Genomic DNA, 72,089 nt, shown 5'->3' with positions numbered 1-72,089 from the left:
AGGGCGGGGGTAGGGGTGAATGGGTGACAGGCACTGAGGGGGGCACTTGACGGGACGAGCACTGGGTGTTATTCTGTATGTTGGCAAATTGAACACCAATAAAAAATAAATTTATTTACAAAAAAAAAGAAAAAGAAAAAGACCTTGGGAAGAGCCCTGATTGGCCAGACTTTGGTCATGTGCCCATCCATGATCCAATCACTGTGGCACGAGAGGGGTAGGACTTTGATTTAGAGGTCGTGGTAGTTACACAGAGGCCTCTGACCTACAAGGCTGGGAAAGAGTCACTTTCACATGAACTATATGGAATAGGTTGCCCACCAATAAAGGGCTGTTCCCAGAGGAAGGGAGAGAGAGAGAGAGAGAGAGAGAGAGAATGCATGTAGGCAGTCTCAAAAATTTATGTATTTCAAAGTTAGGTACTTTCAATCAGATGTTGTGAGATCCAGGATTTGGACACAATCCCCACATCCAGCACCATCCTGAACCATCCTGACCAGTCCTTGCGCTAGTTGATTTGTGGAACTTATCTAATACTCTTCATAACCCCTGGGGGAAAATATTATTAGTCCCATATTGTAGGTAAGGCACTAAAGTGGAGCCACATAAAGCAACTTGACTGATTCTATAGAGTTTCTTTGTGACCAAGCCAGGAACTAAACTTAAGACTATTTGACTTTGCTTTTGGATTCCGTGCACTTGGTTATGAACATCATAGTGGGCGTTATCATAGCAAGCTTTCAATGTCAGCAGGTGACTGGGGATGTAATCTATATTAATTGATCTTGCTATTTAACAAACAACCTCAGTATCTCAGTGGCCTTCAAAATAAATATTCGTTTTTCTCACTCATGGTCTGCAGTCAGCTGGGGCATCTATGCTTTGGGCTGGGAGTGGAGTTCAAACCTGCTCCTTCTGTTGGGTTCTTGAGCCCAAGCTAGAGGAGCGGAAGCTATCCACGGAAAGCTCTTTTCATGGTGGACCCTTGAAATGTCAGAAAGCATCCCCCGCCCCTTGCGAGCCTGTTTCAAATCTCTGCTTGCATGCTATCCACTAACATTCCGTCGGTTAAAGCAAGATACGTGGTCCAGCTCTGTATCAATGACCTGGAGAAGTACACCCTATCCACAGTGGGAGGAGGGGAGTGAGTAGTCTCTGAAGAATCTGAACTAGAAGCTAGAGGGAGGGTCTTTAATTTGCTGTTTATTTTTTATTTTTTTCAAAATGCAACTTATTGGAGAAGCACTGTCAACTAGTAGGCCTAGAAACACGGAAATCACAAGTTAAATTTAGGAGGTGTTGGTAGTAGAATTGGCCCATATAATGGTCAACTTACGAAATAGTATTATTTCTACTTGTCTTTGGAGCCTGGCTGAAACATCTTTACATATCACTGTCTGGCATGAATGTGATCATTACAATACTCTTTTGTGTATTTAGGGGGGCAATATATTAAGCTTTGGAGCAATATTTTAAATGGAAATTGGAGGAGCCATGCAGCCCTGGAGTGCAAAATGACTGTGACCATGGACAGCTGGGAAGCTATGCAATTGTTTCTTGAGGTGTGAAATAATATCTATCAAAGTCTTTTTAAAGCAACGTTCGGGGCACTGGAACTTCATAGATAAATAATATTCTACTGTTTTTTTTTTCTACTGGTTTTATTCATACTAAATAGTTTAAATAGACTAATAGCTTAAGTTCATTCCATTCCAACTACTGTAGTCCTACTCATGAAGGACTACAACCTGATTTTCTTACCAGCAGTATTTCCTTGCTCTACCCCAAAGCCATAGAAAGCCAGTAGGGGTAGTTCTGACTTTATTTGTGCTCAAGGAAAGGCAATATTGTTCCTATAATTGAAACTTGGCACTGTTATTAAGGCAAAGGGTCAGAATTTCAGGTAGAATTGAAATTGGTGAGCCAGCTTTATTATCAAGGAGAGATTGTCGAATATTTTGATTGTTTTTCAATAAGAAGTAAACATTTCAGTGTACCTAGTATGGGTATGGGTACTGTGGGAGAGAAAAAAAATAGACAAAATAGAAAATATTATTTTTACCTACAGTGGAGAGAATCATCAAAGGGAAGAGATTTGGCACTAGGAATCAGAAATCCTCGATTTTACCACTAGCTAACTTTTAGATTTTTGAAGGAATAATAAAACCTCCCCAGGATTTTATTTCCTTATCTTGAAAATAAAACCGTTTATTTGGACTCCCTGCAGTGACGGCTTTGATTTAAATATTGTAGAATGTCAAGGAATGTGCTGCCTAATTGGGAAAGCACAAAACATAGGAACATCTCATACGTTAATAATCATGTGTTGAGTGCCTACTACCTTGTGCTAGGTTTTGCTCTTAGTGGTGAGAGTGTAGTTGTGGTGGAAGGGGAAAAACAAAAACCAGAAAACAAAAAAAACAACCTGGCTGTAGGGAGTCCTGGGTGGCTCAGCAGTTGAGCATCTGCCTTCGGCTCAGGATGTGACCCTGGGGTCCTGGGATCGAGTCCTGCATCGGGCTCCCTGCATGGAGCCTGCTTCTCCCTCTGCCTGTGTCTCTGCCTCTCTCTCTGTGTCTCTCATGAATAAATAAATAAATAAATCTTAAAAACAAAAACAAAAAACCAACCCTGGCTCTAGACAGCTTACATGCTGGTGGGAAACAAATAATTACATGATTTAATTTTAGGTATTAATAAATGCTGTGAAAAAATTAAAACAAGTTAAAAAGAGAAAAGAGAGTGATGGCAGGGGAATTTGTTTTAGATAATTAGAAAAGTTCTGTCTGAGGAGCTAGCCCTGGAGACTGGAATTAAATTATTGGATTAGTAATTATTTGGGGGAAAAAATGACCTCTCTACCCAATGCAACGAGCCTGAGGTCAGAAGGTGTTTTGGTATGTTTAAGGAATGGCAACAGCCGTAGCCTAATGACACAGCGAAGTCTGCACGTGCCACACTAAGCGGGGGTAAGGGGTACCTGTGGCCTCACATAAAGGCGCGTTGAACTAATCAAAAGGGGAGATTAGCCGAATAATTCCTGCGATTGGGTCTTTGCTTCATTTCTCTTGTTTCATTGGTCACCAAGTTCAGACGTTTTGCTTCCTTGTGTCTGCCTCTCACTGTCATCCTAGTACCTGAGTCGGGCGCCGGCGGGTGGTTGCAGAGACCCCTGGCTTGGAGGCATGCTCTACTAAAAAGTAGACCTGACCATATAACCCACTTCTAAAAAATAATACGTGGGTTTTTTTCTTTTGTATGCTTTCCGATCTGCTTTATAAAAAAAGTAAATCCAAACTACTCAGCATGAGAGGACTTCTGTGACTTGTCCCTATTAACTTCAATAGCCTCCCCAAGGCCCAGGCTTCTTGCCTTACCCAAATTCCGCAGCCACGCTAAATGACTTGCTATTTTCCAGAATGCTGCGCTGCCCTGAATCTTCATCCATGACCCTACCCTTTGGTCTAGCTTCCTTCGTGGGTCGTGGGGCCCGGTTAGCGCGGTGCGGGGAGCTTTCCCCAAGCCACAGTCTGCTCCTGCAGAGCTGTCCTCCTCATTACCGCCTTGCCCCCCTAGACAATGAGTTCCCTGCAGGTCTGGACAAAGTCATTAATCTCTGTATTTCTGGCATCCAGTTCAGTGTCTGACTCCAAGCTTAATAAATGTTTCTAAAAATAATGAACGTGGGACATAATATATGGCTTATTTAATTTTTAAAAGCCAGGCCGCATCTTCACCCCCCCTTTTTTTTTGCCTCATTTGTTTTTCTTTCCCTTCTGCGTTATACATCTAAGTTCGTGTTTACGCATTAATCCAAGTGACTGTTCCAAACACTGGCATCTCATGCTAAAGAGGGAGAACAGCACACCGTGTGAAAGACTGGTCTTTGCTAAGTAGGGACTGATAACCAATTATTTTTGATTTGAACTCTACTCATGGGTGTCCCATTGGTTGTTATTATTGAATTAGCAGCTGTTTTAGTTATTTTCATTTGCCTCCAGGAACGGTGAGCCTTTTGCTGTAGCAGGTTCATAGGCGGTCCAGGTCTCACACAATGCAGCAGGGTTATTTTTCTCCCTAAGGTCAACAGCCTCAGATTAAGTTAGACTAAGGAACATTTCATCTACCGGTAGCCATTTCCACGTTGGTTCCCCGCCACCCCCGACCCCCCATCCTTTGATCAGTGAATTTTGTTTTTATTCCTTCCCAAGAAGTGAGAAGGAAGGGAATTGAGAGAAAGACTGTAGGTCTTTTCTACTGCTTGTCACAAGCAGTGAGGTGGGGGGTGGGAGGTGGCTTTATCTCCATTTCTGAGCAGACAAACAAGAGATTCAAAGAAGTTCTGTGATTTGTCTGGACAGCTAATTGGTGGAAGAGGTCGAATGGAGTCTAAAGCAATTGTCCTTTTACTCTATTATGTCTCCTCCTCTGATCTAAACGAAAGACCTGTGTGTTCTCATGTGCAGTACTATGTAAAAAATGCACACACACACACACACACACACACACACACACACACACACACAAGTTAACTATATTTCCCAAATGGCAGAAATAGGTTGTTGGAAACGTTTGGTTAGGTAAACTTGCTAGTCTCAAGTGTGGACACAGGCTCTGAGAACTTCCTCAGAGACGCCCCCGTTTCTTCTGACCCACGTATGAACTGATATTTCATCACAGAAAGCAGATTTAGAAGCATGATGTGTGCGACGGCTACAACTGGAAGGGTGGAATTAATGACTGACTTTGAACTCATCATCTCTGATCCATTGCTTCACAACAAGGAAAACACACGGCGATCGTGTGTCTGGCTGATTCACGGTGGTCAGTGACATCATCATGGCCAAGATTTCACTCTTGCCCATGAATGATTGTTGTTCATGAGTATTCTAATATCTCACATGTGCTAGTGCAGTGTGTTAGGGTCCTTATTTCTAGTTGTTATGAGCATAGTCCTTGAGATAGGTGCCATTTTCTAACAGGGTGGCAGTGCTTTCACTTTACATTCTGTGTTTTAGTATCGAGAACGCATTTGGCCTGGAGTCGGGAAAACTAGCCGTTGCCCTAGGTTCAGTCCTGACAAGCTGTAGGAGTTCACACAGCTCACTTTCCTGCCCTGAGCCTGTTTCTCATTTGTTAAGGGGAGTGGACGATGAGAAGAGTGATTTCTGATTTATCCTGCACCTGAACAATAAAACGGTTGAAATGCCGAAAAGGGAAACTGATGAACTCACAGCAGGATATAGTAGTTTCCTAAGATCATCCTGACATAAAGTGTCGTCAGCACTTGCTGCCCCACAATGCTTTTAAAATTAAATTTTATTTAATGTTTAGATTACGCTCTTTATGATCATTTCCCATAGAATTCCATCAGAGTACTGATGGTGTCCTGTTAACTCCCAAGCAGAGTGCACAGCCTAGAATGTGGGACTGTATTGATGGAAATGACCTGACGGGATGTTTAAAATGAGAACCACTCTTGTGAAGTAGGGTTGCTATTCTGTATTTTGCCAATGAGGAGCTACGTTAGATGACATATGACCTCTCCCATTGAATACCCTGACCCCTTACGCTGATTCCCCAAGTTCTGGACTTGCCATGTTCTGGGAATGTGTTTGTATTTCTCTGGAACTTCAGATCCAGCCACACCTTCTTCTGTGACTTAGGAGAAAGATTAGTAGCTGGTGATATTTTTTTTTTAATCAAAGGCAATGAAGTTGGGCGATGACCATAAGGTTTGGAAGTGCTGAGGTAAGATGATTTCCTTGGAAATGTCAAAATCTCTAGATATCATTCCAGTTTCTTGAACCTTATTTTTCCCTCAACTCTGCATAAGTCCATTCATGCCGTAGTGCATTTGGTACCTATGGAATTATTCTATGTTTACAGCGTGGACAAAAATTAATGAAAAAGTGAAAGGGAGTTTTATAGGGTGTGGGCACAGCTATGGGTTTCTTTAGTACCATAGGATTCACCTGATTACACATTTACATGAACTGAAGTATCCTCAGCATCTCATCCTCCTTCCTGCCCATCATTTTAACAATAATGTGAAAAAGCATTGCTTGCATTTTCATGGACTTGTACTAGTTTTTGTTGAGTCCCTCTGTGGATATTATTTCATTAATTCCTCACCTAACACGGAAAGGTAAATATGATTTTCCCCATTTCCCTGATGAGGAAGCTGATTCTGAGAGAGATTAAGGAATTACCTGAGAACAGATAGCCAGTTAGGCAGGAAAAAACCACACAGTTCCTTTAGGCTTACAGGCTTACAGTCTCTCTCTGATGCTATATTATCTGGGAACTGAAACTTTTTGTGTCAACATAATAACCTTGCTCTCCTAGGAAACTCTCTCTTCATAGGCACTCCCAGATTATATGTCTATCACATATTGTAGACATTTTTAAATTAAGGTAATATCTGTCTATTTACTTACCTACCTTCTATCTCTCATCATCATGGTGTACACCAAATATATCTACAGCTCAGGAAAATTTTATAAAGTCAACACACATGCAACTAACATTCACCGTTTTGTAAAAACTGGCCAGGATCCCTAACAGTCAACTTCTGTCATCAAATTTTAGTGTTACTTGTTTTTAAACTTGAAATACATGGAAAAATGTACTCTTGTACACGTGTACCCTTGATTTCCTTATTTATTTCCTTAGATAAGTTCTCAGTTTCCTTCTGTATCACATTTTACTTGCTTGGAGGAATCTCTTCTTTCTGTGTGCATTTTGTAGTGACCCCAACACACTAAGATCACTCATAGATTCTGTGATTTGTTAGAAAACAGAAAATATGTATGGTTATAGTTCTGTGATTTGTTAGAAAAACAGAAAATATGTATGGTTATAGTTTGTTACAGAGAATGGATATAGAGTAAAATCGACAAAGGTTAAAAAAAAATCACTAAAGGTAAAAGGCACCTGGCACAAAGTCTAAGAGAGACCAGGTACAAGCTTCCAGTTGTCCTATTGACAGTGATTAATTCTAGCAATGGTGTGGGACAATATCTACAGAATATTGCCAACCATGGAGGCTCACTCAATCCTTGGTGGTCTAGGGTGTTTACTGGGGATGAGTCTCGAGGCATGCATGGGACTGATCTCAATTACTCAATCTCCAGCCCTGCCAGAGGTCAAACTACTACAGTGTGGCCCAAAGTCCCCACTATGAATCCTGTTGTTACAATAAACTCTCTGGCATGGCTCAAGCCCCTGGCTATACAAAGATACTCTAGTCAGAGTATTGCAAGGGCTCAGACGTTGTCTTCCTGAAGACAGACCTTTCTTTGAGATGTGCAGGGTTTGGACACGAAAGCCCACTAAATTAACTGTTTCCTGCAAGCTAAGCACCCCAGACCTTCTGAGTTAACCCCTTGCTGCATACCAGGCCTCCGAACAATGAATTTTCTCAGTCTTGGTTTCCCTGAAAAGTCTTACTTTACCTTTATTTTTTTTAAATATGTTATTTATTTACTTGACAGAGAGGGAAAGAGCAAGAGAGCACAAGCAGGGCGAGCAAGAGAGGGAGAAGCAGGCTCCCCGCTGAGCAGGGCGCTGGTACAGGGCTTGATCCCATGGTCCTGCCATCATGACCTGAGCCGAAGGCAGACACGTAACTGACTGAGCCACCCAGGCGCCCCTACCTTTATTTATTTATTTATTTTTTGAAGTATCTTTTCACTGGATACAGTGTTTTTCTCTCTGTACCCCAAACATATCACTCCTCTGTCCTGCATAGTTTCTAATGAGAAATCGACTATAATTCTTATCATTCTCCTTCTATCATTAATGTTTCCTTTTTTCCTGGGTGTTTTCAAGTTTAAAAGAAAAAATCTTGCAGTGTGACAATGAAGTGTGTATTTGGATGCATGTGCGTGTACGCGGTCCATCTTACATCTGTGGTTTTATCACTACACGGCCATAGTTCGAAGATGTTGAGGGTTTGGTTCCAGACCACTGCAGTAAAGCAAATACTGCGATAAAGTCAGTTAAATAAATTTTTGGGTTTCCCCATGCATATGAAAATTATATTTACACCATACTATAGTCTGTTAAGTGTGCAATAGCATATGTCAAAAAATGTACATACTTTAATCAAAAAATAGTTTTGGCTAAAACCTATTGACCATACTAATGAAAGAGTTTAAAATATTTAAGAATTACCAAAATATGTGACACTAAGAAACAAAGTGAACAAATGCTATTGGAAAAATGGTGCAACTAGACTTGCTTGATGCCAGGTTGCCACAAACCTTTGGTTTGCAAAAAAAAAGAAAACTCAACCCTCTACACCCCCCAAATTTTCAAAAGTCAGTATCTGTGAGCTCTATGTTTTATCAAGAATTATAAATCTTGGGCCCTTGGGTGGCTCAGTGGGTTAAGCATCTGACTTGATTTTGGCTCAGGTCATGATCCCATGGTCTTGGGGTTGAGCCTCAAATGGGTTGGGGGGGTCCGTGCTCTGTGGGAATCTGCTTCTCTCCTTCTCCTTCTGCCCTTCCTCCTGCTTGTGCTCTCTTTCTCTCTCTAAAACAAATCTTTAAAAAATATTATAAATCTTGGTACATTAGTATCAAGCATTATTTGACCTTGCTTCCCTTTCTTCTCTATTTCTTGGACTCTCATATTTCAGACTACTTTATACTGTCCCACAGGTCACTGAGACTCTTACTTTTTTTCAGCTTTTTATCTTTTTCCTCATTTCAAATATAATTTCTATTGCCTTGTTTTTAAGAGTACTGATCTTTTTTTTTTTTTTTCTGCAGAGCCTACTCTGCCATGGAGCTCATTTGATGAGTTTTCAATTTTATATATTTTTTAGCTTTACATGTTCCTTTTGGTTGTTTTTCAGAGTTTGGATTTGTCTGTTAGGTTTCCTCTTTGTCCTTTACATCTTTGCATATATTTACAGTAACTGAAAGTCCTTGTCTGCTACGTCCATCATTTATGTCATTTTGGGGTTGGTTTCAGACAGACTTCTCTTTGTTTTTTGGCCATGTCTTTTTGATTCTCTGCATCTTATTGTTTTTTTAATTGAATACTTGACATTGTGCATATGGTGTTGAGAGTTTGGATATTTTTAGCTTCCCTTATAGATTGTGGGAGTCTGTTTTGAAAAGCAGCTTAATTTAATTGCAGTTCAGCTTCCTATTTTCAACTGCTTCTTTTTGAGCTCTTGGAGTTTGTGTATAAAGTAGGCCTACCGTGTCCTATAAGACCTTCCATGATCTGGTTTGTAACTGTGACTTTTAATTCAAATCCCATATTCATTTGCCTTTGCTTCAAGTGTTTCAGGAACATTTGTCTTTTTGCTATTTTTAAAACGTGCCAGGTTTGCTTTAGACGTGGGTCTTGATTCTTGCTTCTCCTCTGCCTAGAATGTTCTTGTTCAATTTGTTTGTAACACTTGTACCCTTATTTCAAGATTTGGTTGTTGTAAAAAAAAAAAAAAAAGATTTGGTTGTTGTCATCTCTTCAGACGGTACTTGCCTGACTGCCATTTTAAGAATCGATACCTTTTCATTTCACCACCTGATCACACTTCCCTTACCTCGCTTATGACTTCTTCACAGTTACTATCTGATATAATAAATTCATTTACTGAAAACACTCTGACTATAGCAGGCACTCCTGAATTTTGCCTTTTTCATAAACATCCTAAGTGACTAACAGAAACCTGGCACATTCAAAAAATATTTGTTGAATGAGAAATGATTCCCTGTTCCTTAGCTATCAGATATGATAATGCCTGCCCTGGAAACTTCAGGTTTATTTTTCCTGAGTGTTAAATGAAATATTAACAGTGTTGTAAAAATCTGTCATTTTTAAAAATGCTCTTACTGTATTCAGGGAAATCTTTGATTTGCATATTTCAGAGGTATACAAGGACCTACTTACTGGCTCTTACACAAAAGAACCAGGTGTTTATTTTTTTCAGCTCCTTTAGATGGGGTGATCACTATTTTGATTTGATTGGGAGTAAAGTTTTTTCCAAGTTGTGGAATTTTAGTGTATGTTTCCTATATTTGGCAAATCATATGCTACTGCCTTAGAGTTTGCGTATTCGGTGATGTAAAGAAGTCAGTGGAGAATTAATTTTAGCCACAGCAGGGATATCCAGGGTTCAAGTGCTGTGGTGGCAGCAGCCAGGTGTCTGATGTTCAGTGACAGTGGTTTTCAGAAAACCTCATCCTATGTCACATTCTCTTTTTATTAATTAAGCCATCCAGCCCCCTAATGTTCCTTCCCAAACCTTTGTTTTTGGTTAATTTAATAAAGGGGAAAATGTCTCTTGCTTGTTGACAAGAGTTCTGGCTGTTATACTCCTGAAACAATTTAGAAGAGGGTAAATTGTTTAAGACTATAAAAGCATTCTTTATCATTTTTTAAATTAGTGCAGCACAGAGCTCAGCTGAACATGCAGATAGCCAGTGTGAAACACCTGCAAACATAAATGGTTTTGCAGAAATGGGCATAGTATGTGCGTTAAGGAGTTTGATTATGGGGAATCTCAAGCTGAATAGGAAAATCACTTTATTTTCTAGTTGTTATACGTGTTGTATTATATTCAGATATGCCTCCATGGTGTAACAGGTGGAAATGAATGTAGTTCCCTTAATAGGTGCTGTTTAGTCCCCTTAAACCATCTAGCAGTAGCTGATCATACATGAACCGGTTGAGAAGAAAATCAACTACATCTTACATGGCAAAGGAGGCAGAAACAGGACAATTATCGTTGGTTCATAAAGTGGCTGTGTCTATAGGGGGAACTTCTGTTCATCATAGAATTTCCTGTAAACCGGGGGATCTTCCTCCCATGCAGTTTCCTTATTACTGCTTTGTCATAAAGAAAAACTTGAAAAACATTTTAGAGAGAATTTAAAAGTGTCTGTTTATCAGTTAGCTTTTGCTTAATACAAGCTCAGTGATGTATAATAGAAAGCGTTTAGTGCACATTTACATGTGTTCAGCTTGGATTGGGTAGGTTTTCCTGCTGATTTTGGCTGGTTTCTTCTAGAGTGACACGGGTGACTCAGTTCTGTTGCATGTGTCTCTCACCCTTCAACAACAGGCTAGCCTAAAGGTGTTCCTATGGTGATGCCAGAAGGTAGGACATGTCTCCTTGAAGCCCGAGTTTGAACCTGGCACGTGGCGACTAATGCCGCTGTTAACGTGGGTGCATAAATGTCTCTTTGAGACACTGCTTTCAATTATGTTGGGTATTTACCAGACGCTTCTTATGGGCACTCTATTTACTAAAGGCAGCATGGAATTCTCCAGCATTGTATTCTTGTGTAGGACAGAAATTGCTTTGCTGATCTTGAGAAACTATTGACCAAAATGGCAGAGGACCTATTCTATAGAGTTCAATGGTATCAAGAGGATGTTTGATTTTAAAAGTATCCCAGGAAGTAAATGAGGCTATACTTGGGATTAACTGAAAGGTGTTCATACTTCATATAAATGTTAAAAAAGAGACCCTTATCTTTGATTATGAAAGTCATAAATGTGTATTTTAGACTCTTTAGAAAATTCATCTTATTTCTTCATATTGATTATTTAAAGCACTTTGATATAAAATAGTCAACTTTTCTGCTTCCCAGTTGTAGCAATGTTAAGGGTAGCTAGGATGGAGTTTGGTTCCCCATAATCCTCATAGCCTTTCGTCCATCCTTTATATATAAAGTTAATGTTTCCTCCATTGTAGGGTGCCATACAAGTAGAGCAGCAGGGCTCCCTTACCAATCATATCATCCCTTCTGTATTCTCCTGTTTTATATATATGTCCATGGGTTTTAGTTGTAATTAGCAGGAGGAGTTAGAAAAACTGTCTGTTCTCTATCATGTTGGAAGTGGAAGTTCCAGAATTATTTTTTTAAAACAGTTTTTGATGGTTACCCACAATTATATGATTTACCTCAGCTAAATAAACCATTCTTTATTTGCTTTACATTTTGGATATTTCTAGTTCTCCCCCATTCATGAAGATCTTCCCTATATAGCTATTCTGAGGGCTGCCCTTAGCTCCTTTTAATGATAAGTGGTGGTTTTCCTTAGCTTACCTAAGCAATGCCAGGATAGTGCTGTTTATGAGATCCTGGAAAGTTCATAGAATATTTTACTCAAATGCTTTGGAATTTTCACCCAGCTTCATGGCATTGCTACCTGTTAAGAAGCACATATCTTCTTGAGAGTTAAATCTCAGAACCTTGTTAACATTTCCATCTTTATGGAAGGAGGTTTTGGTATGTCTAGACCAGCTCTAGCCAAGATAATTTTCTTTTTTTTTTTAATGTAATTTACTTATTAGAGAGAGAGAGAGAGCACATGCATGCATGAGAGCGGAGGAAGGGGCAGAGGGAGAGAAGCTTCAAGCAGACTTCCTGCTGAGAGTAGAGCCTCACACAGGGCTCTTTGCCACAACCCGTAAGATCGTGACCTGAGCTGAAACCAGAGTCAGACGCTTAACTGACTGATTCACCTACACACCTTAAAAAGAACTTTTTATAACGGGAGTGTTCTTCTGCTTTGTCCAGTTCAGTAGCCATCGGTGACAGGTGGCTATTGATACTTGAAGTGTGGCTAGTGAGAACTGAGAAGATAAGTTTTGAATGTTATTCATTTTTAGTTTGTCTAAATTCAACTAGGCACTGATAGCCAGGGACTACCACATAGGCAGCAAAGGCGTAACATACAGGGACGTCAGACATCTGAGAAACAGTTGAGATGGAGGGGAGGCTGCTATCCTTTTTTCACAGTTTTGACGTTGGTACGTCTCAGATGTCTACTCTTAGTGCTGGAGATAGCCCTGTCATGACGGAATGTGCAAGCCAAAGGAGAGAAGTAATTATCCTTCTGAGACTGTTTTAAAAGAAGTTTCAGTTTAAATCTAAAAATTATTTTCAGGCCTCAAAAACCACACTTGCTCTGCACTGAAGGCCTCTTTTCTTTACAGAGCCCAAGTGTTGCAGGATCTCAATAGGAGTTTCATCATCACCGTTAATAATAACAACAACAGCAACCACAGCACGAGTCATTATAGCAGTAAACATTTATTTAGTGAGAGCCATGTGCCACATTCTCTCTCATTTTCTTGTTTAATGCAAGAATCTTGTGGGGTTAGGTTATGGTTGTGAAATAAAGGTGCAAAATAATTAAGCCACTTAACTAAATTCATATAGCCATTAAAAATGAGGGGCCTGGGATCCACAGGCAGGCAGCTGGGCTCCTTTTCTTACTCCTACACACTCCTGATTCTCTGGCCCTGACCATCAGAAGAGGGGCACCACCAGCATCATTCAGACTCTGTCAAGGGGAAAAACCAAAGCGGAGGGCCAGGGGATACTGTGACCAAGAATGCTATTTAGAGACCGGAAGACCTTGGACTCCTATTGGGATTGCATTACCGCCTAGGTTTGCATTCACCATTTAATTTCCCTGGTCCGGGAAGCCTGGGTGGCTCAGTGGCTTAGTGTTGCCTTCGGCTCAGGGCATGATCCTGGAGACCCGGGATCGAGTCCCGCATTGGGCTCCCTGCATGGAGCCTGCTTCTCCCTCTGCCTCTCTCTCTCTCTCTCTGTGTGTGTCTCTCATGAATAAATAAAAAAAATATTAAAAAAAATAATTTCCCTGGTCCTCAACTGCAGTATCTCTAGAATCGGCATAGTAATCCCTACCTGGCAGTATATTTGGATGGGCCGCCCAAGACATGAAGATGACGTAAGTGAAAGTGGTTTGTACAATGTAAAGAAAAATGTGCCCTTTGTCTTTGCCATCATCACCTCTGTTAGATTTAATACATCAGCAGATGCACAGGTTCTATAACCATCTACGTTGTCATTGCCCAACGTTAACACCTTGGGTTTTAATCCCTCTGTGGTCATCCCTAAATACAGAGCTAACAATCTAATTTGGTTTCTCTGGGGCCTCAGCCTCCAGGTTTCATTCACATTATTCTCTGCTCTGTGGGATGTCCAGCCCCTGGTTGAGGTTGTCTCACCCATCGTACCATCCGGAGGCAGGAGGTGGGCAAGCGGGGGTGACTAGAGATGAGAGACTTGAGCAGATGTTTCACTCAGGGCAGTTCGAGTCAGTGACACGGGAAGGAGGGCTCCGGCTGAAGGTCAGGAAGGTGAAGACGGGGAGGCAGGAAGACTAGATAGAGAGGCAGGGGTGTGGGCCCTGAGGGAGAGGAGGGCTCCCAGCAGGACACAGGTGGTCCTACCAGGGTAGGGGGTGAGGGAAGGCCCTGAGGGAGAGGAGGGGTCCCAGCAGGACACAAGGTGGTCCTACCAGGGTGGGGGGTGAGGGGAAGGCCGCCTGGGCCTCGGCCAGGATAGAGGGATTATGCTTAGGGAGGCTTTAAATAGGTTTTGCTGGGCTTGACTGGTTCCTGATAGGAGCTTAAAAGGGACCCTTTGAATTTTAAGAAAAAACAAGCCTGGAGGCAAAGCGATGAGGTGTGAGGATTTTACTCCAGCCAGAGGAAGCACTTAGCCCCAGGGACCAGCTGCACAGGATCCTGGCCTCCGCCTGGGGAAGGCCCCCGGGCCTGAGGGCGCCAGCGCCCAAGTTCTCAGCGCCCAGTGAGCGCACCTGGATGCTGAGGCAGAAAATGGAAATACCTCTGGGTCTGCTTAGAACCAGTCCTGCTTGCAGCTCTCACTTTTGCTTAAACAATGTCAGGGTCCTAGAGAGCTTGCCTATCTGCTCAGTTGCCTTTGAGCTGAACTTCCCCTCCCACATCATGGAATGGGGGTGCTGAGGTCCCCTGGAATGCCAGTGGCTCCCTCAGTTCTGCTGGGTTCCCAGGGTTCTGGGAGTCCCCGTGGCATCCAGATTAGCCTTGAATGATGACCTCCAACAACCCAACCTGAAAGAGTAGGAGGAAGGGGAGGGGAATGAAACCATGGGATTCCTGCCTGACGTCCCCACGTTGTGTCCTTCCCTGGGGCCTGGAGCAGGAAGGGGTCTGTGTGGGGACAAGGTGGAGGGTGGGGAGAGAGTGGGGAGCACACACTGAGGTCAGAGGACTCAGCTTGCGTCCCATGCACAGTCTGTGTGACCCCGGGCAAGCACTTAATTTTCTATGATCCTATTTCTTTAGGAACGAATTGGGAGTTCTAGGATGATAGCATTTTAAAAACTATTAGCGATGCTAAATGTATGAAGTGGTTAGCACATTTTCTGGCATGTCCTTTATAACTCAATACTTACTATGGATTATTATATTCCTGACTTCTGGGTTTTTTTGTTTGTGTGTTTCAAGTTTATACTAAATGATCAACTTGATTCTCCCCCCTTCCCTGCCCCCTCTCCTGTTCTCCACCCATATCAAATCCAATCGTAGTCAATAGAAACCGGATCCTGTCCATCATGAGAGACATTTCAGTACTGGGGATCAAATCAGCAAATTTTAGGATATGATCGAAATTCTAGCTAATTCCTCACTCTGATTAAGATTCGTATTTTAGGGCTATGTCTTAGGAATAGAAGTCGGACATACATCTGTGAAATGTGGATTACAGCTTTCAGCCGTGGGGGAGATTTGTATGAACCAGGCTAGGTAACAGACTCTTCATCACTGAACTGCATAATGATGCGCCTCCTTCTTTTCTCTAGACATGGCCTTCTCCAAGAAATTAAAGTAAACCGTTTTTTATTGATCTTTTTTCTTCAATGTCAACTATGTTTTCTGGCCATCATTATTTTACTTCTGCCCTTTGGTTAACGTAAAATAAAACTATCAAAAAGACAAAAGCTATCTTAGCAGGTTTTTCCAAGGTGGTCCACAGAAGGCCTAGAAGACAGCAGCCACTCAAAAATATCTGCCCCCTCTTTCTCTCTGGTGAGGCACTGTGGGGATCCTGAGGGTTTGAAATCAGAGAAGTCAGTTCCAGTTGTTGGGGAGGAAGAATTTTCTCTGCCCTTCAAGATCCTTCTAGCTGGACTGAGGATCAAGTTGATAAGAAACAGATGGGCAGGAGTAAAACAAATTTAATAGTATATACAGGAATTCACACAGACGTGGAGATTCCAAAGACAGCGAGGGACCATGAGGCTTATATGCACTATATGTAGGGGCTGAGGAAACAGAGGAGAAAGATCATTAGCAGGAAAGTGAGAGGAGTATTTGGAAAATAAAAGTTGCCCTATTATGCAGATAAGTTTCTCTTTTTTTAATATATTTTTTATTGGTGTTCAATTTGCCAACATATAGCATAACACCCAGTGCTCATCCCATCAAGTGCCCCCCTCGGTGCCCATCACACAGTCACCCCCACCCCCCGCCCACCTCCCCTTCCATCACCCCTTGTTCGTTTCCCAAAGTCAGGGGGCTCTCATGTGCTGTCTCCCTCTCTGATATTTCCCACTCATTTTTTGTCTTTTCCCCTTTATTCTCTTTCACTATTTTTTATATTACCCGAATGAATGAGACCATATGATGATTGTCCTTCTCCAATTGAGTTACGTCACTCAGCATCATACCCTCCAGTTCCATCCATGTCGAAGCAAATGGTGGGTATTTGTCGTTTCTAATGGCTGAGGAATATCCCACTGTAGACATAAACCACATCTTCTTTATCCATTCCTCTTTCGATGGACACCGAGGCTCCTTCCACAGTGTGGCTATTGTGGACATTGCTGCTTATGCAAGTAAGTTTCTTAGGTGAAGAGGAATCTCTGTTAATAGTTCTCTTCCTGGTACCAGTGGCAGTTGAGGTGGAAGTAAAGAATTTTTCTAAACCTGCAAGGTTTTGTTTGCTTGTTTTTTTTTTTTTTTTTGCTTTTAATTGAAAAAAATATTCATGCTAAAGTGGCCCATCTTTGGGGCTGCCCTGGGCGCCTACACAGTCTTACCACTCATAAGTCATGTGACCTTGAGCAAATTGTGTAAAGTTTTGCTTAGTGCTCTCATCTGTAAACGTGCAATAATAAGGCCTATGACTAAGAGTTGAGCTGAGAAGAGCCTGGCACAGAGTAAACTGATGATTCTCATCTCCTGTGAGCCTAAGAGTTTCCTGTAAGTTCTACAGGTGGATCTGTTGTTTACTAAAGATTGAGAAACTGTGTATTGTATTAGATACAAATAACAGTAATTCCTTTTAATTTACTTCCATGTTGGCTGAAAGATCTAGTATTCATACTAAGGGATAATTATTTGAATAACATCATATAATTTCAGAATTAGAATATGCCTTAAAGGTCATATTTAGAATCTTCCTTGATTTATAATTTGTTTTTACAACTTTCTTGACAAATGCTCTTTAAACTTTTCTTTAAATGACTTTGGTGATTAAAAAATCTGTTCTGTTAGAGTTATTTTTATTCTTTTCTTGTTTTTTAATTTGGTCAGAACTCCCTTTTCCACTACTCAGAAAAAGTTGAATTTCATTTCTACAGGTAAACTTTTATATATTTGAAGATGGATGTAACATCCCCTTGAGTCATTTCTTGTCCATAGTTAGTACCCAAAAGTGCTTTCCAAACTGGGGGATCAGCAGACCTCTATGGAGTTTTTAAATTAATACAACTTTCTGCTCTTATTGAATCAGAATCACCACAGTACATCCCTGGAGTCAACTTTTTTAAACAAGTTCTTCAGGAGATTCTGTGGGTATAGGAATCTTGCTTTCCAGGAGTTTTCAAGTGGGGGCATTTGTGCACCCCAGGGGATATTTGTCAGAATCTGGAGACGTTTTTTGGCTGTTGCAGCTGTAGTGGGGTGTGCTACTGTCATCTAGTGAGCACCAGCCACTGCTAAACATTCAAAAAATATCTGGGACAGCAAAGAGTTATCCAGTTCAAAATGGCATGGTAGTGAAGTTAAGAAACTTTTATTCCCTTCTCATATGACATAGATTTGACTCTCCTCGATATCATGGCTGACCTCCTAACTATTGTGTAAATGTCTTTTAAGTCTACTGCCTAGTAAGGACTGAACACAATTAAAAAAAAAAAAAAAGATGTGAGGGAGCAATGCATTCCATTCCGAGATAATTCATTAATAGTAGAATTTCAGGTATTCTTGGGAAGAGTACTAGAAACTACAATGCCTCTAGTCTATAACTACACTGAATATCCTGTGATTTCAGTTTGACAAATATGTTCGTGACCCCAGGATGCCCATGGAAACTGGAGGAGCTGCCTCCTGCCCCCTGCCTCCTCCTCTTCCTCTACCTCCCTCTTCTCTTGCTCTTCCTTTTCCTCCTTTGCTCACCCTGGAGAAAACTGCAAAAAGACTTTTCAGCCTTGGGCATGAGGATTTCCTTGATCCTAGTGATTTGGAATCACAACTCGATGTGAGGAGGTCATTTAGAATGTAGATATCCTTTGCAATCTGTTCACAAAAGCTGGAATCTAGAGACTCTTGTCTCCCGGTGGACTTGCAAGAACAAAATAATTTAAAAACAAAAGCTGAGCAATAGTGTCTTATTATCCTAGCCTATATCCACTTACTCCCTGAAACACTGAAATGGACTCTGAGATTTGGTGGAGGAGGTCCAGGTAAGCATTTATTTAAGAAAAATGAAAACTTAAGACTGAATATGCAAACAGACAGTGGCCAGACCACATATAAAAATAGAATGCTGACTCACAGTCAGCAAATAGCCCAAGAAATTAACCCATTATATATTGTAGCCAGCCCTAGCCGAGGAGGCCAGCCTGCTAGAAGTCAGACTTTTAGGAAGTCAGACTATCTCTAGCAACAAGCTCAGAAAACCAAACAATAGCCCGTATGACAATTGGCCTAAAATGGCCAGGACTTGATTAGTAACTGACAGGTTCCCTGACTTTTGTGCCTGCTTCCATCGTAGGAGCAACCAGAAATAGTCAGATGTGCATCCCTAACTCATCATATAGGATGACACCCTGCTTCTACTTAGCCTGCCTATGCTTCTGCATGCCAACAGCCTTCACTCACGGCACACCTAAAACCTCCTTTTTCCATAAGCTTTCCCACTCTTTTATCTGCCGTTGAATTTCTTCTAAATGCAAGTGATGGTAGCTGAGTCCCCTGATAGAGCAAACTCTAGATAAATAGCTTGTGCTTGTTCTCATTTGGTTGGTCTTCATTTATTTCTAGAGGAGTTTAATATTTTAAACAATATTCTCCCTAGTAAGTACCCATAAGATTACTTAGTGTTCTTCATGATATTAGAGGAAGGTAACATTGAGCCTAGTTAAATGATGAAGAAATGGAGGCTTATAGTCGTTAGGAAACTTTCCTTGAGTTCTATATAGTCAGTCAATAGCTGTGCTGAGATTTGAACCCTGAACATATGACCTCCCCCATCCCCCACCCCATACCTGTCTCACACACCTGATTCCATAGCTTGTAACTGTTGGTTCTGTATCATGTTCATGACTCTATATGCCTGAGATTTGAGGCTTGGCCTTATTTCCTCTCTAATGATCTTTGACTCTTTGCCTCAACCCAAGTCCCACAGTGCCAAAGTTATGCTATAGCCCAAGTTTGCTTCTTATGGTAAGGACAGCCTGGATCATACCAGTCTGTCCTCTAGGAGAGGTGGGGTCAGGGAGAGATGGACCGTGTGCTTGTTCTTGGTTGCTTGAGGCCATCTAGGAAGAGGTAAAACTTTATGCGTTGCCCGAAGTTACGGCATAAGCCACGCAGAACACTCACTTCACAAGTTCACATCAGTCACTCTCCATCCACAACAGTTTTGTTGAGCTCTTTTTTCCTGTCACATTAAAATTCCTAAATGAAGTCTGCAGTTGGGGTGCTTATTATGGGGCAGAGAGGAGATGAGCAGAATGGAGTTCAGAAAGGAAGGGTGAGAGACCTTGGCTGCCAGCAGTGAGAGTGAATCCAGGTCGAAGTCAAAATTGGGAAGTGTCCCGGAATGCCAAGTAAGAAGACGGACAGGACTTCAAGGGAGTGACTGCAAACTATGGCTCTTGAGAGGAAATTTCCTTTTCATGCTCTGTAATGATATGGAAATGGATCTGTTGAGTTAGGCTCATGCTGGGGAAGAGAAAGTAAATGGGGAACTTTCTGAAAGATCACAAGTCAAGTCCTTCCACTTAGAGTCAGCCCAGGAGTGCTCCCCAAACTCATTACCATGCAGCAGTCTTGCCCTTTAAGATTTTTTTTTTCAGTGCTGATGGCTAAACCTGACCTTTCGTGTAAGTGTATGTGAAACTGCCGGGACTCAGCCGCTGTTGACTATAAGAATGACAGAGATGGGATTAAAAAAATAGATGTACCTTTAATCATCTTGCATTTTACAAGCTCAACACAATAAAAACCGTGATCAATCTTCAGAGAAAGCATACCCTGGAAAGAGGAACTGCATTAAGGAGTAAATATCACTGGTTTTATTGGACTCCAACTCTTGTTACAGCCGGGTTCTAGAATCAGCCTCAAAGACAAAACTTTGTGGAGTACCACCAGCTAGTAGTGGCTGCAAAAGAAACTCAGCTGCTCTGATAGAGCTCAGATGCTGTGGTGCTGTCTGAAGGAATTTTCTTTCACACTGGATCAGCAGAATTGAGAGGGAAAGGTAACCTTGGGGCATTTAAAAGACAAAATCATAGACACTGCGACTGCCCTGCTGTTGAAGATTTGCCTTCTCTGTTTTCACTCTAGATTTCATATTTCTTACATCTAATGAATGGGCTTGTCAATGCTTACTGCCATATAGAAAGGTTATGGAGTGAGATCTCATCCAGAAGAGTATTTTGAGACCACTGAGTACTTGCTTTGAATGCTACAAATGACTATTGGACCATGAGACAGGAGAAAAATCAACTTAGAAATAATAGAGCTTTGCATGGTATCCAGCATCGTAGCCCCTGCCATTTATTGAGTACTCACTATAGGCCAGGGACTAGGCCAGACACCTCCTGTACATTATTAGATTAATGTCTCTGTGAGTTTATCAAGTAAATCATCATTTCGGAGCATATGTCTGCTCCTTTGAAATCTCAGTCATGAGCAGAGAGTGGTGAGCTCGCTGCTATAACCAAGAAAATAAGGAATATAACCAGAAGAGGAGGGAAAAGAATACAACTTAAAAGCTGGAGACTCGAGTTCTAAACAATTCCAACAATTCCACAAATTGCATTTTTCCTTGCTCACCTCAATTACTTTAGAGAAATAAGGAGAGAATATGAATGAGCACATGTAAAAATGCTTTGAACACCAAAAGGCTAAACAAATATGGGATCAGATATGAAGCTGCTAGATATTAACGTAACCTGCCTGCCGACTTACTCTTTCCTCTGTGTTAATTATTGTTGAGCTAGATGTCTCCAACTATGAGTCTGGATTTGTCATTTTCTTCTTGAATTTCTACCAGTGTTTGCTTAATGAATTTTGAAGTCCTATCATTCATGCCTGATGATTCCCAATTTTTGTGTCATTGTACTTCTTGATCTTTTATTCTAATATTTATGGGTAACCCCACTGACTGTGCCAATTTCTCTATCTGTTAGGGTTTTTGGTTTTGTTTTGAAAGAATAGAAAACTGTGGCTATTTTAAGCAGCATTAACAACAACAAAATGGAAAATTCAAACTAGCTCAAAGAATCAAAGGAAAGCCTTAAAGGAACCACATTTGGAAAAGCTTATGGTAAAGGTGCTTGAGAAGACATAAGTGTCGACGTTGAAGGGTACCAACATCAGGAGGTATGAAGACCAAATAATTCTCTTCTCTGTGCCACTCTTCTCATGACTTAAATTCCAGGGGAAAGCATTTCATTGGCCGAGATCAAGTAAAATATCCACCTCTTGGCCAATGACAGCAGAAGGGTCGACAGCCCTGGAATACTGCATCTAGAGAGAGAAGGGTGAGTTCTTAAAGAAAAATCAGTTTGCTCTTAACGGAAGGAGACACAGATACTGAAGAGGCAAAAATTGACAGAACTCCTCAACTGTGAAACATGATTTGCCTGCCAAAAATTATGTTGTTATCATGTAAATCATGTAAAATCCCAAAGATGATGTATCAGTCAGCTTCGGCTGCTATGAGAAAACACCAAAGACTAGAAGGATTAAAAAATAGAAATTCATTTTCTCACAATTCCAGAGTCTAAGATCAAGGTGCCAGATGATTTGATTTCTAGTAAGGCTCATATGTCCTCATATGGTCTTTCTGTGTGTGCGGAAAGAGCAATCTCCCTTCCTCCTCCTCCTCCTCCTCCTCTTCTTCTTCTTTCTTCTTCTTCTCCTCCTCCTCCTCCTCCTCCTCCTCCTCCTCCTCCTCCTCCTTCTTCTTCTTCTTCTTCTTCTTCTTCTTCTTCTTCTTCTTCTTCTTCTTTCTTCTTCTTCTTTTAAGATTTTATTTATTTGAGAGAGAAGGAAGGCAAGAGAAATTACAGAGGGAGATGGAAAGGGAGAGAGACAAGCAGACTCACTGCTGAGCAGGGAGCCCAATCTAGGGCCCGAGCCCAATGTAGGGCCCGATCCCAGGACCCTGGGATCATGACCTGAGCTGAAGGCAAACGCTTAACCAACTGAGCCACCCAGGCACCCCTCTCTTCCTCTGAAAAGGCCTCAAGGACCCCACCCTTAGTGACCTCATTTAAATGTTACCTCCTAAAGATCCTGTTTCTGAATATAGTCACATTGGGAGTTAGGGCTTCATCATATGAGTTTTGAGGGGTCCATAACACACAAGCTTTAGTTTTTGGAGGGGAAAACAGCAGGCAACAGCACTAAGCAAGAACATTAAGATTTTCCATGAATATCTGCATTTTAAATCATTTTATTTTATTGTGAGCTTTTGTATATGCTGTAGGATAGAAATGGAAGCACATTCTTAGCCACTCCTCACTTGTAAGAGAGTACAAATCGTTGTTTTTGAATTCAGCTGATCTTATTACCTTGAACAATAGAATTTGGGAGAAAGGACATCCTGGAACTCCTAAGAGGCACCATCTATGCATCTTTTGGAGCACATGCTCTTGGAAGTTTATCCACATGGAAGCCGTCATGCTCTGAAAAGCTCAAAGCACATCAACAGACTGAAGGACGAGTCTTGGTGTGAAGTTAAGACAAGCAAAGTAGCCCTAAGTTGCCAGACATGTGCATGAAGAGGCCCTCTATGGAAGTGGATCCTTGTATTTCCAGCTGCCTCTACTGTTGCCACAAATGACCCAGTCAGGCCCTCCCCCAAATTCTTACAAAATTATGAGTGAAAATGATGTTTTACTTTCTTTAGGCTAATCAGTTTTGGAGTAGTCTGTTATGTGACAATAAGCAAACAGAACAGGCACCAAAGACTTATGAAAAAAATACCTGTGTAGGAAAAAACAAACAAACAAAAAACCTTAAAAGTACTAATATTCAATTCCTAATCTCTTTTTTTTTTTTAAAGGAAAATGAAGTTGATCTAGAAGAGCTCTTAAAACAATAGTGTAATGTTAGCCTCTCATTGGAGAATTATTGAATCTTCATGATTTTTAAGGTTCCCTGTGTTTATGACTGAGCAAAAGCTGGGGGGAAATTTCCCAAGGATTTCCAATGACACAGCGGACTGGAAAACCAATAGCCTCTGGCTGATGAGATAATTCCCTCAAGGGAGAGTTTAACTTCCACAGGAGTAGAAGAACAATGGAAAGAAGCTGGAGGGAGAAAAACCAAGAACTATTCTATATTCTCTTGGTTAAAGGCTATTTCCTCTCTTTTTATGATGAATTTCTTGGGAGAGGTAAAACAAACGATGCCTCTTAGCACTCATTAACGAAGGCTTTCCCTCCCCTTCAGATGGAAAAGCCTCTTCCTTGGCCTGAGAGCCACCCCTGCATTTACATTCAGCACCTCCACCGAGCTAAAAGTTACCGGTTGCATTTTATTAAGAAGTAAGTAGGAATTACCACTACCTTCCAAAAAGGATAACAAACAAATGCATTTGCCTCAAACTGCAGAAAATACAAAGGCTGTAAATGTTCTCTTTATTAGGCCTTTCAAATGGAATATTTTGAAGAAAACAAACAGCAATTGTAAGATTGTAAAGAGAAATTAGCATTTTGCTTGAAAGAAATGGCAATTAACAATGATGACAATGTGATTTATACTAATTGAGATTAAGTCAGACAAAATGGCAACATTAGTAATCATTTGAAGTGCTGTATTACTCATTATACTGTGCTTTGTAAACATCTCTCTTGAAATTAAAAAGTAATTAGTAGCATTTTAGTCATTTAATTCAGTCTAATTAGGATTTTCAAAAATCTACAGACCTGCTGTTGAAATCCTTTCCCATTTTGAATTGAGAAAACACATTCTTTAAAAAAAAAAAAATCAACTTCTAGTGCTCTTTCTTTCTTGATCCGTAGTCTTCATAAAAAAATAATAATAAAAGAGGAGAATGGTATAATTAGAAGCAATAGGTAGGAATTTACTTGAATTGGGCTAAATTTTAAAATTCGACTTATAATTCATGGAAGACGCATTTTAATCTTTTTTTTTTTTTTTCCTGCGAGTGGAAAGCATGTTTTGTCAGTTGCTAAACGGAAAGAAGTACTTATTATTCTTTTCCTGGTCTAGTTCAGCCACATCTTCAGAATATGTCTTTAAAGAGAAAAAATAGCTTTAGCCAGAGTTGTTATTTGGATGGCACTTGGAATGTAGAAAATTAAGTTTATCGCCAGGACTTTATGACTGGTGATAACATTTGCTCTTTGTACTTGATGAAAAGAGACGCTCAAACCTCACCCTTGGGGCAGCTGTAAGTTGAATGGCAGGGCCTAGAATGATCGCCTCCCTCTCTATGGGAGTAGGGCTGTGACTCTCAGGCTGTGACTCTCAGGCTGGATTTCCTTTTGTACTTCGATGGTGGCGCTAAGGATGGGGGTGTTTATTAGAAGTCCTCAGTAAGTTCATGAGTTTCCTACCGCCACTGTCACAGTTACCCATCAGATTGGTGGCGTGAAACCACACGGATTTATCCCCTTACGTATCTGGGGGTCGGAAGTCTGAAATGGGTCTCCCTGGGCTAAAGTCCAGGTAGGAGCCGGGCTGTGTTCCTTCTGGAGATTCTAGAGGAGAATCTGTTTTCTTGCCTTCTGAGCTCTGTAGAGGCCCTGCAGTCCCTGGCCCGTGGCCTCTTTCTTCAAGACTAGCGTAGGCATTATTCTGATCTCTACTTCCACAGCTTTACCTCTTTCTCTGATGCTGACCTGTCCTCCCATCAGTCTGTCTCTTTCTCTGCCTTGGATGCCCCTTGTTTCCTCTTTCACTTAAAAGGACTCTTATAACAACATTGAGTCCACCCGGATGAATTCAGGGCAATCTCTCACATGTCAGGTGAGTTAGGAATCTTAATTCCGTCTGCAGCCTGAATTTCCCCTTGCCATGGATCACCACATATGCATAGGTTTCGACATTAAGATGTGGCCATTGTAGGGGACCACTGTTCTGTCTACCACAGTAGGATAAGAGGACTCTTGGATAGCTCGGGGCCAGGGGAAGTAGGAAATCCTGGATCCTGCCCAGATCAAATCTTGGCCTTTCTGCCTCAGAGTTCTCTAAGGATGTGACATACATCAAAAAAAAAAAAAAAATAATAATAATAATAATAAAGTCAGATGGGAAACAACCATTTTTATAATAGATGGACTTGAGCCCAAAAACAACGTGCTGCAGTACACTGGGCTGAGCCATGGGGAAACATCCTTTTTTTTTTTTTTTTTGGCTAACTAGTTTGAAATAGCTTTCGATCAGTGTTGCCATGTCTTCAGTAGCTACCTAACCTGTGCCTAAATGTGCATCTAGTATTGCTACCTTCACATTATTCATTCATTCTGTCTGCAAATACTCATTGAGCACCTAGGTTGTGTCAGGCACTGCTCTAGGTTCTAGAGATATAACATTGAATAAAACGGACCAAAAAATAAATCTTGTTCTCAGAAGCTGATGCTCTAGTGTGTACCTAGGGGTAGCAGGAGACACATGCTATACAAGTAGAGAATGTAAATACAAAATTTGTTGTTTGGTGGTAAATGGGGCAGGGGATGGGGATAGAAACTACAGAGAAAGGGCATTTGTAATTTTTAGTGCAGCGTACAAGGAAAGGTCTCCTGAGAAGCTGACTTATGAGCAAAGGCAGTAAGGAAGTGCAAGACTTGGACATGTGGGTATATAGGGCAAGAGCAGTGTGGCAGAGAGAAAATACCAACACTCTGTTGATGGTGTGGTATTTTTAAAAGAGATGTTAGCATGAGTAGAGCAGAGTGAGCTATGGGAAGACTTAAAGGAGATGAGATCAAAGAGATGCCCAGATTCCATCAGACCTTGTAAGGACTTTGGCTTATACTCCAAAGACATAGGAATTAGAAGGTAGAAGAGTGATGACACCATCTGACCTGGGTTTTAAAAGGCTACCTCTGGCTAGTGTGTTGAGAACAGTCTGTGGGATATGAGAATGAAAGCAGGGAGATGAATTAGGGGCTCTTCTTTCATCCCGGAGAGAGATGATGGGGGCTTGGACCAGTCTGATAGAAGACGACGTGATGTGGAGTGGTCAAAAGGGACGGACCAGACCCAAGAGAACAGCAAGTGAGGACGGCCTTCTGGGCTGAAGACAAAGCACTGAGCTGGAGCTATAAGTCATTATTTATGTACTCATGAGGAGGGTTGAGTCCGTCCTCTGGAATCTGACCAATTTTGATTCGTATTTTTCCTCCCTGCGCGTTGATGCGAAGAGGAGAGAGTATGGAAGGCATGGGGAAAGGGGACGACTAACAGTAAGTTCCCATTACAAGTTTGTAGAATTTATTTGGATGCTTTTCCAGGGCAGTCTGCTTGCCCTCAGTTGCATCCCTGTAGGGCCAAGCCTTCAGATGTACCCGCCAGGGAAAGTGCAAGATTAATTGACACTATTTACAAATGAAAGAGGTCTGGGAGGCCAGTGAAAGAACAAAAATTTACAAATGAAAAGCTGTGCATTTCTATTCTAGTATATTCACTTTATTTTATTTATTTATTTTTTTAGGTGGGGCAGAGGGAGAAGGAGAGAGAGACTCTCAAGCAGGCTCCATACTCAGCATAGAGCCTGACCTGGGGCTCAGTCTCCCAACCCTGAGATCATGACCTGAGCCTAGATCGAGAGCTGGACGCTTAACCTGCTGAGCCACCTAGGTGCCCCATATTCACTTATTTTTTGTAAAGGTTTTGGCAAATCTTCTCCTTCTACATGTAGCATCTTACATCTTCTGAAGATGGCTGCAACGATATTTGCCATCCCCCCCCCCATGTTTTTCCAAAAATCTCTACTTCTCCATTGAGAAGTGGTGTCTAATCTCAATCTCCTTGAACCTGAACAGTCTTGTGTCTGGAACAATGCTGTGTCACTTTCAGGAATAGGCCATAAAAGGTGCTACAGCTTCTATTGGATCTTTGACACCCTGAGCTGCTGTGTGAGAAGTCCCAGCATCCTTGGCTGCCCTGCTGCAGAGGAAGCCTTAAGCCATATAGAAGGAGGACACATATTCTAGCCCATAGCCCAGCTCAGGTCCAAGCGGGGAGCCAGTGTCAACCCCCAGACGTGAATAAAGTGCCACCAGAGCCCATCCTCACCTAAGTCTCCCCAGGTGAGGCTGTAGACCACGTGGAGAAGAGACATGACTTCTCTGCTGTGTCTTGTCCCAAATCCTTGTCCAAACAATCTGTGGACATCATCGAATGGCTTCTGTTATGTATATGCCACTACTTTTTGAGGCTAATTAATGCAGAAGTAGTAACTTGGCATCTCCGGTTCCTCATACATAAAATGAAGATGATTTCACTCACTTCCTTCTAAAGCAGAAAAGCTTATATGAGTATGCTAAATTTTTTACTTTTTACCAGAAAAGCTTAAAAAAGAAAACTTAAGGTTTGTTGAGTGTTCATCAGGAACACATTAGAAGTGCTTTCAAGAATTTTGCACTTATTAGTTCCTCATCCTCACCGCAATTCCAGGAGATAAGTGCTGTTATTAAACCCACTTGGCAGATGAACAAACAGACACAAAGAAGATAAGTAGCTTGGCTCTTGCCTGAGTTGTGGTACCTAGCAAGTGGGTGGGTCTGCTGGGCTCAAACCCAGGCAATGTGTCTCCAGAGTCTGTACCCTTAACATCTAGATTATGTTGTTTTTTAAGGAGACGTAGGAATGATTTTTAAGAGTAGTAGATTGAATTGTCGTTTAACCCAAGCCCTTAGCGTGTGACCTGGAGTCACTATACTCTGAGTCTTAATTTGTGCCTTCTTTGAATTGGGAAGGTGATTGCTTGACCCTCTGATCTCACGGGGCTTTGGTTAGGATCATATGAGATAATGCGTGTGGCAGCCCTCTGGAAGTTTATAGAACTGTAAGGTGGTGGCTGTCCTTACCATTCCTATTAGAGAACCTGGCATTTGACGTACCTGGAAATAGAATTTGGAACTTTGAAATGTAGCTTTTAATCTGAAGCAGTGCTAGTCCTGCTCTTCCGAAGAATAAACTGTGTCCCGATGAAAATCCAGGATCTCACCATTTCTTTTAGGTTGTTTTGTTTTTTGTTTTGTTTTGTGTGTGTGTGTGCCAGAGATGTCTTTGGCAACATGCCCTCCTAGATGTCCAGAGAAGAGGTGGTCTTCTTCTGATTGTCTAGTCATTCTCGTAAGAGTGTGTAAGATGGGTAATGCAATCTTTTCTGCTTTCTTTATTGTTTTAGTTTAATCAGACCATGCTTGTTAGTTGTAATTAGGTGTCAGTTTTATTAACTTTGCTGTTGTAACAGCATAGCAAAAAGCGAATATATTCTATAAATGCTAACTTCTATGGTGTGTTATTTAGATTCCCAAAATAAATTAAGGCTAATATATTGAGTTCAATTAGTGAACAGTAGAAATGAGGGAAGGGACAGAGTCAGAGTGGGAGAATTAGAGGAACCTGCAGTCAGAGGAGTGGAGGAGTATTAAAGCAATTTAACGCAGTTAAATTGGATTTTAAGGACCATAAGGAGACAGACTGGGACCTTGGGGAACAAAGGAACCTAGTCATTGCAACAGTGAAGAACACGGACACTCTGGGTATACAAGGAACAGGGCTTGGAGGTGCTGTGGCAAGGGAGTGACATAATTTGAATGGTAAATATGGGCCATAAAAATAAAGTCTTGTAGTGGTTGAGGAAAGGATGGGAAGATTCCTAAGGAATTCTTAGATAGTGTGTGTATGTGCTAGAAGAATGCGCTGTTATTCCTCTGAACTGTAAATTCCTCTGAACTATATCAGGACATGGGATATTGGACATCAGAAATAAAGGAATACAGCAGGATTTTTCAGTCTTGGCACTGTTGACATTTTGGCTCACATGATAATTCTTTGCAGTGGGGACTGTCCTCTGTATGGCGGACGTCTAGCAGCGTCCCTGTCCTCTACCCACGAGATGCCAGCATTATCAATTGTGATAACCAGAAATGTGTCCAGACATTACCTCATGTCCTCTGGGGGACAAAATTGCCCCTTGTTTAGAACCACTGGGATAAAGGAATAAACATTATTAATGTTATTGATATTTTGGGTGCCTCCTTTCTATCAGTTACTGTTCCAAGCACTTCACTTATCTTAAACTTTTTAATTCTTAAGTGAAAAATAGGTATTGTTGCCTTCATGTTGGAAATAAGGAAATACAATCTGAGAAGTTAAGCAACTCATAGCATATATGCTATTTTAATTGACTATATGTTATTTAAATAACCGTAGAAGATGGTTTGGACACTAATTTTTTTCTTGCCAAACTCGGTTTTACTATTGACATTCTGTTACTGAGATATCTTTTCTTTTTCCTACTGTTTCTCCTCTTCTTTCCCCACACTTTCCACCTACAATGCAGTGGCCACTGACAACACACTTTATATTGGAATAATAATCACTATGAATGAGGAAAAGGGGCTCAAACCAAATCATCAGTGATTCTTACCAGACTGCATGCCTGACACAGTGATTACTTTGTGGTTCAATCACTTTTCAGATTATTGGGCCATCATGGAATATATCAAAAAAATTATGATCAGTTCTATTCAATTAGACAGAAGCTGAGTATTTATTGTATATCAGATATGATACAAAGCTGAAAAAACAAGATGAAAGATGGTCTCTCTCTCTTCTGGAACCTTATACTTTGGTGAAAGAGCTATTTACAATATTGTAAAATTAGCTAGTGAGTTCCTTTGTTCTGCACTTTTTTTTTGCACTTTTTAGCTTTCCTTCATAATATTTATAACTGTTTATGTTTGTTTGTTTATTTATTTATTTATTTATTTATTTATTTATTTATTTTATTAATGCTGGCTTCCCCTCCTGGAATGTAAGCTTCCAGAAGGTCAGGGCCTCTCATTACTCACCACTGTATCTCAAGAGCCTGTTAAGAGTGCTTGGTGGAAGTATGTCGAGGAAATGAAAGTGTACCTAACAATGAATAAATGAACAGGAAGGACTTAAACAGAGTTTGGAAAGAGCATAAACATGGCAGCTTCCCAGCTTGAAGTGAGGCAGATGGGCCGGTTGGAGGAAAATCAGAGATACTCCCTAAAGGTAGAGATAACTAATCTGTGTCTTGGTGACTAATTAAAAGTTAATGGTTCACTCAAATAAGTTATGATTGTTTATATTAGTCAACACTCAATCCTGAAGAATCGGGAACTTGGATATATTTACTGAATCTTCCACTCATTCCAAGTTGCCTTGCTATTTTTATAGTATTTGCTTTAAGGACAAGTCAAGGCGTTGTTTCCACTTCACCCTTAAATTTTACATATATAGTGAGAGGCTGATGTATCGCTGTGATCTTGAAAAGGAGACATGGATCTAGAGAGGTGAGAAGATGCCTCTGGGTCAGAACCAAACCTCTTTAGTCATGGTGGCCACCACCGTGCTGAGTGTGGGCTTTAGGACAATATTTATGATCACATTTTTATATTTTCTGGTTTTTAATGATACTGAAAAATAAAAATAAAATAATATACTATAAGAAGTATATGAAAGTACTGTAAAAAATTATGGTAAAATCCCACCATAATTCTACTTTCAGAGTTAATTACTGATGATAGATTTCTATAGAGATTTTCAGAGTATTAATTTATATATTTTTTAATATTATATTATATATTATGTATTTTTTATATTATATATTATATATTTTTTGATATTTAATGTTATTTCAAATATTGTTATAAATACTGTCGTATAACCTCCTTACATGCTCTTGCTTTGATTTTATTTGTATATTTTGATTTTAGAAGAGCATACATGTTTCTAATAAAAAATTTGAACAAAAATTACCCTAAAAAGCAGACAGTGAAAGAGTCCTGCCACCCTATGCTCCCAAGGTGACTGCTAGTAACATTTTGGTTTATATCTTTTCAAATATTCTTATATTACATGCATACACATACCACATGCACAGATACACACATATGTCAGTGTATGCATTTTTTTTCAAAAATGGGATTCAACTTGCTTATTTCACATTTTCAAGTCATTTATGCATGTATATCTCTGCGTCATTTCTAATAGATAATGAAAAACATTAAAGGGATCTCCAGTTTTTCTTTGCTACCAACATTGCTTCAATAAGTAACTTTTCCCCAATTCATGCATATTTGTGTAGATACATTTTTGGAATAGAGTACTAGAATTGAAGATTCTATATGGAAGGATAGACCCATATAAAATTTGACGTTAGAAAACTACCCTGAAAAACATTATACCAGCTTATGTCATTACCAACTTGATACAATGCCTTTTGTTCTATTAACACTCTTCAAAAACAACACCTCATTGTTTTGATTGACATAGAGTTTATTAGTGATGTGAAGGATCTTGTATTTATGCTATATTTCATTTTCTGCAAATCCATTTTACATCTCCTTTGTCCATTTTCTTCTTTGGTTTTTATTATTTTCCTTGTTATCTTACAGGCATGTTTTACTCTAATGATGCTAACATTTTGCTTTTCATTTAAATTACAAAAATTTTCTCTCATTTGTTTCTCATTTTACCCCCACATTTTGATGGGCTCTAGTTTTACTGTGTTCTGTAATAATATTAAAAAATTATATATCATCTCTAGACTTAATGTAACGCTAAAATTAACCACACACACCCTGAGATCATACAGTAATTCTCCAATATTTTCTTCTAGGCTTTTTAAAGCTTTATTTTTTTCCCTCTTAAATCCTTACATCCTGTGGACTTGTCTTTGGTATAGGTTATAAGGTAAATATCTAATTTTTTCGTCAAATATTGTCATACCCAAATTTATGCTACACTGACTCCATTTGTTATTTTTTTTCATTTCATTCGTTTTTTCCCAAACTTTTTAAATTACTATACTTTTATAGATTGTTTCTTTAACTGATAGAAGATAATACTAATTCATTATGCTTCTTTTTCAACATTTTGAGTGTTATTTTTGAAACTTCTTTGTGGTGTAGGTATGAGAAGGCAGGTTTAATGAGGCAGATGGAATCAGGAGCCTAAAGCTAAAACTTTACTGTTTTTCTTAAAACGACTCTTTTGACTATACAGGATAGGCTACATCTGGTTGTAAACCTTACTCCCCCTTTATATTTGTGGAGTGATTTAATCAGATGCTATCATGATATTTTTGTATGATGGTTAATAGTAGAAGCCCTAACTGCAGGTCACAGGTCAAAGGGACCCAGTGTAAATCAGTAATTCAGCGCCAGGTCTGAACGCTCATACATGAAGTGAGTATCAATGAACAGTCTCAAAGAGTCACAGGCTGGAGAGTCAAATTCCAGAGTCATGCTTTCAGACTAAAATAGAGATGGGACATGTGGCCAAGGTTTGGTTAAGATACTTTGCATTAGATAAAGCAGAATTAGTGGACTGTTCAACCAGAACTAAGTGAACCATCCATATAGGGCAGGTTGGGTTCAAGACTAATGTACTTTAGATTGGTTTTTTAAATAACACTGTGTTATAGAAGGATTTACTGTAAAGCACTAGGAGAATGTTTGCATATTTGCAAGCTTTTAAAAAAATTGGATTGTTTTAAAGGCACAAGTTGTTTTATGAAGAGTAGACTTTCAATATATGACTACAAGAATATGGACCAGGAAACCACAAGGGAATTCCATATTTGACCCATGCCTCATCCTTGTTTAGTATCAAATTTGACCTCCTAGCCTCTCTCATTGACTTGTGATTTTTTTCCACATAATTTTGAGTGTCTAAACCAGTGTCTGCCTCCTGTTCTGCTCAGTGAACTGACCCTTAAGTATTTGATATCTCAAAGCACCCTTTGAATCAACTTCAGTGCTTTTTATGCCTCTGGTGGAACCAGTAGGTTTAGATTACTAGAGGCTCTGAAGAATCAATGGCCGTATGTGTGGTAACTACTTCATCTCAGCTACTATTGAATGATTCTTGTTTGTGCTTCAAGTTTTGCAAACCATTTCAGGATCCCTCTGGGCTGAGAAGGGCTAGAGTAATGTAAGATATCACTAGCAATGGTAATAACCTTTTATTTATCAAACACCTTGCTTTCAAGGAGCTTAAGGTGCCTTATGGATGTTATCTCATGAATCCTCCTGACATCCCTGTGAGGCCAGAAGCAAATGCTTTGCTATCCTGGAATGGAAGGAGAGAAAATGGAAAAATGGGAAAGTAGAACACACAGCAGTCTTCACTGAGGGATGAGGGTAACTCCTAATTGATACGTGATATGCAGTAGCCATGACTTGATAGGTTATGAGAAAAGGTCTCTTCCCAGTAGTTTAATTTCTATGGATGATGATGACGATACCTGATACTGATTGAATGCTCATTACATGCCAACTAATTCTTTAAGTACTTTCTTGCATTAACAAATTGAATCCTCCCAACATTCCAGTGAGATTATTTACTGTTATTATACCCATTTTTACAGATGCAGAAAATTAAAGAGAAGTTAAATGACTTGCTTGGGGTCACGGAACTAGGCTGCTTGAGCCAATAATTGAATCAAGGTAGTTTAACACAAAATCTAAAACATTTTTTTTATAAATGTATTTTTTATTGGTGTTCAATTTGCCAACATATAGAATAACAGCCAGTGCTCATCCCGTCAAGTGCCCACCTCAGTGACGGGCACCGTCACCCAGTCACACCCCCACCCCCCCGCCCACCTCCTCTTCCACTGCCCCTAGATAGTTTCCCAGAGTTGGGAGTCTCTCATGTTCTGTCTCCCTTTCTGATATTTCCCACTCATTTTTTTCTCCTTTCCCCTTTATTCCCTTTCACTAAAATCTGAAACTCTTAACTGTTTGTTGTACTATGGAAAATATACTGTATTAAGATCTGAGGTAAATACAGTTAGAGATGGATTCTTTTGATTTAGGTACATTCTTTTATGTATGTATAAGTCTCCTTTCAAAATACAAATAATCTCAAGATAGTGGGATTTTTAGTAAACACTGACATTACTTATTGAAATCTGTTCCTCTTGGAATAATCAAGGAGAAAAGGCAGTAGCTATGATTTTGAACACCTACACTAAGTGGTAGGATTTTCAGAAGATTTTCAAGGCAGGTATAGACAGATGAGGGAAATAAAATGTATTGCACACTTGATATGTCTAAGCACAGTGTTAGCTACTCTATATAGATTTAGTCATTTAATATTTCCAACAAATTTTTGAATCCTGATTTTGCTTATGAAGAAATGGTGAATTAGGCTGTCCAGAAATAAGTAGCAGAAGTCAGACCATGATCCAGGACTCCATGGCTCTGAAATCTCTACTCTTACCTCTGTTATCTGTCTCACTAGGGGGAAGTGTAGATAGAAGGGAATCCCTGGCTGGATCTAGGCAAAGTTAGCACTAAATGCATGAAAAGAAGAAAGAAGAGAATCTGGAAGGGAAACAGTTGGTAAAGTAGAGGGAATAGCATATGGTTTAGGGGGAGAAGAAAGACTTTCAGCATGGGAGCAATCAGAGGTGGTAAATGTGAAGTCAAGAAGGCTGAAGACCAGGTACCTTTTGGTAGGTAAGCAGTCTCTATGACCTTAAACAGAGCAGTAGAATGGTGGGGAAAAGTCATGTTGCAATGGATGTTGTACAGAATTGGAATAGAGAAAACACAACAGGCAATTCAAGATAAAACTTAAAATAGATTGAGCAATTTTACGGATTAGTCACTGCTTTACATACATTGTCTCTGAATTTCACGATGGTTCTTTGGGACTATTATTATCACTATATTTCTGATGAGGAAGCGTAGGGTTAAAATTTGGAAGTAGTTAGTCTGACATAGTGTAGTTCACTATGTAGTAAAGCCAGAACCAAAAGCTGGCTCTCACTGATTCCAGAGCTCATGACTTTTTTCAGCTTCTCCCTCCAGAATGTGTAGACTGCTCCTTGGTGAAGCCTGCCTGCCCTATACTCTTTTACTTCTCACAGATGTTTACTATTTCTCCTTGTAAAAGGGTTATATTCCCTGCCCCACTGATGTCAGTCCTATCCACATAATTTGTTTTGGCCAATTAATGTGAGTGACAGTAACATGTGTTACTCCTGAGCAGCACAGAAGTCATAGAATCAAGTCATAGATCAACTGTGCTCTTTTTCACTCTGCCACAACACCAGGGACATTCTAGATGAAGGCTGCTTAGTCAACTTGAATTCCAGAGTGAAGATAAGGGAAAGTGAGTGAGAAATAAGCTGCCGATCTAAGCCACTTATATTTTGGGGTTGTTTGTTACTACAGCCTAACCTTGCCTATTACAACTGATGTACTGTCCATGACTAGAAAGAGGGGAAAGAGTGAAAGCCAAAGGTAAAGGCAATTGTAATGCAGAGAATGTACACCTATCACCCAATCAATGTCAGATCAACTAGATGGGCTATCAGGACTCAAATCTAACATCCCAAGGAAAAACGTCTCTAGCTAGACAACATACCCAGCCAGAAAAGTGTGTAGCTGAGAATACCCCTAGGACAATTCCTGACTTAAAAAAAATTATTACTCTGATGAGTAGGACATACATCCTCATCTCATATTAAATATGCTGTTGAAAGTGATTTATTCTGAAAAGAAATGGTCCCTAAGCAATCTCAGAAACTCAACAGCAAATGCATATTTAATGCGTCCATTTTTTAAAACAGTACACTTGCAGAGAAGGCACTTGCAGCCCCAGACCTTGGAGGTTGGGAATAGGGAGAAAGCATTTCCTCCTGATTATTAAACAAAACAAAAGGGAAAAATAAAATAAAGCCCTAGCCTGCATGTGTGGATGTGTGCGTGCGTGTGTGCATGAGCTTGTGTGTGTGCGTGCACGTGTGTGCATGCATGCACTTGCATGTATGTGGGAGAAAGAGAGGAGGCGAGGATTGTAAGATGTTAACTTGAGCATTATAATCCCTCTCCCAGGATTTTTTTTTTTTTCTGAAAATGACTACTTTTAACACAAAGGTCACTAATTATTTTGGTAAAAATTCTTTAGAGCCCTTAATGAGCCAAGATTTTCTCCAGAGATCAAGCCACTTCTTCAGAGGATCATGCCAGTTCTCATACCTTGTTATCTATATACTGTCTTCTCGGGATTATGGATGAAGAGGTGACTGTGACCCTAATCATTTCTAGGTATTGAGAACTCCTTATGTTCAAGCTCCCTTTTTGAGGTGGTTTCCACATATTTCCTCAGTTAACTCTCATGATGGCTTTAGCAGGCAGCCCACAAAGTTCTGTGTACTTGTGTCCCTGACTGTTTCTCCAAGTTCGTTTCATTCTACAATCTCTCATACTGACTACATTGCAGTCTTCTTTCATCTCCCTAAATTTTTGTTCCAGACTCAAGGCATTTGCCTGTATTGTTTCCTTTGCTTAGAAATCGTTGTCCCATAAGATCCTTCTCAACTTGTAGGTTTCAGTTTCAAGTTATATTCCCCAGAGATGTCTTTGCTCACCACTCTGGCTGATGCCGCTACCCCCAGGTAGGCTTTATCTCAGCCCCCTTGTGTGTATGCTTCACATTGCTTATCAGAATGCAGACATAATGAATTATTATGTATTGTGTAAATAGATCAATTATTATTATTTGTGCCTTATGTATGAAAAAATTGATGCTCAGAGAAGAAAAGTGAGGATATTTAGCAGAGAAAGGACTCAAAATCAGATCTGTCCAACTCTGAACCACACACCTTTGATGCACCATACATCCATTTGTTTATTTATTCACCACTTACCAAATATTTGTTCACTGCCAGACATAGCTTTTAGGCATTAAGAGTATAATAGTCCGTAAAAAAAGTTGAACACTGAAATAAAGTTCCTGACTTCAGGGAGCTTATACAGTTGACTCTTGAGCAATGCAGGGGTTAGGGGTACTGACTCTTGCACACTTGAAAATCTGCAATTAACTTTTGACTCCCCAAAAGGTTAACTACTAATAACCTACGTTGACCAGAAGTCTTACTGATAAACCTAAATAGTCAATTAAAAACATATTTTATATGTTATGTGTATTATATACTTATTCTTCCAATAAAAGAAGCTAAAGTAAAAAATATGTTATTAGGAAAATCATAAGGAAGAGAAAATACATTTATAGTATGGCACTGTATTTATTTAAAATTACCTGTGTAAAAGTGGATCCATCCAGTTAAAACTTATTTGTTCAAGGGTCAGCTGTTTTCCAGTGGTGCAGACAGATTATTAACCAATGAATCAGGGAAATAAATTAGAAACCACAACTGTAATAAGAACTATGAAAGGGAATAATATGGTGGAGCATTTGAGAGAGTTGGTTTGGAGGAAGGAGTCAGTAAACTGTCCCCTAAGAAATAACAAGGGAAGATTTGAAGGGAAAGTAGGTATTTAAAGCATGAAGGGAAGGAAGAACATTGAGGGGAAAAGGAAGAAAATGTGCTAACGCCCCATGATGAGAAGCAGCCTGCTTCCCAAGAATGAAAATAAGTCAACGTTGTTGGAACCAAGAAAGCAAAGTAAAGTGAGGGAGGTAAATCGGAGCCAGCTATGTCCTGCCTTGTGAGGCTTATTAACAAGTCAGGTCATCTAGTGGGATGCCTGGTGGCTCAGTGATTGAGCATCTGCCTTCGGCTCAGGGAGTGATCCTGGGGTCCTGGGATCGAGTCCTGCATCGAGCTCCCCGCAGGGAGCCTGCTTCTCCCTCTGCCTGTGTCTCTGCCTCTCTCTCTCTCTGTGTCTCACATGAATAAATAAATAAAATCTTTTTAAAAAAAAGAATTAAAGTCATCTACTGAAGGAGTTTAAGAGGAGAGGGTATCATGATAAGATTTACTAAAAGAAAGGAATGTTCTGGAGGCTTTGTGAGAAAATGGATTGATAGCAGGCAGGAGTGTATACAGGTAGAGCAGCTGATTGCCCAGGGTAATAGATGGTGGTAGTCTGGGCGAGGAATGGGTCTCCTCTATTTTTCCATCAAAGCTGACAAGCTGTTGCCTTTGTATTCAGCTGTATAAATTGGGGTGTCATTGCTTCTCTTATCATCATGGCTCAGTAAACAGGCACTTGAGGTGGCAAGAATCTTGTGCAGACTGTGATCCTTAAGCTGCAAGTGGAAACTGTTCTGGTCTTTCCAGGCTTAGCATGTAAAGTAGTGGTTCTCAGAGTGTGGTCCAAGCATCCCTGGAGTCTCCCCCGAATTTGTATGTGTGTGTGTGTGTGTGTCGGGGAGGGTAGGTGAGTCACCATGAGATCAAAAAGACTTCCATAATGATACTGAGATGTTATTTGCCATTTCACTCTCACCCTCTCACCCTGCACAGAGGCATTTTCCAGAGGCAATATGATAAATGCTATGCGGCAGATTGAAGAAGCAGAGAAGAGAATCTCTCTGGTTTCTATTAATCTAGGCACTAAAGGGATATGCAAAACTAAACCAAAACAAAAACACCACTCTTTATTTATTTTTGTTTTGTTTTGTTAGATAGGGAGAGAGTGGAGTAGAGGGGGAGAGAGAGAGAGAGAATCCCAAATAGGTTCCACACCCAGTGTGGAGCCTCATGCAGGGCCTGGTCTCATGACCCTGAAATCATAACCTGAGCCCAAATCAAGAATCAGACACTTAACCAACTGAGCCACCCAGGTGCCCCTAACTGCTTTTTTTTGTTTTGGAAAAAAAAATATTTTCTAGAAATATTTATTTATATCGACATATAATGAATCTGTTATTGCCATTTTGAGTGAGCTTATAAATAACTATTTTTAAATGTCCTAACTTGACTTTTTAGTGTAGTAAATATAGACAGATACAATTCACACAAACGAAAGGCTTTTGGGGGTCCTCAGTAATTTTTAGGAATATAACAGAGTCCCTAGGCCAAAAGTTTCAGAACACTAGTTATAAAAAATTAATAGTCTGACACAAGAGACCATGTGAAATATCTAACCTGATGGAGGAACTTTACTAACAACTAAAAGAATAGTTAAGACTTAACCTGCTGTCACTAAGAGCTAGTCAGGGGTGTTTGATTTTTATTTTTTATTTTTTTTTTAATTTTTTATTTATTTATGATAGGCACACAGTGAGAGAGAGAGAGAGGCAGAGACACAGGCAGAGGGAGAAGCAGGCTCCATGCACCGGAAGCCCGACGTGGGATTCGATCCCGGGTCTCCAGGATCGTGCCCTGGGCCAAAGGCAGGCGCCAAACCGCTGCGCCACCCAGGGATCCCGGGGTGTTTGATTAATTCAGGACATGTCTTTAACCAAAGTGGGTTCTTGCAGAAGCAAACAATATATGGAAGCGACTGAATGAATATATTTATTTGCACCCTATCTTAATACCCAAGAGGTGAGTTGGAGATACTGAATGCATATTTTGGTGCACGAAATTATACCAGAGGCAGTGCCAAAATTCATAACTTACATTTAAAATGATCTGAAGACATATTTCTTGAATAAATAAAATAACTTCATGAATACTATAAAAGATGTGATTTGGAAAGCTCTGATGTTGGGTTAGTCTGAGAGAGTTTATGAAGCAAGATGATGGGAGGGTTTGTAAATTTACCAAAGTGGTATCAGAGCCTCCTCTCTCTCTATAGTGTAAATAAGAGCTAATTTATACAAAGTTCAGTCTTCAAAAACAAAATGTATACCATGATCTTTCTTATATTTACAATCAAGGGAGGGGTTTATCTTGACTCTAATTGCTTAGTAGTTTTTTTAGAAAAGGAAAAAATATTTATATTTGTGCATAAATATATACAAACATACCCCTTCAGGACTATTTCTTTTTCTTCCCCAGGCTTCTGGAATTATTGAAATACTGTTGTACTTGATTTTAATTGGTAATTTAGGAGTTGGGTAGGATTTCTTGGTCGTAGTTTTCATATTCTGTAAGCCAGAGAGAAAGAAAGAAAAATGATAATTAATGGAAGAAGTATGAGGGGAATAGATATTTAAGGATGAAATAAAAGTTCTCTGAAGTCTAGAGACAGGATCATAGTGTTAAAGAACAGGACTGACATGCCCTAGAGAAGAATTCCTTGTCTTTCATTCATCCTGTGTCCTTGGAGAGCCTCCATGAATGGCTGATGATTTCACATATAGTCCCCATGCCTCTCCTCACATGCTTTGCTCTGGCTTTTAGGGTCCATGATTCACTCGCAACCCCAGTCCACTCATAGTGCAAGACCTGGCCCTGACATCTCATCTGTGCTGGGAAGGCGTTTTATTCTTAATTCTCCAACATGCATCATGTGGAAGAGACCATGTTTGTTGCTTGGGGTTTCTGCTGTTTTCTGCACTTGTACACGTGTCCGTTGCTTCCGGTCATCTTTTATTTGGTTACACACGTGATGTATTACAACATAGCGTCTTAAGCCATTCTCAACATTATGATTTTAATGCTATCTTTCCTTCCACTCTAGAAATTACATCAGGATATAAGTTGGTGTACGCAATGCAATTTTAGATAGACGCTTGTACCTCCAGGACTGAAGCGGGAGCAAGAAGTTTATTAAATAAAGGAACACATGAGTACCTTCTGGAGATGTTCGCTTGAATCCGGACTCTGTTAGTTGTTTGCTTTATGGCTTAAGTAAAGTATTTCTCCCTAGATTTCAGTTTCCACAGCCATAAAATGGATACAATATCTTTCTTCTTATCTGTATCTCAAGGCCCTTTTCAAACTTAATATTCCTGAAGATCCCTGAATTTTTTTTTTAGATCCCTGAATTTTTAAATACTAAAGTACAATGTGATTGTAAGACTCTTTTTTTTTTTTTATGGGTTTCCTCCTCCTTACTTTCATATCAACAGTGAACAACCAGGCCCTTCCCTCTTAAGAACTGATTACTGCTTGAACACTTCTCCACTCTAGGGACTCTGTTAAGAGAACTGATTCTCTGAGCCATTCTGCAGGGATACGGAAATAGCTGTATTATCCAGAGACTTTTATAATAAGGGTGCTTTGTCTGTAACAAAGTGAAGCTTTCCTTTCCCCCAAAGAAGTAAGTTCTTCGGATGAAATGTCCTCTGCTGCTGAGTCAGTGACCAAGAGAGATTTTGTTGATTTTCCACTGGCCTTGTACTGAAGCAATGGGACATAATTATAGGGAGGTGATTTCCATAAATTGCCTCTGGGAGGGTTTTAGGAAACAGACTGGTAAGGGATGTGCTGGGATTCTTTCTTCTTTCTTTATGTAATAATGATTAAAACAACAGCAACAGCCTCTGGGCACAGCCCCTGCAGACTGTGGACACTCAGACCATCCAGTACACAGTGCCATCCATTAAGAGAAAAGCTGAGGGCAAACGGGGAAAAGAATTGCATCTAGCATTGTTTTATGGGAAGCAGGTTCCTCTCTCCTTCTTCACTTTCCTCTCATTTTCTTAGAATTGTCAGGCTTTGCAAGATTCTGATTAACTAGCTCTCCAAACTTCCGCTGTTACCCCTGAACATATATATGACACAAATTGATTCACTTGCTCCTTCTTGCTTGAATTAATAATTTCTTATTCTTTGTGGCAATGTTGTCAGGTATTGTTTTTCTTGTATCTCTCTTATGCATTTTGCATCTGTTTCTGCACTTTTTTTCTGAGACATTTCTGGCATGTATAAGCTCTCATACTTTCCTCTATAGCCATTTCAGAGTCTTGACTGAGAGTGCTTTCCCTTAAGATGTATCTTGAGTGTGTAATTTCAGGGAATAATACAGTCAGTTCTTGATCAAGCAGGTTAAGGCATGCAGGATAGACGAGGTGGTTACCAACATCCCAAAGCCTGGATATATTTGTTAGAAATTGTTACAAGAGATGGGAACACAATTGAAACTGCATTGGGCATTAAAGGGGATTTATTGGCTCACATATCGATAAAGTCCACTGGCACAAAAGAGTCAACCAGAATTGGATCCGGGGGCTTAAATGATATTATCAGGGCACTCTCTTTCCCTCTACAAGCTCTCTCACAAGTAGCAGGCAAGATGGTTCTAGATGCCTCAGATTCATATCTTACCAGGTTAGTAACCCAGTGAAAAAGGACAGTCTTTCTCAGTAAATATGGCAGAGAACTCCTAAAAAGGACTAACTTTGCATAAATTGAATGTATATCTACTCCTGAACCAATTAGGCGTATAGGATATTCTGATTAGCCATGCCTGGGTTTTGTGCTCATTCATATGGGATTCATGTCTACGCCAACATTACAGAATGAATTTCCCATTCTGGAAGTAGAGGGAACAGAAAACAGAATGAATGGTGAATCGAGAAAAATAACAGGTGTCCTTAACATACGTTAAAAGAAAAATAAAACAGTGTAAACATATGTGGTTATTATATCTAATATTTAAGAACACATTTACAGGTCTTTAGTCAGATATCTTATAAAAATGCCTTATGTCAGAATAATACTTTAGGAATACAAAGCATCACATAAATTTATTGCAAAAATGATGGCAAATGAGTGTATCTTTAAAATAGTCTTCTCCCGAGTTAGGTGACCTTTCACTTCCCTACTTGAGAATGGGATGTGAATAAGACAGAAATCAACTGCTGTTGAGTAGGGTTCTTCTCTCACCCCTCTTTTCCTAGTGGCTTCCTCCTGGCAGTCCTTCTATCCTGATGTTATTATCTGTAGGTGCACAGTCTCCCACTCTTGTCCCTCTTAAAAGACCATTGGCAGAAGAAATGACTCATCCAAGATGGTTTGACTGAGTTAACTTTTCTGAATTCTGTGTTTTTGCCAGCTTCCCACAAGCTAGCTTAGGCATAGGTGGATGACAAAGTGGAGCTGTGCAATGCCTCTTGAGGCCTGCTCTTGCTCTGTCACATTTTCATTTTTTCTTATCTTATTGGCTAAAGCAAGTCATAAGCCCAACCGAGATTAAGAGACAAAGAAATTTAATCAAAATTTTTATGAGAAGAGCTTCAAGGTCTTATTGAAAGGGTAAGGATACACAGAGAGGTAGAGAATTACCACACATTTCCTCGTGCGGTTTCTTCATGATAGTCTTCTGCAAATAAACCATCCTGTATTTTTTATTAAAAGTGCATTATTGGAGGGACTTACGATTTCTGCATGTAAGTCACCTCTCTGTCCTAACAAGATATTAAAAGGTGAACAGACTTAAAAGTTAGTACCTCCTCTTGGATCCATAAGAGAGAGGAAGACACAGGGCAGGCCACTGTTATCAAGATTGGATACACATGTAAATACAGGGAGTTACTGCTTATTACAACATAGGCTCCCAGGCAGAAATTGCTGCAGAAATCACCTTGGGATCCAGTGCCATGGTAGGGAACCCAGACCAGTAATTGGTGAATTGCTAGATGGTCGATGTGGACAACTTTGAGAGTTAAAAACACACAGTCATAGGAAGTCCCCCACAATATCATATGATTTACCTCTGGGAATTCAGCCAGAGTCCTACAGTAATATCTGAAAAAAGTCCCCTTGTGCTTTTGGCAGAAGGACGGGGAAAGGAACCATTTTGAAATAAGCCAGAACCTTCTGTTCTTCTTAGCAAGGCCTACCTTCAGGGAAACTAGTTAAACCAGATTTTGATTGACTTGGAGATGGGAAGTACCCAACTTCAACAGGCTGTAGCCATCTTGTCTCACTTAAGTGGGGAGAAAAATGCCTGAGAAACTCTCATGAATTTCACAAACTAGGGACAAGGTTCAAGAAAACCTGGAGACCTACTCACAGTACACACAACACTTCCTTTATCCTTATACCTCACTACCACATTACCGAAGGCCTACTTACAGCAGTTCCTTGTACTCAGTACATCATGTCTGACTATCAAGAAAATTTACAGGGCATACCAAAAGTAAAACAAAACAAAACAAAACCAAACAAAAACCATAATTTGAAGAGAAAAGACATCAGAACTGAACATGGTAGGGGTGTTGGAATTATCAGAGAATTGTAAATAACTGTGTTTATAAGTTAAGCATTCTAATGGATAAAAGCGACATCATGCAAAAACAGATGGCCAATGTAAGCAGAGAGAGAAATCCTAAGAAAGAATGAAAAGAAATTCTAGAGATAAAAAAATGAATGTAGCAGAACTGAAGAATGTCTTTGATGGGCTTATTAGGAGACTGGACATGGTTGAGGAAAGAAACTCTGAGCTAGAGATAGATCAATATTGAATCTTCAACCACAGAAAAGTGAAAAGAAAAAACAAACAAACAAACAAAAAAATGCAACAACATCCCAGAACAGCATACCCAAGGACTATGGAACAACTACAGAGGTGTAACATACACATAATGGGAATATCAGAAGAAAAAAATGAAACAGAAGAAATATTTGACAAAATAATGACAGAATTTTCCCCAAATAAATGTCAGACATTAAACAACAGATCCGGGAAACTCAGAGGATACCAATCAGGATAAATGCCAAAACAAAATAAAATAAAACAAACCAACAACCCAATTATGCTTGGGTATATCATTTTAAAACTATAGAAAATCAAAGATAAAGAAAGAAATCTGAAAGATGCCAGAGGGAAAAAATCACCTTACCTGTAGAGGAACAAAGTTAAGAAATGACACTGAACATCTTCTCAGAAATAGTGCAAGCAAGAAGACAATGGAGTGAAAAGTTTAAAATGTTGGGAGAAAAATCAGAAAACCTAGAATTCTGTACTCTGCAAAATTATCCTTCAAAAGTGAAGGAGAAATTTAGACTTTCTCAGACAAACAAAAACTGAGGGAATTTGTTGCCAGTAGATTTATTTGCCTTGCAAGAAATGTTAAAAGTTCTTTAGAGAAAGGAAACATATAGGTCAGAAACTCAGATAAATAGAAAGAAAGGAAGAGTATTGAAGAAGGAATAAGTGAGGGTAAAGAACAAAGCAAAACTTCTTTTGTTCTTATTCTTAACTGATCTACCAGATAAAACACTAATTCAAAATAATAATGGCAATAATGTGTCCTATTATATAGGTACTATATATGTACACATTTATATAGACATGCATATGCACTTATGTATGCTTATATATAAATAAAATGAATAATAGCAAAGATATAAAAGCTAGGAGGAAAGAATTAGGATTATTTTGTTATTATGAGATTCTTATACTGCATGGATTAGTTATGAAAGTATATGGCAAACTAGATCAACCACTAAAAAAAGCTAAAAAAATTAAGTGTAAATGATATGGTAAGAAAGAAAAGATTCATATAAAATGCTCATTTGAAACCACAAGAGGCAGAAAATTTGTGGAAGAAAAAAAATAGGAACAAAGAATAACAAATGTAAAACATTAATGAATATGGTAGGTATTAATCCAACTGTATCAATTATCACTTTGAATGTCATTGGTCTAAATGCATGAATTAAAAGAGAGAGATTTTCAGAGTGAATCAAAATCCATGACCTAACTATATGCTGCCTACATGAAACACACTTTAAACATAAAGACATATATATTAAATACAGATTAAATGGAGGAAAATATACCATATAGACATTGATCAAATTGGGTGTTACTATTTTAATTTCAGGAATAGCAAACTTTTAAAAAATTATTTATTTATTCATGTGAGACACACGGAGATAGGCAGACACAGGCAGAGGGAGAAGCAGGCTCCCTGCAAGGAGCCCAATGTGGGACTCCATCCCGGGACTCCGGGATCATGACCTGAGCCAAAGGCAGACGCTCAACTGCTAAGCGACCCAGGGATCTGAGAAATAGCAGACTTTAAGGTAAGGAAATCTATCAAAGAGAAAGAAGAGAATTACATAATATTGAAGAGGTCACTTCTCCAAAAAGATATAATCATTCTTAATGTGTATGTGCTTAACAACAGAGCATCAAACTGCATGAGGCAAAAACTGAAAAGAATTACTAGGGGGAATACGTGAATTTACTATCATAGTTGGAAACTTCCACACCCCTTTCTGAGAAGTAGACAGATTAAACGGCAGAAAATCAACAAGGACATATTTGAATTCCGTACCATCAGTCGACTGGATATAATTGACATCTATTGAGTACTTCATCCCAAAACAGGAAAGTACATATCTTTCTCAAGTTAGGGAGATAAATCATATTTTGGCCCATAAAATGCACATTAACACATTTAAAAGAATAGAAATCATACAATATCTGCTCTTAGATCACAGTGGAATTAAACTGGAAATTAATAACAGAAAGACATCTAAAAAATGTCAAAATATGTGGATATTAAACAACACACTTCTAAATAACATATGGGTCAAAGAAGAAACCTCAAGAGAAAAAATATTTGAATGAAATGAAAATGAAAATACACCTTATAAAAATTTGTGGGATGCAGCAAGCATAGGTCTTAGAGGAAAATTTATGGGATTAAATGCATATATTAGAAAAGAGGAAAGATCTAAAACCAATAATCTAAATTTCCACCTTAGGAAACTAGCAGAAAAAAAAGAGCAAATTAAATTGGAAGTAAGCAGAAGAAAAGTAATAATAAACACAGAAAACAATGAAATCGAAACCAGAAAATTAATAGAGAAAAATCAGTGAAATCAATAGCTAGCTTATTGAAAAGATCAACAAAATTGAAAAGCCTTTAACCATGCTAAGAAAAAAAGAAGACACAAATTATTAATGTCAGAAAAAAAAAGAAGGGACATAATTATAAATCATACTGACATTAAAATAATAAAGGAATACTATGAACATCTTCACATCTACAAATTTGATGACCTAGAGGAAAAGGACACATTCATTGAAAGACACAAGCTTTCAAAACTCATAGAGGAGAAATAGAGAACCTGAATAGGCCTATGTCTATTAAAGAACTGAATCATAGTTAATAACCTTCCCAAACAGAAAGCACCAGGTTTAGATAGGTTCACCAGTGAAATCTACCAAGAATTTAAGAAAAAAATTCTACCAATTTTCAGAAGATAAAAGCAGAGGGAGTATTTTTAAACTCATCCTGTGAACTCAGCCTTACCTTATATCAAACCTGGACAAAAACATTTCATGAAAAAAGAAAAAAGCTAAAGACCAATTTGTCTCATTAACATAGATGCAAAAACACTTGAGAAAATGGTAGTAAATTGCATCCAACAGTATTTAAAAAGGATTACACATCACAACCTTGGGGATTTTATTTCAGATTTGCAAGGCTAGTTCAACATTTGGAAATCGGGGTGACTGGGTGGCTCAGTCAGTTAGGCACCTGACTCCTGATTTTAGCTCTGGCCGTGATCTCAGGGTCATAGGATCAAGCCCCACATCGGACTCCCTACTCAGGGTGGAGTCTGTTTGTCCCTATCCCTCTGCTCCTCCCACCCCTCTCCCCAAACAAACAAATAAAATATTTAAAAAACAAACAGAAACATTTGAAAATCAATTAATAGAATCCATCACAGTAATAGGATAAGAAAGAAAAACGACATGATTAATATGAATAGATAAAAAAACAACTTGACATGATACAATACCATTCGTGATTAAAAACTTGCAGACTACAAATAAAAAGGAACTTCCTCAAATTAATAAAGAATATTGACAAAAAATTCTTTTTTTAAGATTTTATTTATTTCTTCATGAGAGACACAAAGAAAGAGAGAGGCAGAGACACAGGCAGAGGGAGAAGCAGGCTCTATGGAGGAAGCCCTATGGGGGACTTGATCCTGGGTCTCCAGGATCATGCCCTGGGCTGAAGGCAGTGCTAAACCGCTGAGCCACCCGGGCTCCCCTACAAAAAAATTCTATAGCTATTATCACATGTAATGCTGAGAAATGTAAAGGTTTCCTATAAGGTGACGTAGAAGACAAGGGTGTTCCCTCTCACCACCCCTTTGCTATATTCTGCTGGAAGTTCAGGCTTGTGCAATAAGACAAGAAAAGAAAAAGGCATACAGTTTGGGAAGGAAGAAATAAAACGGTCTTTGTTCACAGATGATGTGATCACCTATGGAAGAAAACCCAAGATAACTGACAAAAAACTCCAGGAACTAGTAAGTGATTAGAGCAACATGGCAAGACACAGGGTTAATAATACAAGAGTCCATTGCCTTCCTATATACCAACAATTGATAAATTAAATCTGAGTTAAACACAAATACCATTTTTACATTAAGCACACCAAATACCTCGGTATAAATATAACAAATGTGTAGAAGATCCATATGAGGAAAAGGGCAAACCTTTGATGAATAAAGTCAAACAAGAAGTAAATACATGGAGAGATATTTCATTTTCATGAATAGGAAAACTCAATATTGTCAAGATGTCAGTTCTTACTGACTGCATTTGCAAATTCAACAAAGTCTCAAATAGGAAATTATTTTATGGGTATAAGTCAAAACTGATTCTAAAAGTTATATGGAGAAGCAAAAGACTCAGGGTAGCCAACACCATATTGAAGGAGGAGAACAACGTTGGGGGTTGGGTACTACCCAACTTTAGGACTTCCTAGAGAGCTACAGTAATCAAGACTGTGTGGTGTTGGTAAAAGAACAGATGAATTCATCTTTAGGAAGAACAGAGAGCACGGAAATAGGACCCATAAATATAGTCAACTGATCTTTGACAGAGGAGCGAAGATAATACAAGGGGGCAAGGAAATTTTTTTTCAACAGATAATACTGGAACAAGTGGAGATCTGCACACACATAAAAGAATCTAGACAGAGATATTACACCCTTCACAAAAATTAACTAAAATGGCTCACAGACCTAAGTGTAAAATGCAAAACTATAGAACTCCTGGAAGATAACACGGGAGAAAACCTAAATCACCTTGGATATAGAGATGAGTTTTTTGGTAGAAAGCCAAAGGCACAATGAATGAAAGAAATCATTGATAAACTGGGCCTCATTAAGAACTTCTGATCTGCAAAAGTCCACATCAAGAGACTTTGAAGACAAACTGCAGACTGGGAGAAAATATCTGTAAAAGATACTCCTGATAAATGACAGTTTTTAAAAATATACAAAGAACTCCTAGAACTCAGCAGTAAGTAAACGACCTGATGTAAAATGGGCCAAAGCCCTTAACAGACAGCTCACCAAAGATAAACAGAGGTCAAAAGCCATGTGGAAAGATGTTCAATATTATACGTCATGAGGGAAATGCAAAATTAGAATATGTAAAGGACCAGTACGCACTTTTGAGAATGGCCAAAATCCGTAATACGATGATGGCAACACTAAATGCTGTTGAGGATGTGCAGCAAAAGGAGCTCTTACACCTCGCCAGGCGGTGTGCAGAATGCCACAGCCACTTTGGTGGATAGTTTGGAGATTTCTCACAAAACTAAACATACTGTTCACTTTCGATACAGCAATCACGCTCCTTGGCATTTACCCACGGTGGCTGAACACTTACGTCCACGTAACCCACACAAGGGTATAGATAGCAGCTTTCTTTATAATTGCCAGTATTTGGAAGCAACCAAAGGGTCCTTTTGTAGATTCATGGATAAATAAACTGAGGTGCATCCAGACAATAGACTATTATTTAGCACTAAATAGAAAGGAAGGAAACCTACATGCATATGACTAAGCGAGAGAGGGTGATGTAAAATGTTAGATACTGTAGGATTTCAGCTGCATGAGTCTCTGAAAAAGGCAAAGTTATGGAGACAGTAAAAAGATCAGTGGTTGCCAGGGTTGGGGTTGGGGTTGGTGTGTGAGAGACAAATAGAGGCCAGAGGATTTTAAGGATTGTGAAAATACTCTGTGTGATAGTATAATGATAAATACATGTCCTTATACGTTTTCTAAACACAGAGGATGTGCGATACTAAGGATGAAACCTAAACCGCGGCCTTTGGTGGTTATGATGCGTCACGGTGGGTTCATTCGGAATAGGAAACCTACCATTCTGGTGAGTGATGTTGATAACAGGCAGGGTATCTGCATATTATGAGCAGGAGGTATCTGGGAAAATCTCTCCATCTTCCTCTCAAGTTTGCTGTAAACCCAAAACTGCTCAAAGAATAAAATCTTTACAGCGAGCATGACTGCATTGGCGATTTTACCACGGTTATAGAAAAATGAGGGGTGGAGGAAAACCTAGATATTCAAGATAGACTCGATTCTAATTTTTCCATAACCCACCTGCCTTAAGAGAAGAAATCAATTATCCGATATTCAATATTCGTTTGTAAGGAAGTCCTTTTCAATGGCTTGTTTTATTGAATTCCTTCAAATATTTATAGAATTATTAGAGTTGCTGAAGTTGTATCTTCAATTTGATTTCTTCTTGAAGACCTGTTTGGGATCTATCTCGTGTCCGTGTCTCTGCTTGCTATTCTTCTCTTTCACTGTCACGGGCAAACAGTCATTAATCCAGGGCAGCAGTTTTTCATTTCAGGGCTTGTCCTGCCTCTGACTAGCCAAGCACCGTCGGACAAAATAAAATCATGCAAGTAGATACCACTGGGAAATGATGGCCTTGGGTCTCTTCTGCACCATCAGTGTTGCTAGGGGATCCTTTTAGATTTCCTTAATTGTTCACTCAATAGATGTTTCCTAAGAGCCCTGTCTCTCACACGCACTCCACTAGGATGCAGTGCGGAACATGGAAGTGCATGAAGATGGATTAGTCTTAGCTTCCGTAGAGACTGTCCTCTAGTCTATTGGGTGAGAAAACCGTAGAAGAAGGCATCGTACAGCTACACGTCGAGCATATGCCTGGGGCACGTGTTACGAAGGGACGGTCGAAGAAAAGGGGACTTGTCGTAGCATGGAAGTGGGGGAAGATTCCCCTGGACAACACCACCCTTGGGGCACCTGAGAGGCACAGTCTGTTAAGCATCTGCCTTCTGCTCAGGTCATGATCCCAGGGTCCTGGAATGGAGCCCCCCATTGGGTTCCCTGCTCAGCGGGGAGCCTGCTTCTCCCTCTCCCTCAACCCTTACCCACTGTTCATTCCCTCTCTCAAATAAATAAATAAATAAATAAATAAATAAATAAATAAATAAAATCTTTTAAAAAAAGAAAGAAACACCACCCTTGTTTCCATCTTCCATAGTGGTTACCTCACAGCCTTCTTCCTGTAATTTCCACAATCTCACTCTTTACTGGGAAAATAAAAAACATGAGAAGAAAACTCTGTTAATTATTCACTGCAAAACCCACACACTTGGGTTTGGTGTATTCTCTTTTCTTCCTGTGATGACTGGAAAAAAATGGTCTCTTTAACCTAAATCTGATCTTGTCTAACATCCCCACCAAAATCACATTTTTCTTATGATTTTTTCTCCATTAAAAAAATTAAATTTAATTGACATATGACAAATTGAACATTTAAAGAGTATAGTTGAGGGGCACCTGGGTGGCTCAGGGGTCAAGCACCTGCCTTCGGCTCAGGGCGTGACCCCGGGGTCCTGGGATCCAGTCCTATATCGAGCTCCCCACAGGGACCCTGCTTTTCCCTCTGCCTGTGTCTCTGCCTCTGTCTGTGTCTCTCATGAATAAATAAGTATAATCTTTAAAAAAAAAACTTCATCCAAGAAGATGCATAGATAACAAATAAGTTTAAAAAAGATGCTCTATATGATTAATCATTTTAAAAAATCAAAGCAACCATAAGAAAAAGTAATATTGAAAACACAACCACACCAATTGTTAACAAGGATATAGATATGGGAACCCTCACATATTACTGTATAACCACTTTGGAAAACCGTTTGTTAGTTTCTTTAAAAAATCAAACATACATCTATTTATATAATCCAGCCATTCCAATCTTATGTATTTTCCTAAGAGGAAAAAGAAAACCAAACTAGAATTACACAAGAATTTGTGCACGAATGTTCCTAGCAACATCAGTGGATCTCCAATTAATGATGCTCAGTGAAAGGAGGCCAACTAAGAAAAGTTAAAATTGTGTGGTTTAATTTATGTATTACTCAAAAAAAAAAAAAAAAAAAAAAAGGAAACTAACCTAAAGTGATAGAAAGCACCTCTGTGGTCACCTGGGGTCATCAACACAGAAGAGGTGTAATCCCAGAAGGGGAGGAAAGAAGAGCTGATAAAGGGGTTCAAGGAAATGACTGCTCGTGACACACATGTTCTCTACCCTGACTGTGGCAAATACTTCACAGGTCAAAACATCAAACTGTACTGTTTAATTTTTTAAATATTTTATGTATTTATTATTAATTAATTAATTAATTAATTTATTTATTTATTTATTATTTCAGACACAGAGAGAGAGGCAGAGACACAGGCAGAGGGAAAAGCAGGCTCCCTGCGGGGACCCCGATGCAGGACTTGATCCCGGGACCCCGGGGTCACACCCTGAGCCAAAGGCAGATGCTCAACTGCTGAGTCACCCAAATGCCCCTTGGATGAAGTTTTTTCAAATATTTTTACCATTTTTTATTGGGTTATTTGATTTCTTTTTTTTTTTAATATTTTTATTTTTTTTTTAATTTTTATTTATTTATGATAGTTACAGAGAGAGAGAGAGGCAGAGACACAGGCAGAGGGAGAAGCAGGCTCCATGCACCGGGAGCCCGACGTGGGATTCGATCCCGGGTCTCCAGGATCGCGCCCTGGGCCAAAGGCAGGCGCCAAACCGCTGCGCCACCCAGGGATCCCATGATTTCTTATTGAATTTTGAGATTATATATATTTATATTTGCAAATATTTTCACTTAATCTATACCTTGTATTTTACTAGTGGTTTTGTACAGTAGGAGTTTTCCACTTTGATGAATACCAATCGGGCATGTTTTCTCTTTGGACCATCTGTTTGATGCTATATCCTAGAAACCTTTGCTTACAAGGTAACAAAGAGACTGCTAACTCTGGGAAACGAACTAGGGGTGTTGGAAGGGGAGGTGGGCGGGGGGTGGGAGTGAATGGGTGACGGGCACTGGGGGTTATTCTGTATGTTAGTAAATTGAACACCAATAAAAAATTAAAAAACAAAAAAAAACAAAAAAAAACAAGGTAACAAAGATTATTTGCTTATGTTCAGTTTTAGGTATTATGTTCAACTCAAGTTCATTTGAGTTATTTTTTTGCATGAAGTAAAAGGTGTGCATGGCCTTCCTTCCCCTTCCCTCCTCCTCCGTCTTTCTTTTCTTTCTCTTTACTCTTCTTCTTTCCTGCATGAGGATATCCGATTGCTTAAGCACAGCTGATTGCAAAGACGAGCCTTTCTCCATTGAATTACTTTTGCATTAAATTTTAGAGATGCTCAGTTGTAATGCCGATATGATATTCAAGGGGCGTGACCAGTCAGTAGGTGAGTTAACATTTTCAAGAGAAAAGAGAGTATATGTTTGGGGAATCTTATATATAAATGATAATTGAATATGTGAGAACAGATGATATAATCAAAGAGGAACAAGTGCAATGAGAAAAGAAGAGGGAAGAAGTGAGAGCTATAGACAGAGAGGAAGGAGGGGAAATTAGGAAAGTGGAACTTTTTGAATGGATAGGAACCACAACTGAGTAGTCTTAAACTGCAAACGAAATGAAAACGTCGAGGGAAAATAAAGTTTCTTAAAAAATAATTTTTTTTCAGCTTGCAATTTCTTTGTTATACATTAGATAAACTATTAGGACTTTTATCTGTCTGTTTTAGTTAAACTTTGTATTTGAGATAATGGTAGATTCACATGCAGTCATAAATAATGATCTGGAGGTGCCATGTACATTTTATCCAGTTTCTGCCAACAATAATATCTTACAACCTATAGTACAATATCACAAACAGAATATGGGTATTGATACACAACACCTCCTTCAACATATGGAACCTTAATGTTGTCCTTTAATAGTTACACCCACTTTCCCGGGCCCTATCTGCTTCTTGGCCTCTGGCAACCACCAATCTGTCTCCATTTCCAAAATGTTCACATTTTAAGAAGTTTGTGTAAATGGAATTGTTCAGTTTGTTACTCTTGGGACTTTGTCTTTTCTTTTTATTTATTTATTTTTTAAATTAAATTAAATTAATTAATTAATTTTTTGTCTTTTCTTTAAGTAGGCTCTGCACTGGGCATGAAGGGCTTGAACTCATGACCCTGAGATCAAGACTGAATTGATATCAAGAATTAGATACCCAACTGACTGAGCCACCCAGGTCCCCCTGCGATTGGCTTTTTATATTCAGCATAATGCTCTGGAGGTTCATCCAGGTGTTGCATGTATCAATAATTTATTCATTTTCATTGCTAAATAGTATTCCACGGGATTGGATGTATTATAGTTTGTATAACCAGTCTACCCATTGAAAAATGCTGGGATATTTTCTACCCTGGTGCTATTACAAATAAAGCTGTGATAAATATTTATGTACAGGTTTTCATGTGAACGTTTTTTTTTTTTTTTTTTTTACCTCAGGGTTAAATGCCCAGGAGTGTATTTGCTGGGTCCTAAGTAGTTGCATGTTCAGTTCCTTAAGAAGTAAGAAATCTTGATTTTATCTTATTTTTTATAAAAGAAGAGAAGGGTAATGGTTTTAAGAGTTAGGTAGTGATTGTTTCAATAATGCTGATGAAAATATACTTTCTCAAATGTTTATGCTTATATTTACAGACAAGACAAAATTTAATTTTTATTAACAAAATTTTCTGTCATTTAAGTACGCTTAAATTTAAGTATGCTTAAACAAAATGATAAATCACACTCTGATTTGTAGCATTTGCCAGTTGTCATGACATAAACACTCTGGCCGTGGCCTATTTCAAGCTAGAATGTGATCTCGCTGAAGGTGGAATTAGGAAGAGATAGTCAGGAGCACGCACTATGCAGTGTTTCCACCGTACAAACGCAATAGACGACCTCAAGACCATACACGATAGTCCAATATAGTAAGATGATTAGGAAGTGATTATTTTGAGTATTTGTTGCCTTTATTTAACTGTAATTTCATATGATTTAGTTTTTAATAATGGCTTTGCTTCACATACAACTTAGCAAAGTTCCCCCAAAATCGAGCAATCAGCTCTCAGGAATTGGTATATTTTGGCCTCAGAAAACCACTTACTCTTTTTCTCCTTTTGGGCCCCACTAATTTTCTTCCATATTTTCTATGTGTTCTAGTCCAATTACCTAAATATACGATACTTAATTTTTTTCACCAGCTTAACTCTTAAAATAGTCTAGTTCTAGCTCTCTTCCCCGGGCAATAATCTCACTGGGAAGTGTTTCTTTGAAAATATTATAATGTTGTTTTTTTTCTTGATTATATGCAAATTCACTATAGAAAACTTAGAACTATGAAGAGGAATATAAAAATCAATAATTTTATCACCTCTCTACTAATAATTTCTAAAGTACATTGGAATTTTATTCTATGTCTTGTCTTAGCTAAAGAGAACCAAAATAATAATTTGGTCTTTGATCATTTCTTTCTTCACCTAAACTGTATTCCCTGTATATTTCTTTCTTTTTTTTTTTTTTTTTTTGGATTTTAAAAATTTATTCATCTTACAGAGAGAGAGAGAGTGCAGGAGCACAAGCAAGGGGGAGTGGCAAGCAGGGAGGGAGGCAGGTGTCCCCCCAGCAGTGAGCATGTGTGCGGGCTGCATCCCAGAACCCCGGGGTCGTGACCTGAGCCGAGGGCAGCCACTTACCTGGCTGAGCCCGGGCTTCTCTATCCTCCTGGCACCCTTGGCCCATCGGGACACGGGATAGACGGCTGCTGCGGGTGTCCCCAAAGCGGTGCATCTGCCAGGGCCCCGGGTCTGCCCAGAGGGCTCAGAGGCTAAATGAGGGTCGTCCTCCACACCTGCCGCCCCGTCTAACTCGGGGGCATCAATTGGCCACTTACGTTTAATAGTGAACTAATGGTTACTGCTAAGGGTGCAGGACAAAGCCTTCCGAAGGAAAGGAGTGTTCCATGGACCATTTGGATGTGCATGCGTGTGTGTGTGTGTGTGTGTGTGTGGCAGTTTTAAGTGATCAGTTGTTTAAAAAAATCAGTACTTTTTAATCGAAACAGCTTGAAAAATCTGTTGCAACAGATTTTGAGACCCATTAAAACAAAAGTTTAATGAGAAAAAAAAAAGACACTCCCCCCACCTTTATATATTTCTTTCTAACAGATTAAATTTGCAGCAGCACCTTGCCTGTCCCTAGATGAGGAAATACTTTGTCTCAGCACGTTGTGACCACTCTGGTCTCCGTTCCCCCATCTCCACCGGGGCCGGTGATGGCCGAGTGACCCTGGTCAGGCCCCGAGTCCCAAGCACAAGGAGGGAGGTGTATTCGGGGAAGCTTTTCCTGTCCCGATGAAAGCCGATTGACGTATACAGCAGGTGCCATTTCTCCATTTTCCTGCCTTAACCACAAGCGCCTGGAACTGCCCCAGACACCAGGATGGATGAAGTGACAAACACAGAGGAAAAGGCAAAGAGCATTTCAGAAATGCCAACTGTGACTGATTTGAGCTGATTTGAGCTGCTGAACTGAAGCTGGAAGCTTCTTCCTGCCTCCGAAGTTCTTTTTAGGGGAGGGGGGAAGAGCCTTATACAATGAATCCACTATCGATCAGATGTTCCTACCTGACAGGCTCACACCCCCTGGGGGTCTGCTTTTTCCTTTATAGCCTGAGCCCCAGCCACGCTGAGCGATGCCCTCGCGCGCTTCCATGCTTTTGCTTACACTGGCATCTCGGACTAGGACGTGCTTTTTCTTCCTGATTGCTTAGCTTTCAGAATAAGATAAAGTATCATTTTCTACATAACTGTTTTGACTCTTCATTCAATCCTGTCCCAGTAGGACTGAAAATGCTTTCTCTTTTGGTCTTTATTGTACCTTGTGTATGGCTCTATCACAGCGCCTGTTGTACTCCTACTTGCATCTGCATCTCCAGATTTCCTTTAGCACAGTGTTTCTCCACTTTTTTTTTTCCCTCAATTACTGCCTTCCTCAGAAGCCTTTTGGGAAAGATTTCCCTCCCTAATTGTCCCCATCCCCCTATAAAATAATAATACCACCGATAGATTCTGTATCTGTTAGTGCATTGTGTGCATATTTGCTTTATACGTTAAAAAAAGAATAAGTTCTTTTTTTTTTTTTTTTTTGTAACCCAGAAGAACCAGTTTTTGTCCCTTTTAGGGCAATATCCCCCTTGTTGAGAATGTATGCCATAATACAATGCCTGATGCTGCTGGGTGTCTTGTAAACATCTGCTGAGCTAATTAAGTAATCTTGACTTTTAGTAACTGAACACGGTCGCCCCATCCACACAGGGCAAACAGATGAAAGCCAAAGAAAACTCCCCTAATTTATTCTCAGTCTTCCCCTGAGCACCACTGCTCCCTTTCATCTATACGAAACTGTTGTTTCAGATGGAACTATAGGTAGCTAGACTCCAAATGGCTAAAGTAAAAGGGATAATATGGGATGGGAAAGACTAGATATAATTTTAACGTCAGACATAGTTCGATCCAGAGCCTCAAAAAGTGTCACCAACACCCTGATCTCTCGGTCTTCGGGGTCTACTCTGTGGCCCAACTTTATTTGACTTATTCTCGGACTTGTCCTTCCTGGCTGTAAAATACCTTCTACTAGCCCACTGGGTTATATCATTCTAGATTTATCTTCAAGAGACAGGATAAAGAGCTTCGTTCTACCGGGGAAAAATATATTGCATTTTATTTTATCGCCTGGCACATGTGCTGGTCATTGGACCAACCCCTGTAGCCTGGGAACACAAGGCAGCACTGGGCTTCATTCTAGGGCAGGATTGGGGTGGGAGCTTGGAAAGGACTGTTGAGTGGCAAGAAGAGGCTAGGGAGTAAGAATGGAAGGTTTCGGAGGCATTGGGTAGAGTAATACTAAATGGGGATCATTTCCGTTGAGCTGTGTTCTGGGTTGAATTGCATCCTTCACAAAACTCAAGTGGTCAAGTCCTAACCCCCAGGACCTCCGAATAGGACTGCATTTGGAGATAATTAAGGTAAAATGAAGTCATACGGATGGACCCTAATTCTATATGACTAGTGACCTTGTTAAAAGAGGAGATTAGGGCACAAACACCCTCCGAGGAAAGACCATTCGAGGACGCAAGGAGGAGACAGACCATCATCTACAAGCCGGGGAGAAACGCTTATAGGGGAAACCAATCCTACTAACGCCTTGACCTCAGACTTCCAGGCCCCAGCATCATGAGAAAATAAACTGTGTTGCTGAAGCCACCCAGCCTGTGGCGCTTTATTTTTGGGCCCCGGCAAACTGATGCAGGCTGAGCATCTTCAGAAAGGGACGCAGTGAGCTCACTGACTGCAGAATTAACTCTGCTTTTTAGTGCCCGTGAAGTGAGGAGATGTTAGCAGTGGTTCAGAGGTGCTCTTGGCAAGGGAGGTTATTATGCTGAGATGCGTTCTCAGTTTTTGCTCCAAGGTACGTCTCACTGCAGAGGTAAATTGACATTTAAGGCCTTTTCTAAGGTAAATTGCAATGATGAATTTTGACACCTCAATCCACTTAAATTGGGTCCCTTTAATGCTGCCAGAGTGGAGATTATTTTTGGTCAGCTTTTCTTTTATAATCCTCCCAGGGTCCGACCTGGTGCTTTGAAGAGTAGGTGCAGTGCCAGGTTGAAGGGCACGGCCAGCAGTCTAATGACTGAGAAGGGACGGAGGCATCCTCTCTGCCTTGAAACTCAGAGCGGAGGCTGGACATAGAGCATCTTCTAAGATCTTTTATGGAAGCTTTCCCTATTTTGCATGTTTAATTGAAATCTGCACTTGTAGACTTCCCTTTTGAATACTTTTTTTTAGGCATTATGTCTGGTGGTTAAGAGGACTGCCTTCGGCAGGAAACAGACCCTGGTTTAGGACCTCATTTGACACCAGTCGGTTGTGCAAGTGGTTAAGAAAGTTGTTTAAACCCCGTATGCCTCTTATTTCTAAAATCGAGATCCTAATGGGACTCACGTCACAGAGCTTCTGTCGAGATTAAATGTGATCATGTCTGCAAAGAACCCAGCACAGTATTGGGTTTCTACGAAGGGCTCCGTGGGTACTAGTGCGCTGGGCTCGTGTTAAATGGTAATTAGTAAAAGTAGCACAGAACACCATAGACCATGATTATAGTGGTTAGAGAAAATGGGGCGCCCGGGGGCTCAGCGGTTGAGCATCTGCCTTTGGCTCAGGGCGTGATCCCAGTCCCAGGATCGAGTCCCACATCGGGTTCCCCGCGGGGGTGCTGCTTCTCCCTCTATGTCTCTGCCTCTCTCTCTCTCTCTGTGTGTCTCTCATGAATAAATAAATAAAATCTTTAAAGAGAAAGAAAAAAAAAAGTAACTTTTCTTTCCCCTTTTAGCAAGCACCATTCAAGGAACACAGAAAAAGGATGCTCATGAAGCATTATCTACAGCCAGGAGTCCGTCAAACCCTCTTAAGTGTCAAACAATCAACTCTTATTATTATTTCAAGGATGGAGCCAAATGGTGCCGAAATAGGCCCACACTTGATGTATCTTTGATTGGTTTGGATTTGTTTGCTCTCTTTATTGGTAGCGGATCGGATCGTGTTTTCTCTGGAATACTAATCTCTTAGTCTCTCTGCTGTTCAGGGAGCATCCTCTCCAGGCTTCCCAACCTGCCACCTCCTTCAATCTCCTCTGTAGTGGAGTCTTGGTGGAGATTTCAGGCTTCTTTCCTACCAGTGTCAAGGTCTGGAGCAACTTGCCGGTGTACTTTCTGGCCTTTTTATTGCCTGTGAAACTCACAGGGAAACCCAATTTGGTTTCATTGTCTTTTGGTCTTGACTAATAAATAAAAGCGAGATAAGAAAGTGACTCTAGTAATGGCAGCCTAAGTAAGCAAAACTCTGGAGTGTATAAAAGATGATTGAGTTGGATGAATGTGTCAGTTTCCATTCCTAAAATACTATAAATATTTTAGGTCAGCTGTTTCAAATTAAGGCTTTTTACATCTTAATTTTACATAGCAATGTTCAATAAAAGGACCATGCGACGTGATTAGGGGCCTATAAAGAGATATATTTGCATTTTTTAATTAAGTGTTACGTAGGTATCCATCTCTGTGTATACGTGTCCCTATACATACATGTACACAGGGACATACATACACCAAATACACAGTACTCAGTGCGTGTTTAGAAAATGTGGTGTGAATCCTAAGGTACATATCACTGCTCTGTGGTTGGTAGCTAACAGATAGTGAATGGTGTTAAATCTAGAACCAGTAAATCTAATCAAGAGTCCTTGTGGTTCTAACGAGTAGAGAGACAGCCGTGGAAGATTAAAGACAACACCGAGTTTGGAGTCATTCGATCCAAATGGTCCTAAGTTAGAAAAAATAAATAAGCATGATATGTTTCTCAAGAGTCTTTTTTGAGAATTCAATATGCAAATGGAAGGTATGGGATTATCCACATGCGATCCAATGCTCATTGGTGATGAATGGTTGGTTTGTCACATATAAAAATGAGTAAAAAAATAAAAAAATAAAAATAATAATAAAAAATAAAACTGAGTATCTGGGATGGTGTGTTACACGGGAAGAAGCTAGCCTCCGGTTAGCTAATCAGGTAAAAATGATTTTGTGAAGAGTGCTTTGCTTTTCTAAGCCTCAGTCTTCTCATCTATATAACAGGTCTGGAGGACAAAGGGTTTTCGAGGTCCGATCTAAGGACATTATGCCTCCCAGGTTCTGAGATTCTATCTTTGTTTCGCAGAGGTGAGCATGTTGATGTGCAATGATGGGCCACGTGGCCGGGGAGGCAGGAGGATGGAGCAGAGGAGTGAGGCGTCAGTCAAGGGCACACATTCGTGTGGCTCTGTCGCGAGACGCAGGTCCAAGAGTCTGGAGCGCTAGGTTCTAACCCTACAGATGCCGATCAGGAGGAGTCGATGTCTTGAGGCTCGCTTGTCTTATCTATAATTGGACCGTTTCCAGTAACACGATTCTCACCTCACTGCAAACTCCGTAGTCATTGCATCCCCCAGCCATCGAGGTAGCCAGGGAACGTGTGAAACCAGAGACCAAACTGGCTCACAGGTACAATGGGCATGTTTGTTGTCTTACTTGTTTCATAGTTTCATATTTTTTAAGAGTTTTTCTTTATTTACTCGAGAGAGAGGGAACAGTAGTAGGGAGGAAGGGCAGAGGCAGAGGGAGAAGCAGGCTCCCCGCTGAGCAGGGAGCCCGATGTGGGGTTCAAACCCAGGACCCTGAGATCATGACCTGAGCCGAAGGCAGATACCAAACCGACAGCCGTCCCAGAGCCCCTATAGTTTTGTAGTTTTATTTCTAAAACTTTCTATAGTTTCGTCGCCTTGTGTAAAGCAGCAGGGTGGTTCAGAGTGAGGGGTCTGGAGAGTCCTGCCTGCGTTTGAGTTTCAGCCTCATTCACTTATGACCATATAATGTGACTAGACGTTTTACTTAGGCAATCTTGGCCTCCTTTCGCTCATGTTTAAAGTGGCCTAACTCTGGGAAACGAACTAGGGGTGGTGGAAGGGAAGGAGGGCGGGGGGTGGGGGTGACTGGGTGACGGGCACTGAGGGGGCACTGGACGGGATGAGCACTGGGTGTTATTCTGTATGTTGGCAAATTGAACACCAATAAAAAATAAATTTATAAAAAAATAAATAAAACAAAATTCTGGTTAAAAAAATAAAATAAAATAAAGTGGCCGTGATTATAGTAGCACTTTTCAGGATTATCATGAGGAGTAAACGAGCTAAAACATGAAGAGCTTGGAATGGTGCCTCCTGGTACATCATAAGGGTTTAATAAATATTAGCTATTACTGTCTCCATTTCTGTCTCCATTCTGTGTCCACGCGATGTCTGTTTCTTGAGAGCCTAGTGGTTAAACCAAGATGGTTCAGTATTTCCTTAACTGTGAGAACAAACATCATGCAATGCTGCCTTTCTCCGCCTCTTTCTCTCTCTTCCTCCCTATCTGCCATGTTTTTCCTTCCTCCCTCCCTCCCTTCCTTCCATCCATTCTCCCTTCCTCCCTTCCTTCCTTCCTCCCTCCCTTCTTTCCTTCCTTCCTTCCTCCCTCCCTTCCTTCCTTCCTTCCTTCCTTCCTTCCTTCCTTCCTTCCTTCCTTCCCTCCTCCCTCCCTCCCTCCCTCCCTCCCTTCCTTCCTTCCTTCCTTCCTCCCTCCCTCCCTTCCATCCTCCCTCCTTCCCTCCCTCCCTTCCATCCTCCCTTCCTTCCTTCCTTCCTTCCTTCCTCCCTTCCTTCCTTCCTTCATCCCTCCTTCCCTCCTTCCCTCCCTCCCTTCCTTCCTTCATCCCTCCTTCCCTTCCTCCCTTCCTTCCTTCCTTCCTTCCTTCCTTCCTTCCTTCCTTCCCTCCTTCCTCCCTCCTTCCCTCCCTCCCTTCCATCCTCCCTCCCTCCCTTCCTTCCTTCCTTCCTTCCTCCCTCCTTCCCTCCCTCCCTTCCATCCTCCCTCCCTTCCTTCCTTCCTTCCTTCCTTCCTTCCTTCCTTCCTTCCTGCCTTCCTTCCTTCTTTCCTTCCTTCCTTCCTTCCTTCCTTCCTTCCTTCCTTCCTTCTTTCTGTCACCTGAGCCTACTGTCATTTCTTCTCATAGTAAATAGCTGATGGGAATTTTCCATCAGGAAATTTCCAGACATTTGCTGGGAACAAGCTTATCCTTTGTAGGATCAGAACTTAAACCAATAGCCAGCTACTTTGGTCAGTGCCGTGATGTTGCCTCAGATTCCCCAAACATCTCTACCTACTACGATTGCGTGGATTTTCATGCCCCCCTTTACCCAAAGGGAGACTAAAATATTTGGAAGAGGCATATGTGCCATTGTCCTTGATCTTGAACTGGGACACAGGTATTTCACACCCTTCTGGATTTCTCTTTAATCTCTCCCAAGATATCCCACCTAGGTGGGGAAGGAGTAGGGCAAAGCACAGAGAGATTGAGATAGAGCTGGAGGTTGAGAGGATAAAAGACCAAGATGGATAGTCTCTAACACTCACTGCCTGGAGGAAAACCACAACAATGAAATAACAGGAGCCACACTGACCATGGGCCTAATTTTATATTACTTGGCAATTCCAATATGTTTCTGGCAAGCACTGATTTTTCCTGAGGAGGATAAGGAGGTATGGACATGTTCCTCCCACCGTCCCTTCTCTTGATGCCACAGTTCTTTAATTTGTTGCATCACCTTTTGTGCTATGGACGTGTGGGACACATGTTAAATAATATTACTTACACTGGCCTCAGGGAGGTTCAAATGTGCATCTCATTCATCTCATATGTTTAAAATCCCTAGCATACTGATGTGGCTATAACTATGCTCCGTACATGTTTATTGAGTAATCCATTGGATAAGGATTATGTACAGGGCTCATGAAACCCTATATAAGCATATTTCTAAAACCAGATTACAAAAAATAAAACCAGATTAAGTAGGGATTATTCTTCATTTTTATTATTTCCACAGTGTCAAACATTCAGAAGTTTGTTTTAAGTGGATTTTATTTTTTATTTTTTGCGTTCATGCAACAGACATAATAGTTTGACTGCTTCTGTTCTCTACACAGGAATTTTCAAAGCATTCTAATAATAAATCCTGCAAAAGGTTTTGACCATAATGGTTTTTCAAAGCTTACGCACAAAGAAACTTAGTTAAGACTGGGCCATAAATAAGACCTCAGTGCTGAAGCAGGAGAAGGCCCTGTATATCTAAACCCATTAAATGAATCATTTATTTTGCTACTCGTTCGTCATGTTTTGAAGGTCACATAACAATGCTTTATTTCTCATGGCCCATCAGCAAGCTGTGGAATCAGAGGCTGAACCGAGTCCTTGAGTCAAATACTTGAGATGGGTAATTGTATTTTCAGGACTAGTACCAGCAATTTTGTTCGGCAGGGAAAATCAAATCCCATGCCCTGGGAGGGCACAGCATGCTACTAGGGCAGGAAAGGGATTTCTCCTTGCGTATAGGCTCTGAATGGTTGGGTCATATTGAAATATTTCGGGGATGTGCTCAGCCTTTTTTATCTCCCCCAGTCCATGACTTAGGCGATTTTTAAGGTGGAGATGGCATAAATAGTTCTGAAAGGATGTGCCTACAAAACAGATGGATCTGGATTTGAAACTCCATTTGGGCCACTCACATACTGTCTATTGTTAGACGAGTTACTTAACCTCTCTGGACCTCCTTTCCCTCCTATAAATCGAGGCTAATGTTATCTTACAAGATTGCTGGGAAGATTTAATGACTTAGTACATGGAAAGTGATTTCCACAGTGCCTGACAGACACACAGTAGATGCTCAGCGTATGCTAATATCCATCAACCCCCTGTTCTTTTCTTACAGCTAGGGCCACTTATGGATGGAATCCTCCCCGGAGCTGTGCCCAAGAGCCTCTGGCAATTCCGGTAAGATTGCTCTTCGTGTTGCTTTATGTCCTGTTTATTCTCTCGTGTTTTTGTTAAAGTTTAATTTATTACGTTATAACTTACATGCAGTAAAGTGCACAGATCTTATGTGTGTGGCTCAATGGATTTTCACGTAGACATATACCCAACTATCACTCTGATCAAGGCACAGAAGAAGTATTTCCAGGGCCCAGGAGGCTCCCTCATTCTTTTTTCTAGTCCAAGTGCACCAAGGACCAACTGCATCATACGCAGCTCAAAGTCCAAAATGAAAATGTGGGCCCCTTCGTTCAGAAAATATTAAGAATTTCAAGACAGTGAGTACAGAGCACTACACCAAGCATAGGGCCTTTCCAAATGTGGAGCCTTATGAGACATGCAGCCATGAAGCTTGCCCTGATTACACCCCCCCACCACCAGGGCAGCTTCTGTCTCTATTCATTATGGTTGTGAAATTCATATAACTGGAATTATGCAGTGCGTACTCATTTGTGCCTGTTTTATTTTTTTTAAATCCCTCAACATAGTATCTGTGAGATTCATCCATGATTTTGCACGTTCTAGTAGTTTCTATTTTTCTTGCTGTGCATACCCTATTGTAAATACATAATCCCAAGTCATTTATCTATTCTCCCGTTGATGGATATTTAGGTTATTGCTAGCTTTTGGCTGTTAAAAACAAATCTGCTTATATACGTCTTTTGGTGGACACAGGCACTCTCGGGTGTATCCTTGGGAATGAATTTGATGAGTTACTGGGAAAACAGTCTAACAGGTTCTTCATGTGAAATGATTATGCCTCTGAAAATGCAAATTAAAACCCCATGGGATCCCACTAAATACTCACTGGGATGGCTAAAATGAAAGAAGCTGAAAAGTCCATTTCTTGATGAAGATATTGAAGAATTGTAAGACTCACACATGCTGGTGGGAGTATAGCTTGGTTCGGTTGCTTTGGGGAACTTTTGGATGCTGTTTGCCCAAGCTACACATACACTGACTTCTGACCCAGCACTTCTGCTCCTGGAGATATATAAATAAATAAATAAATAAATAAATAAATAAATAAATAAATAAATTTAAAATTTATATATATAAAATATATATAAAAAATAAAATATATATTTTATTTTATTTTATTTTTTATATATATATATTTTAAAGTTTTGACGTCACTGTGAAATTTTAGAAATCAATTTCAACCTGATTCTTGCTTTATTTTTATGCTGCAGTGGCCATTTGCAGTGGAAGTCGATCGTACCTAAGCTGATGCTCGCGATACCTGGGTTATCTGCTTACGCACTCCTGCTATCTTCTGGCAACAGGTGGGTCAAGACCGGCAGCCTGGTGGGCCACCCAAAGGTCATGATTCAGAACCATCTCTTATTGGTTTTATTTATAGCATCGTTGTGTAGCTTATTCGTGGAGGAAAGCAAGAATAGGACACGTAGGTATGTGGTGTTTTGTGAAGTGGGCCTCAGATACGCCCCTCTAGAGTGCAAGCTGCCTTGTGGAATGTGTTCAGAAAGGTCCTCATCACAAACAGGACATTGCAGTGGGCTCAGTCTCACCCACCTGCTTAGCCCATGGGTTTTCAAACTCTAGCCCACGGAATAATGTCCTGGTGTCCTGAGGAAATTTTAGAAAAGCCATGTTCCCTGGTATACTCTCTTGGAGATTCTGACTTGGCAGATCTGGATTAGGCCCCGCCATCTGCATTTCTGGGATGCTCTTCTGCTGAGTCAATAGTTTATGCTCACCAAGGCAGAGCAGTAACAAGGCTCACCAGCCTGCACCCAACTGAAGGCCCTTGCTAATCTCTGCCTGTTCGGCTGGTGCACAGATATTTAGCTGCTCTCACCAACTCCCTTCCCAGGTGGTCACACCAATTTCTTAATCCCTGGGAAAGCCTAGATTTAAAGCTCTAAGACTAGACTGATGTTACCACTCATCTAACAAGAGTATAATCCATCTCGTTGGGTGGGACCTACTTGTTGGGCAGATGCTTCTTGAGCTGATTCTTAAGCTAATCATTTTGTCCTTGGCCCTACAGAGCCAGCTGCTGTCATTAAGCCAGGTAACAATTATGACCCATCTATTAGACGTTTACTATGGCTTAGTCTCTTTGCACATGTGGTATCTCATCTAATCCTTACAACATTTGCAAGCTTGACACTATGATCATGTTTATTTTATAAGTAAAAAACAAAACAAAACAGCAACAAAAAAACCAATGGCTTAGAACAGTGAGGTTCATTTGCCTGATTAACATTCTAATAAATAGTTGGGAAGGCCAGAGTGCTATGTAACTTGCAACCTGAGGTGGGTGTTTCTGGGGTTGCTAAAGAGAAACCAGGGTTTGAACACAAGTCTTTCTGATTTTCTAGTTGCTATTTGGTGTCTAGGCCCAGCCTCCTTTACCTCTCTGCCCAACACACTGTTCATGGTTGCATTAGAACATGGCTTCTGGGGATCCCTGGGTGGCGCAGTGGTTTGGCGCCTGTCTTTGGCCCAGGGCACGATCCTGGAGACCCAGGATCGAATCCCACGTTGGGCTCCCAGTGCATGGAGCCTGCTTCTCCCTCTGCCTATGTCTCTGCCTCTCTCTCTCTCTCTCTCTCTCTGACTATCATAAATAAAAAAAAAATAAAAATAAAGAAGAACATGGCTTCTATTTGTCATATTATAAACGTCGGACTTGCAGTTCTGGAACTCGAAGGAAAAAAGATCTTCAGTCCCTGTTGTAGAGCGGATCTGTTTTCTATCGGGCATGCAGAAGTTTAGAGATCAGGGGTTGTTTCCTAATGAGGCCCCACTGCAGGCTGTGCATAAATCGGATTGCTCTTCTTACTTATGCTTTCCTGATGCCCACAGTAGTTTGACCTAAATGAATAGATAATTACTCAGGCTGTTACAAACATTCCGATCCATTCGGTGATCCCTTTATTAAATGAAACAGGCCCTTTTATTCCTTTTCTGATACTGCCTGTTAATAGAATAATCTCAAAGCTATTAGCATTTAAAGAGGAATTAGACAAAGATGTCCAGAATTGTCCCTTCTCCTGGCTCTTGGTTGCTCATGGGACCCTTGCTTTAGCTAATTAGCCTGAAATGAATATTAAGCGCATTGATCTCTATCAAACACACCCTGGAAGGAAAGCTTTTGTGAAAGTCATTTCAGTCGCAGACTTAGGTTGCCCATACCTAATCGAAAACAGTAGGCGCTGGGAACATGCCACAAATCTAAGAAAATAAAACAAAAAAAATTCACAGGAGATGGCCCAGGTAGGGCTGTTGCACTTCATGAAATGCCCTTGTGTATGGGGATGGGTTAGCTTTATTTTCATGGGAACCAACTTTCCTTTTACTTTTCCACCCCCAGGACAGCTTGTAGGGCCTTCGCCTCATAGCCCAGCACAGAGTAGGTGTTCTTCCCTGGAAACACACAGGCGGGGCTTCACTTCCTGGCTAAGACCTATCTGAGCTGTGGGACCTTGGGCAGATAATCTCCCCAAATCCAAATTTGTAGACCATTGACGTGAATAAAAATCTTTGGCCTGCTTCGTCCGTGATGGGGCTGTGAAATGGACGTAGTCAAAAGTATCCGACAAGCATCAGTTGTCAATAACAAAGACTAGGGTGGGAGCCCTGGGCTGGGGCATCAACAAGCAGCAAGATTCCAAGTCTGACCAGTTAAACGTTAAAATCACCAGAGGATAGAAGAGTTGTTTTGTCCTTCTTTTTTGAGGGACACGTGATGTGGCCTTGTAGCATGGGGGGAAAATACCTTTAAGTTTGGTGGCAGGAAAGACCTAGATGTGGATCCTTGTTCTGTTTCTGCTTTAGGGCGTTGGGCCTGAAGCTCTCTGAAGCCTCGTGTCTGTACAGCGGGGACGCCGTGCCTCCCTCTGGGCGCTGCTCGGTCGGGGTCGGCGTTCAATGAGAAGGTGTTTAGCAAACACCCAGCGCCCCAACTGCGCTCACTATTCTGTGGTTCTGTTTTCCTTTTCTGGGCAACGTATGGATTCCTGCTGTTACGGGTCCTCCTGTGGATGGAGCTGAGATGAGGGTGGAACTGGACGGGTGGGGGGCAGACAGGCGCTGAGTGGGGGTAAGGGGAGCCCCTAGGGCAGGGCGCCGCTGCCCACCCTGCACACCTCCCCGAGCCCGCGGAAGGCATGACGCCTCCCGGGTGCAGGACCTCCTCGATCCTTAGAAACCCAAGGCGCACCCGGCCTACACGCGACAACATGCTTGCGTTTTCAGGCCGTTTCCGACAGCTCGCCCTGCAGCTTGGGGTGCATGGAGTGGGGTGCGGGCCGGGGTGCGGGCTGGGGAGGTGGCCGGCGCAGCCAGTGCTCCTGCTGCAGGAGGAAGCCATGGTGACAGCATGGGGACAGCAGGCCACCTAGTGCTTCTCCTGACCCTGGGCCACCATGTGCCCCTCCTGACCCTGGGCCACCGTGTACCCCTCCTGACCCTGGGCCACCGTGTGCCCCTCCTGACCCTGGGCCACCGTGTGCCCCTCCTGACACTGGGCCACCGAGTGCCCCTCTTGACACTGGGCCACTGAGTGCTCCTCCTGACACTGGGCCACTGAGTGCTCCTCCTGACACTGGGCCACCGTGTGCCCCTCTTGGCGGCAGAGCCCCTTTCCTGGTCAACAGCAAGAGGCCGAGGACCTGCACCTGCTCACGTCCCTAAGCATCTTCCCTGCAGGCAGTGCCCCGGGGGTCAGTGGCACCGACCTGGACTCCTGCTTCCCCCCGTCACCTCTGCCCGCTGCTCAGACCCCCCACCCCGGGAACCCTCTTTCCCTCTTCCCATCGGCTGAACCACAGGCCTCTCGGCCACAGAGAGGCCCCTGCACGTGGTGCCCTGGGCGCCTGACGACCACAGCCTGGGAGGTGGCCGCTGGCCCTGCTCCGCTGCTGGTGAGGCTGGTGACCTGGGTCCCCTGGGGTGACCCGGGCCGTGGGGGCTGGAGCCCCACCTGCAGGCACCCGCGGGGGCTAGGGAGGGCGGCTCCGGGCTCGGGGAGCAGAACTGCCTCCTTTGTCCTGAGGGTCTGGCCGAGCGGCAGTGTCGCAGCAGGCCAGGGGCTTTCCTCAGGAGCGGGAGGAAAAGAGGGGGAAAAGGGAATGTAGTGGATTATTTATGGGGCCCTGCTGATGCTTCCTGCCAGGCCGCCAGGTCACAGGTCACCCCTCCCGCTGCCACCCAGTGGACCAGTGTCCGCAGTGAAGCAGAAGGAAACCCCCCAGTCTCTGGAATAACAGGACCAGGTTCGAGTCCTACCTTTGCACCTCAGGGTTCCGGGGCTGTATCGACCCCTGAGCTCTCGGGGCTCCCAGATCAAGTATCGGTGACCAACAAATCCATCAGGGATCGGTTGTAAACAGAAAAGACTGTGGCAGGTGTAATGTGCCAGCACACCTGTGGCCAGAAAGACAAATGACCGTGGCTTCTCCTTTGTTACCACGACACAGAGGTGTCACTAGGCTCAGATGATGGTTTTGCACTTCTTTTCTGGAAACCACGGGGATTAACAGAAGGTATGTCCCCAGGATCCTGAAACAGCTGGTGTTTGAAGAGGCCAAGAGTCCTTTTTGAGTTGTGCTCCTGGGACCTAGAGCATCAGCGTCCCCGAGGGCTGGTTAGAGACGCAGATTCTTCAGCCGACCAGGATCTACACAACAGCCTGGGTGGTAACCCGCTCCTGTGAGCCTGAGAAGCGGCTGCTGTCACGGAAAAGGAAGGACAGGGTGCTGGACCCGGAGCTTCTTGGGGACATGACGTGTCCTGATGCTGTGTGCCGGCGGCCCGGGCATCCGGCCTGTGGTCCCAGTGCTCACCCACCGTCACTTTGCTCCCTTGTTTTCTGTCACCGTGCAACCCTGAGCAGCAGGGGAATCTTCTGCCCACCTGCAGTCTTTTAACCGTCTCTGCATTCCAATTCGAAGGTCAGTGATGTAGGCAACACGACTAAATACAGCTAGATGGGAAACCTGACCTCTGACTTGACCTCTCAGAGCTCTTCTTTTTTTTTTTTAATTAAATTTATTTTTATTGGTGTTCAATTTGCCAACATACAGAATAACACCCAGTGCTCATCCCATCCAGTGACCCCCTCAGTGCCCGTCACCCAGTCACCCCCATCGACCCGCCCACCTCCCCTTCCACCACCCCTAGTTCGTTTCCCAGAGTTAGGAGTCTTCATGTTCTTGTCTCCCTTTCTGGTATTTCCCACTTATTTCTTCTTCCTTCCCTTTTATTCCCTTTCACTATTTTTTATATTCCCCAAATGAATGAGAACATATGTTTGTCCTTCTCCGATTGACTTACTTCACTCAGCATAATACCCTCCAGGTCCATCCATCTCTAAGCAAATGGTGGGTATTTGTCATTTCTAATGGCTGAGGAATATTCCATTGTATACATAGACCACATCTTCTTTATCCATTCATCTTTCGATGGACACCGAGGCTCCTTCCACAGTGTGGCTATTGTGGACATTGCTGCTAGAAACATCGGGGTGCAGGTGTCCCGGCATTTCACTGCATCTGTATCTTTGGGGTAAATCCCCAAGAGTGCAATTGCTGGGTCGTAGGGCAGGTCTATTTTTACCTCTTTGAGGAACCTCCACATAGTTTTCCAGAGTGGCTGCACCAGTTCACATTCCCACCAACAGTGCAGGAGGGTTCCCCTTTCTCCACATCCTCTCCAACATTTGTGGTTTCCTGCCTTGTTAATTTTCCCCATTCTCACTGGTGTGAGGTGGTATCTCATTGTGGTTTTGATTTGTATTTCCCTGATGGCAAGTGATGCAGAGCATTTTCTCATGTGCGTGTTGGCCATGTCTATGTCTTCCTCTGTGAGATTTCTGTTCATGTCTTTTGCCCATTTCCTGATTGGATTGTTTGTTTCTTTGCTGTTGAGTTTAAAAAGTTCTTTATAGATCTTGGATCCTAGCCCTTTAAACTGATACGTCATTTACAAATATCTTCTCCCATTCTGTAGGTTGTCTTTTAGTTTTGTTAACTGTATCCTTTGCTGTGCAAAAGCTTCTTATCTTGATGCAGTCCCAATAGTTCATTTTTGCTTTTGATCCTTTTGTCTTCTTGGATGTACTGGCACGAAAACAGACACATAGATCAATGGAACAGAATAGAGAATCCAGAAGTGGACCCTCAACTTTATGGTCAACTAATATTCGACAAAGGAGGAAAGACTATCCACTGGAAGAAAGACAGTCTCTTCAATAAATGGTGCTGGGAACATTGGACATCCACATGCAGAAGAATGAAACTAGACCACTCTCCTTCAC

The 72,089-nt window shown here is 40.9% G+C and overlaps 1 long non-coding RNA gene across 1 annotated transcript; it reads left to right on the top strand.

Annotated features, from left to right (window-relative positions):
* Positions 1-28,417: 28,417 nt before the first annotated feature.
* Positions 28,418-36,593, top strand: LOC140613495 (uncharacterized). The gene is made up of 3 exons (XR_012014499.1): positions 28,418-28,508; positions 33,903-33,981; positions 36,455-36,593. It is a non-coding gene; the product is annotated as an uncharacterized lncRNA (long non-coding RNA).
* Positions 36,594-72,089: the final 35,496 nt, after the last annotated feature.

The sequence above is a fragment of the Canis lupus genome, chromosome 21 (assembly GCF_048164855.1).
Source record: "Canis lupus baileyi chromosome 21, mCanLup2.hap1, whole genome shotgun sequence".
Taxonomy (NCBI): Eukaryota; Metazoa; Chordata; class Mammalia; order Carnivora; family Canidae; genus Canis; species Canis lupus.
The sequence above is the reverse complement of the archived record's forward strand: the minus strand, read 5'-3'. Positions and strand labels throughout refer to the sequence as shown.